Source organism: Amborella trichopoda, chromosome 2 (genome assembly GCF_054954075.1).
Source record: "Amborella trichopoda isolate Santa Cruz 75 chromosome 2, AtrichopodaSantaCruz75HAP2 v2.0, whole genome shotgun sequence".
NCBI classification, from domain to species: domain Eukaryota; kingdom Viridiplantae; phylum Streptophyta; class Magnoliopsida; order Amborellales; family Amborellaceae; genus Amborella; species Amborella trichopoda.
The window spans coordinates 9552380-9624468 of record NC_142337.1 but is presented as its reverse complement, the minus strand read 5'-3'; the positions used below and the strand labels follow the sequence as shown (position 1 = coordinate 9624468).

Here is a 72089-nt window from a genome sequence, read left to right as displayed (position 1 = left end):
AATATATCTTCATCTTTAATTATAAAATCTAAAGCTTCAAAAATAGTGTAGATCGAGCAGATCTATGAAAACTTGAAAATCTTGAAAATTTACGGTCCAATGTGTTATAAGATGCACTATTTCCAAAACTTGGAAATCGTGAAAATTGACGGTCCAATGTATTACAAGATGCACTATTTCTAAAACTTGAAATCCATTTTTTTCTCATATCCATGTATCTTGATGTCGAGATGATCAATTTGATGATATTTGGGCATCAAAACAACCTAAACAACTTCCTCTACTGAAATTTTTGAGAGGATTGTTTAAAACCTCGGCTCTATATAAACTTTTTCCATAATTAATCTGCCTCTTAGGAAGGCAAACTAGCAAGCGTGGATGAAGCCTTTTATAACATTCTTAGGCGATTGGAAACAATCTTGCTAATGATCTTGTAAAAGCACGTTACATAACCCAATCAGTCTTAAGTCCTCATGTAACATGGAGAGTTAAATTTAGGGATCAAGCAATAATTGTCGCGTTCACCTCCTTTAGAAATTTTCCCTATTTAAAAAAGTCATTGAATTTATAGAATTCTACACCAAATGTATCAAAACCAGTGTACTCTTGTTTTTCATGCTCCAAATACAATCCTAATATTACATCATATTTGTGACTCTGACTCCTGGGAGGAAGTCATAGGCTGAGGCCACAATGACTATTTAAGGGCTAATCATCAGTGGCAAGAAGGTCTTCAAAAAAAGGCAACCATATGGTGTCCCAAACTTAATGGAATTGTTATTTGATTACTACACTAGCAAGATGGGACACCCCAACGGGACCAGAGTTTAACTATTTTTTATAAATTAAGACTCGAAAATATACGTGAGACCCAGATCCGAATAGTGTTCGGGGTCCAATTCTTGGACTTATACCCAAACTTGGGTTGGATCCGGGTCTATTGCCACCCCTTTTCGGAGTAAGTAAGGGATGCAAAAGGTGGAGAAAAATGATACTGGGTTGGCATGAAAGTTGGGATTGGTATGAGGTAGTTCAATTTCATCAGTTTAGGAAACAATATGTAAACTTAGCACTAATAAAAGGGATTGTATACTATTAGAAAAAGGAGGTCACAATTAATCTTCAACTATTAGATATCCAATTGGATGGCTTGGGGTATATCACTTAGTCCAAGAAATTTGTTTTTTTGGGGTTTTGAGTTTTAGTCATAGGTATATGCATGACCTTTTGATTTGAAATTCGATCAACAAGAGTGGTTGTGACCTCCTTGTACTAAAAGTAAATGATCTATTTGTATACTTTTTCCTAATAAATATTAGTCTTGCAAATGTTTTAGATAAAGAAAGTTGTCTCATGTGGGTTGGACTACATATGCGGTCTAAAAAGTGTAACGCATCAATCTTAAAGATGGATGCAAGTAGGTGTTCCAACTAAAACCAACATAAACTAGCCGTCCAAATGTTTTCTTTCTAGAATTATTATTTCTAATTTTAAAACTGTACTTATTTTCATATTCATGATCTCCATGTTAGAAATTAAGTCTAAAAATCCATCTCAAAAAGAGATTTATTAATAGGTCCACATTTTTACATATGCGGGCTTGGCCACATAGAAACCAGGTCTTTTAGATAAACATTTATACATCACTAGAAATTCAGAGCAAATACCTTAGCAATATTTTCATAGTCCTCGTCGTCATTTTTGTTATTATTATTAGGAAAAAATTTATATAAAGCTGAAACATTAAAATGTAGAATGAAACTAAACCTCAAAATTCCATCATAAAAGGGTTTTTTGATGTTAGAAGACCTTATAATTGATCATCTCGACATCGACATGTATGTATATGAAAAAAAAAATTAAAAGATTTCGAGTCCCAAAAATAGTGCATCTTGCAAAACATTATCTGAAGCGTCAATTTTCAATATTTTCATTTGTTTATAGATCTACTTGATTTGAACTATTTGGAGTTTAAAACTTTATAAGTAGAGATGAAAATGGATTATCAGATCATCCTAATAATTTTTTACACCAAAATTACATCTTATAATAAATTTTGAAAGTGTGCCTTACTCTGATTGTTTAAGGTTGCAACCTTTTGTAAACCACACCTTGATTATTATTATTATTATTTGCAACTTTTTCTTCACTTTTTTTTTTTGGGGGGTAAGTTTCTCTAAGTTAAAGGGTAGCTGATGGCAACAATATCTAGAATTTTAGAGGAAGAAAATTTTACAAAGAGATAGAGGCCGGTAGATTTCGAGATGATCTTTATTTAGGAAAAGGTTTCCATGAGTCCATGTAGAAACGAGTTCCCTTTTAAAAATATATTGTTGAGATGGATTTTTGGCCCCAAGTTTTAAGTACTTATAATCTCTAACATGGAGATCATGAATATGGAAAAATAAATAACTTCTAAAAATTAAAATTAAAATTTTATAAAAAAATTATTTGGTCCATTAGATTTAACTATTTTTAGATAAACCACCCATTGCATCCATCTTTAAGACAAATGCTTTATACCTTGGGGATGCCAATGTAGAAATGCGTCCCCCGAGGCATGGAACAATTTATGATCAAATATATTCAAATGTTTGGCTATGGGGAGCAGATGTGGGGCCTGGTTTCTAGTTCTATACTACTAAATGATGTGGTTCTCACTTCTTTACTTTAGGTTTTCTTCTTTTTAGATAGGAAAAGTGAGTCTTTTTGTGCATGCATCATACATTTTCCCCTTTAGGAGGACTGTCTCTTGTCCTGCATGCCCAGGAGCTTCTTTACTCAGAAATGGCAGGTTAGGACAATAATTTCTCAATATTGACAAAATTTATTTGTACCTAAAGGAATGTCACCATGTGAAGGAACATCAATAACAGTAAAGCTGGAACTGACGGAGTATATATAACCTGGTGAAGAAACTATTGGATTGGTGTTTTATTCAATGGCTTATTTGTTGGACAAATGCATGTTCTCCTTTAAGAGGGAAATTTTGTCCTCAAATGTTTGATCAAGAATCCCCTTTATCTACATGTCAAATTGAGGAATAAATTCTAAGATGGAGATGAAAATTAAGCTCCTTTTTGGGGCAGGGAGGGTTGGTTAGGAAAGGTGGGTTCCAATTCATAACTACAAGATTTCCAACAATATTAAGTTCCTGCCAAACTTCAATTAGATTTCCAGTTGGAAAAATTCCAAATTCATGGAGTATGCTGTAGCATATGGGTTTCAAACAATTTACTGACACCTGACCGACCATTCGATGTTAACAACTGATGGTCGGGTTGTAGGTGGATCACCACCACCTACAAATTACTGGACTAAAAATAATAAATAATAAATTGTTATTAGAGATGATTCATATGAATAGATGAGTCGGGCGACTCATAGAAACCTTGTCCTTAAAACCACTTGTCGTAGTGGTACATGATTTTCCATTTATGCTTTTATTGTCAAAAGAAAAAAAAGGATATTCAATTTATGTTTGAAAACTTTTGGGTTTGAATCGTACTATTTGACCTACCAAACACAGGATGCGACAAGCTCCAAATCTGAGGAAAAGATTGCATCAGTCTCTTTGCTAAAGCTGTATACTTTCCATTTTTGATGTTAGGTGTATTTTTTGTGGTTATTTTATGAGGATGGTCCTAAAAACTCGATGAACAATTTAACAAAGAGAAAAATATGGTGCTGAGGACATCTAACAATAAATCTAGCAATAAAAACTATCTTTTGGGGTTTACAGCCTCCTTTTGCCTCCATTTCATCAATAACTAGATGATTGTCGGAACCCCCATGTGAGGCGAGTTCACAAAAAGATAACAAGCAACAAGCCCAACCTTCACACGTGCTCGGGCAATGGACATCTCATGCGCTAATAATGTGAGTGCAAATTGTGTCATCAAGCGCCCTTACGGCCACACCCTCACACGTGCGTGTTCATGCTACACATGCACTATCTCTCTTACCTTTGTACTAAGAGTATAATGCATGGGAATGCATGCAATTAAATACAACTCAATAAACTCTCTCCTCCTCCATGTGGGACTTAAACTCATATATTTCTCTCTCTACAAAACAGATTAGGAAAGAACCACAAAACCATATTGTATGGCTTGGAAGTAGTGAGAAAAAATATCATAACTTATAGCCTCATCAAGTGTATAGATTTTGATAGAGTAGAATGGTCGACCATGACTCGTATAATCAATCCCAAATAATTAGAAAAACTCTGATAATGATTATGAGTTTTCAAGCGAACTCTCAGCCTAGATGGGAAGCCATACATTCTAACATCTTAACGACCACTAAGCATACCCAAAAAGTGAAGTTGACATGATATGTATTGGACTTTAGAGAAACCTTGCATATTAGTTATCGTTTTTTTCTTTTTTAAATTTACCAGTTTGTATATAGCCTAGGCTCGGAACAATCAAATTGGAGCCAACCTTTAATTAGCATCGAGAAATGTGGTTTCAATATTGAAAATCTCTGTGATAGCCTTCAAATAAATTTTCATATTTATTTATAAAGTTTAAAGCTTCCAAAATATTGTAGATCGACATATCTATGAAAACTTGAAATATTGAAAATTGACGATCCAAAAATGCGTTACAAAATACAATATTTTCAAAACTTGCAATCCATTTTTTTCTCATGTCCATACATCTTGATGTCGAAATGATCAATTTGAAGGTATTTGGGCTTCAAAACAACCTCTTCTAGTGAAATTTTTGAGGTAGGGTCAAATTTGATTGTGTAGAGCCTCAGCTCCATATAAACGTTTCCCTTATAAATACTCATGGACCAAGCACAATATTATTGGGAGTGTAATTGGCAGCTTCTATCTAAATGTCATGCAGCCTAGCCCAGTCCAATCAGCGGGGCCTTAAAAAAGTAGAGCCTATACCATATACTGTGGCCTGAGTGTCGGGCTAGGGCAAGTGCCGGCCTGAATCAACCTTGCTCGACTCTCTTTTTTTGTTTTTTTCTTCATTTGTTTTTGGCTCGGTCCGGCCTGGCCTAACAAGTCCATGGCCGGTACTATATGGACAAGGGCTGGGCTAGAACCAATCGCTTGGCTCATCAATCCCAAGCTCATAGGGTAAGTACGAGCCAGCTTTGTGATTTTCAAATTAATGCTCTAAACACCAAGTTATTGCCACTAATCAATATCGTGTATAACAATTGTTGCCCTCTGTCTTTGTGGTTTTTGTTGGGTGAGTGTGGCCTTTAAAGGCCTTTTGAGTGCTTGTAATAAACATTTTGATATAATAGAATATGTATTCAGTGGGAGTATGGTCCTTCGTAAGCCATACTAAACAAATAACATTTGCTGATACCGAACTGAGTTTTACAAACCAGGCCAATCGGTTGGGTAAAACCTATGTTATTTGGGCATAAAGAACTATCCGATAAGGGTTTTAATAGGTTATCCCTTGATGAGGTCGGAGTATGTCCGGATAAGTGAGCCGAGGGACTGTATGACCCTTGTGTGTGATGGTGGCCATCAAATATGGGGGCCAAAGCCTTATCTGCGTACCATCACACGGCATGCATATATGATAATCATTTCAAAAAAGCAAACCACATTTCAGGGTGAAGCTTATGCATGTACGAGAAATACCCCTATGTGCCATATGAAATGTAGTCGTATCAGGCCTTTGTAACCTTGATACATCTCTAAGGGAGAACCTGAAATCCATAAACAAGGATTACGGCCCATTGCCCATTGACTAGACTTTAGTGACCCACTAATGAGTCCCTGCATGGACTGTAGGTCATGAGCAACACTCGATTGATTTGAGAAAACAAGTGTGAATCGTAGTCCACGGTTAAAGGTGGAGTGCCATAATGTTTATTTATTTAATTCTTAAACCATATAGATCATTTTCTCATCTAATGAATTTAATTATATTTGTTTCAATGATATATGATTTTTAGAATTGTTATTTGAACTTTTCTAGATATTTAGATATTTTATTTATCAAATTTGAATTTATAAGAACAAAATATTGATTTTAGATTGATTTAATTATTTAAATTGAGTTTTATGGATTTCTAAAATTTATATAATATTTTAATTAATTTGATTATTAAATGGGAGGCCCAATATGCTATATGGGCCCACCATTGCATTGTGGATAGGGCCCATGAGTGCCATCTCCGGTGGCACACCCCACTCCAAGGAGCTTTCCATTTTGTGAGATCAAGCTTTGGTTTGAAGATAGAGTTATGTGATGTTTTAGAAAGCTTTAGCTTTGAGGAAGTTTTGAATGGATTTTTTAGAAAGCGTGAGAAAGCTTGTGCATAATTTTGGTAAGCACAATATTATGATTGAAATTATTTTATTTAATTTTTATCAATGGGAAATGGCTTAAAAAATAAGGATAAAAGTTCTAGCATCTTTCATATAATCTTGATGGCCTATCTATCGAATAGAGGGTTCAAATCTCTCACCTTAGAAGTCACCCAAGATCAATAGTGCATATTTATTCTCACAAGAAGATGCAAGCCATAAAAAACCCCAAGCAACCCTAATCATATTTTTACACTATAAAAAGATGACCCCATGCCCATAAATCTCTACACCTAAATATATTTCCCTCTCTCTGTCTCTTGTTGGTAAATTTAGGGGGTACACCCCAAACTAGAATCTCTCTCTCTCTTTCTCTCTCTCTCTCTAAAGTAGATCTAAGGGGGCACGCCCCACCTAGATGGTATTATATCTCTTATGTTATGATGTCTTGATTCTAATGGTTGAGTAGAAGTAAGTAGATGTTATCTCTCTTAAACTAAGTTTTATGGGTTATACCTAAGTTTCATATTTATGATCAAGAGGAGTTCAAAGTTCCATTTGAGGGCTTGACCTAAACTTGCTTTCTCGGTTGAAATTGAATGTTGAGTGTTGATCCCACGCCATCGAATGACGGTGACTCGGTGTGAGGTGTAATAAGTCAAGTTGAGGTAATCTCTGGTATTCTCTTTTTGTTTCTTACCATATTTAAGTATATTGTCTTTATATTTTTAAGCACAAGAATTGTTGTTATTTTCTTTGTTTAAAGAAAATTGGTTTGGTGGCATTAAGGTTTTAAAATATTAGATTTGCTAGTTTTATTTTCTTTGAAGCCAGAGTTTATTATAATAAGACTACTTATAAGTGATTTTTACCAAAAAGAAAAAAAAATTGGTGAAAAAAAAAAAAAAAAAACAAATATACATAGCAAAATCACATTAGTCTTTCTTTCAATTTTCAATCATTCCGAAATAGAAAAGTGTTTGATGTGCCAAAGTCTATTATTATACAAGCCCTAACAATTTTATCATTAATTGCAATTAAATGATGCAAATCAAACTCTTACCCAAGAATACAATTATAGAACCTTAATTACCCTTTATACATGAAGGCTCGCACCAAATAGGGGTTGCAACGGGTCAAGGACCGGGTTGACCCTGACCCAACCTGATTTAGTTCCTCTCGGACCTGGACCCATGTCTAGAAATTTTCAAAAAATAAAAAGTAATTTTATAATATTTATTTTATATAAAATATACTTTATACAAGGTCGGTCAGGTCGAACTGGTCAAGTTCGACCCAACTCGATAGGGTCCAAGCCTGAACCAAATCTAGACCCATCCCGTGTCATGTCCAACTCATTTGGACCCTGATCCAACCTGCCGAGTCCAAGTCATAGACCAAGACCCCAAAAATCGACCCCAGTGTCCAATTATAGGACCTTGATAGGAACTTGGACATGGGCCAATCCAAGTAACCCAGAGAAACGGGGCAAGTCTTGGCCAGCCCAAATATATTAGAAAATAAAAAAATATATAAAATAAATCCAAAAAATATGAAAATTATGTTTAGAGTAAACTTAAACAATACACATCTAAATAAGTTAAAACGTAGTGAAACATGAATTTTGAAAATGGAAATTTGTGAATGTAAGTATTTTTTAACTAATCCATGGGTATGTTAGAAATAATTCAAAAATAAGTGAAAACCTAAAAACAAGTATTTATGGCCAAACACTTTCCAATCTTTGGCAAAATGATGGAAAACATTAAAAAAACAAATTACAAATAAGTTTTATATTTTTAAACTTTTCAAATACAATTGGTTTTGAATTTTTTCAACATCTTGAAACCCAACCCCAAACACCAACTAAAACTAGAGTGGCCAAAGGCGGTTCCAATTAATCCGGCCAGTTCCAGTTCAATCTGGCTAAATTATCGAACACTATGACTATGGCATTCACATTTTAAAATTTAATGACTAGAGATTATTGTGACCTTCTTGTACTAAAACACTATGATTTTGTTTTTTTTTATTTTAAATTTAATGGCCAGAGATAATTGTGATCTTCTTATAAAAAACAGATGATCAACAATAATTCCATTTTGTTTAAGGGAAAAGTTTATATAGAGCCAAGTCTCTAAACAATCAAATAATAGCATACATCCAAACTTTCACTAGAAGATGTTGTTTTGATGCCCAAATATTCTCAAATTGATCATCTTGACATCAAGATGCATGGACTGTGAGAAAAAAAAATAGATTTCAAGTTTTGAAAATAGTGCATTTTGTAACGCATTTTTGGACTGTCAATTTTGAAGATTTCAAGTGTTCATAGATCAGTCCATCTACAACATTTTTAAAGCTTTAAACTTTATAAATAAATATGAAAATATATTTTAAGGCTATCACAAAGATTTCTAGTATCGAAACCACATTTATCGATACTATTTGAAGGTAGGCTCTAAATTGATTGTTTAGAGCCTAGGCTCTATACAAACCGCACCCTTTGTTTACTGAATCATTTGTCCAACCGTGGGAGGAGAGGTGACACTGTGCTGACGTCTAGCGCACATGTCTTGTTCTGATGGCAACTCTTCCCCTGCACTGTGGTCAGCAGATGGAGCAGGTTCCTTGAGTTTTGACCTTTTAAAATTATTTTAATTTTTTATTATATTATTATTTTGTTGGTGGTTTTGTGATGAAAGGGACCAAACACAATAATATATTTTGCCTTTTTTTTGGATTTTCGAACTCTTTTCGTCGTTAATATTAACTCTATCATTTTTCTTCTTTATTTGGGATTCTTTTTTTTTGGGATTAGTATTTTTTTAAGTTTTTAATACTAAAAACTCACTATCACTTCAATCATTAGATACAAAATGACAGTTAATAATCTATTAAGAGTAATGACACTATGAGATCCTCCCAAACCCACGTAAGTAGGATCCCAAAGATCACTATTAAATTTTGACACAATATTTTAAAAAGTTATCACATGGGTGTAAGACTTGGGTGAATGGGTTTATTGATAACTTTTTTAGAGATCTGTGTCAAAATTTAATGCTAATCATTTGAGGTCCTACTCACATGGATGTAAGAGGGTCTTATAGTATCATTACTCTTCTACTATAGGCTGAAACTTTTTATTTTGAACTTTATAGTTACGGGTGCCGTTTGTACAGGGCCGAGGCTCTAAACAATCAAAATAAGGTACGCCTTCAAATAATATCAAAAGATGCGGTTCAATATTGAAATTCTTTGTGATAACCTGAAATTTTATTTTCATCTCTAATTATAAAAGTTAAAGCTTACAAAGTAATGTAAATCAAGCAAACCTATGAAAACAACCTTCGAGATGATCAATTTCATGCATCTTGAGGTCGAGATGATCAATTTGAGGATATTTTGGCATCAAAACAACCTCTTCTAAATTTTTTTTTGATGTGTGCATTAATTTGATTGTTTGGAGCCTCATACTTATATAAAAAATTTCTTATATTTAATCAAATATTTAATCAAGATGCACTTTCAATGATCAGATTCCACATCTAAAAATTGATAATAAGTACTACTCCCTTATACCAAATAAATAAATAAAAATCTATATAAGATTTAAGTTGTAGAGTTAAGATTAATTCTAATCATCTGAAAAGGTTGTTTTGATATAGAAAACCAATCTATTGATCATCTCGACATCGAAGTCTATAGATATAAGGGAAAAAAAAAGATTTTTAAGTCTAAAAAATAGTATATCTTGCAACACATTATCTGAACGTTGAAATTTAAAATTTCAAAAGTAGAGGTAAAAGTAGATGCTCGTGTCATCCTAAGAATTTTGGACACCAAAATTACATTTTATTACAATTTAGAGGTGCTGCTTATTTTGATTGTTTAAAAATACAACTTTATGCAAACTACACCCTATAAATAATTTTGCTATATATATTCCCTTAAATTTATTCTTCATTTCAAGATTCCTTAACCCCTCTCTATAGGGAGTTTTTATCAAGGTAGACATCTTCATTCCAAAACTCCTTAACCTCTCTCTCTCACACATACACACAATAAGTATTTGTCGAGTTGTAATGTTACATGCAAATAATGGCTTATATATATATATATATATATATATATAAATTTTTTATAGTACTTCATTCATGATTCATTACCATCCAAAGTCTATTAAACTGCAATGATTATTCAATAATATTTAAATTTTATATTTTTTAAATAAAATTCATATGAAATTTAAGGCATTTTCCACCTCTTGTCAAAATATAATTTTAAAAAACAATTATGAAAAATAAAATGACAAAAGGGTGCTCATATTATAAAGTATTTTATAATTGTACTCAACAAATTTTGGACACTTATATATCATTGTTTTATACATGGAACGTTCTTTTAGTAATAGTAATTTTTGTCATAGGGTGTGACATTACCTACATAAGATTTGATATCACCCACATGGATCACATTAGCAGCATTTAATGCTCCAAGTGGGTGATGTCACTGGTTAGGTGCCTTGATCCCACCCTCTGGATCTAGATGATTTGGCGGCACGCATCTCGAGTTTCTAACGAACCTAAGATTTGAGATCGCTCTCTCAAAACCTTGCTCGAGAGCAAGGGCTGGTATACTAACCGATGAAAGATGAATTGAAGGTGAGTTCGGGACTTACTCGAGCTGGCTCGCGTGGGCACCCTCTTAGATTATAAAGAAAGCCCCCCAGCTGCTTTAGCTGGTTCGAAATCACCTCCCTTGACCTGCAATTCTCTTGTTTTCTGCACAACACTTCTATGGTTAATTTGTACGACAAGTGCGTCAAATAGACCCACCCTTGTCTTAAGGCAACGTACGTTCATGCGAGAGGGCAATGAAGCGTAAGGTTTAAATAAAGATAGAAAAGGGAAGAAAACTTGGCGAAGAGGCAAGATTAGTACGACAGCTGGGAAGTTATCGACTCAAAGTGGTAGCAAGACGGGCATAATTCTCAAGACCAGTATGGCAGAAATACTACTTGAAACCAAGACCGATATAGCAGTGCTAGGCTAAGTCTACCCTCAGTCAAGTGAAAAGAGAAAAGAGAGTGAGAAGAAAACATGAGATGACAGAGAGATGAGGTCCCGACGGCGTTAGGCGTCGCCACTCACAATCGGGGAGTAGCGACGTCGTGGCCCTGGGGCGGCGCTCGATGCTACTGCTCATGGCGAGAGAGAGAGAAATAAACTATAGACGGTGCTAGGTATCGCCGTTGGCAACATAAGAAGACAACACGCCCCCGCGCGGGTGGCAATAGTCTCTGATAAAGCATGCGGCAATGATCATTCATGAAGCGCGCGACGGTAATCCTCACGAGATGCACGACGATAAGTGTGGGATGTAGGAAGGACGACGATGAACGCCGAATACACGAAGGAGGCTTCGCGGATGACAGATTTATCCCTTCTAAATAACTCGTGGAATTCCAAAACAGTCTCTGTGTTGCGCTAGAACTTGCGTGAACTTGCATAGCTGATCTAGGGTCATTCTAATGCCCAGATGGTCGTAAGATGATTGTTTTCTTATAGGGCTCGGCATGACGATCGATTTGATACCAACTTTGAGCCATGGATCGTGTTTTCAGTGCACGAGCATGTGACTTGAAATTTGAATGGATCATGAAACTTCGGATCGATAGTGTACTCGTTCTTTGATTTTTTTTGGTGATTTCTTCATTGAATTACACTGAGCATCCCGTTACAATCGCGAGGCAACAAACACAGCTCGATTATGTGCCCGAACGAAGATTTTGCAACTTTGAAATTTTGGCCGGAATTTGAAATTTCGACGACGGAATTTGCAGTTGCTTCATCGACTTTCTGTGCATAATTTGACCGTTCATCACGTACGGGGTTTGGGTCAGTGATAGCCCGAGACCTTACGCACACGATGGAATTGGTCTCGTGACGATCGAGCTCACGAGCAACGTGATCTGGCCACTCGAGCGAGGCACGATGCTATTGGATTTCCTGTACTTTCTTTACAGATCAGCAACTTCTCTCTAGCTTTTTTTCCCGTTCGGGTGTCGTCACGGGACGTGCCATATATCGAATCGCTCATTTTGACTAGACGAACATGCTCAATTTGAGCACGATCCGACTTGGGACGGGTGATATATGAGCATTGAAAGTTACTAGTCGTGATTGTCCCTTCTATGGCGTGGAGTTACAAGGTGCCCACACAGGAATAGTGTGCAGCCCTCCTGTTTCACCTTTTTTCCTATAACTTCGTTCTGGAGTGTCCGTTCAGGCTGAAATTTGACCTCTGAGATTTTTCGACCGTGTCGGATCTAATGGTAATAGTCCCACAGTGATTTGAGACACTGAATATGTAGCACTAGTTATAAGGGTCATTTCAGGGTGCTAGAGGCCTATTCTGTTGAAACTGTTTCTCAATGTACACTGCCTTAGACATGTCGGACTACAGTGAAACTTGACAAGAGACTTTTGAAAGACCATGTGAAGATCTTGGCCGATTCCAGGGCTATTCTGAGACTGTCAGAAGTTTCACTGTTTGCTAGGCTTTATTGAGCGGGGGCGCCATGTTGATGAAAAATACCTTCCAATAGCATGCCCCACCGAATATTGTGCTTCAAGAGAATCGAGAAGTGCAATCATTCAGGAAGTTTTGAGGGATCTTGTCGAAGTCCTCACCTTCAAGGGATTACCAAGCCTTTTATGAAGGCCGAATGCTATGAACCTTTGGTTGGCATTGTTTGCTGCTACACTAGGTTTGCTTTTGATACTCAGGGTATCTCTATAGGTTCCGTCTAGCGGGGTCCAGTCGGGGGCTTCTGACTTGTCCTGAAAGTTTGGTCCCATGTAAGCTAGGGGGTTTTGGCGAGACGTACCGTGAAGCTTGTGGCAGGTTAGACCCTGGCTTCGTCAGTTTCTTGCCTTCGTGATGATCCTTAGCATTTCCGGAGGGATCTTTTAGTCATCGTTCTCACCCTTAAGGACCTTTGTTGTTGTTGAACTGGGGAGATCTTATGCGGCTCTCACTCCCTCATGAGCCATGTTGCGGGGCATCTTATGCAGCTCTCACCCCTTGATGAGCCATAATTGTTGGGATATCATATGCGGCTCTCACTCCCTCATGAGCCATATTGAAACATGAGGGATCTTATGTGGCTCTCAACCATTGATGAGCCATGATTGTTGGGAGATCTTATGCAGCTCTCACTCCCTAATGAGCCATGTCGAGACGTGGGGGATCTTATGTGGCTCTCACCCTCAATGACCCATGATGGTTGGGAGATCTTATGCGGCTCTCACTCCCTGGTGAGCCATGTCGAAACGTGGGGGATCTTATGTGGCTCTCACCCCCTGATGAACCATGTGGTGTTGCGATTGGATGATGGCTTTTGAGGATTTTAGGCAGACCTCATTAGCCGGGATTGTGATTGTTTGGAGATTGAATGTTGGCTGAGGCGGTGGTCATGCGTCAACTTGTCTTGTCGGTCCAAGCGCCCTTTTGTGAGTTTTCACTTGAATAGGGAAGCGGCGCCATGAAGACGTTTTTCACTAACTTCTGCTATTTTTGGACTCTTTTACCTATGACCTGCGGTCATGTCCACCCTTTTCATCCATTTTTACTCACGATGCCCTTTTGGGGTTTTCACCATGCCTAAATTTTGTTTTCCACGGAACTTTCTTACTCATGGTTTCGTGACCATGTCCATCCGTCATTTTTACTCATGGCGTTCCCTTGTCAGGTGTACACCATGCCCATTTTTTTTCATGTGAAGGCGTATTTAGAGTCGTGTCGTCGAGACCTATGCGAAGCCTTTTAACATCATGCGGCCAAGACGTGCACCATAGTTTAGGGTCATACAACTGAACAGTGGTGGTGGTGAATGGCAATTTGTGGAGGCCATAGAGTGAGCTTAGTGATGACTTTGACTCACTTGGGAAGATGGCATGAAGTTGCCTTGTGAAGAGTTGATGATGGATGGATGGTGGGTGAACAATGGTGACCCACTAGCTGACGGCGAGTATGGCTCGCGGAAGCGTTCGCCGCTTGGTGAGCATGGGTAAGACTCACTGGAAGAAAAGATGGCAATGATGGTGAAGGTGGTGCGCACACACGAATGGGCGGGCCAAGGAAGGCATGTCTGAAGATGCACGTAAAGGGCATGTGCGCCTATGTAGGCTCACCGGGGAGGAAATGGAGGTGGTATGTGCACACGAACAGGTCGGTTAGGGAAGACGTGCACGAAGATGTACGTAAAAGGTGTATGCACATATGTGGGGGCATCTTTAAGGCCATGTCTCCTGGACCTGGGCAAAGTAGTTTAACTTTATGCGGGCAAGTTGTGCACTATAGTTTAGGGTCATACAGCTGGACCGTGGTTATGTAGTTTAAAGTCATGCAATTAGGACCATGCAGTTTAAGGTCATGCAAAGAGACCTTCGCTAGTTTAGGGTCATATAGTTTGGATCATGGCTATGCAGTTTAAGGTCATGCAGCATGGACCAGGGCTATACAGTTTAAGGTCATGCAGTACGGACCAGTGTGTGGGTCATCATGTAGGTAAAACTACATGGGGGATGGGTTATGGATAGCAATCTGACTCCCTGGGGATAGAGATAGTTAAGGCTACACACAAGTGAGAGGTTTAGATAGAGATGGCGGCACTCAAGGAGTGGCAAATGGACGTAACTTCACCGGGGATTAGGAGGTCTAGTGTGACCTCTTGGGGATAATGAGCAATGGTATGCATGTGACTCTGCTGAGGATGACAAGCCAGAGCACAAATGAACCTCATGAGGGTTGAGAGGATAAGAAGGGCCCTAAAATCCCTGGGGATAGTGGGTCGTAGTAAGAAGTGACTCTTACTGGGATGTTGGTGTGAAACAGACCCATTAGGGGTTAAAGGGGATGACTCTTGCACACATCTAACTCCACTGGGGATGTTGATGAAATACCCTTTCAGCGAGGAGATGTTGGTGTGAAACAAACCCATTAGGGGATAAAGGGGTAGGTATGACTCTTGCACACATCTAACTCCACTGAGGATGTTGATGAAATACCCTTTCAGCGAGGGGGTGTTCTATCTCTCGATTGGAGTTGTGCGTATGGACCCTTTGTCGTGTCGTGCGTTATAGTTTTAGGGTCTTGTAGCTTGGACCATGGCTGTGTAGTTTAAAGTCTTGCGGCTAGGACCGTGCAGTTTAAGATAGTGCAACTATACCTTCGCTACAGTTTAAGGTCATATAGTTTGGACCATGGTTGTGCAGTTTAAGGTCATGTAGCATGGACTGTGGTCGTACAGTTTTGAGTCATGAGACAAGGACTATGCAGTTTAAGGTCGTAGAACTAGACCTTCGCTACAGTTTAAGGTCATATAGTTTGAACTGTGGTCGTACAGTTTTGAGTCGTGCGACAAGGACTATACAGTTGAAGGCCATACAACTAGCTACAGTTTAAGGTCATATAGTTTGGACTGTGGCTGTGCAGTTTAAGGTCATACAGCATGGACTGTGGTCGTACAGTTTTGAGTCATGAGACAAGGACAATGCAGTTTAAGGTCGTGCAACTAGACCAATGCTACAGTTTAATGTCATAGTTCAGACCATGCAGTTTAAGGTCGTGCATTGGACCGTGGCGTGGTGAGGGAATTTGACTCCATGGGGAGCAGAGCCGTCACTAGAGGTTGGACTCCTTGAGGAGTGAGGCTGTGCTGCAGGGGATGAACTTCCTAAGAGTACAGAACGATGGTCCAGTTGAGAGTGCCATGGCGTGCGCGTGGCTTTAAGTGTCAAATGGCACACACGGCATTAAGCCCCTTGGTGAAGCTTGCTGCAGTGGCTCTTGGCAAAACGCGTAGTGATAATTCTTTTGATGAGGCATGCAGCGATGGCCCTTGACGAAGGCGCGCGGCGATGACACTTTGACAAGGGCGCACGGTGATGGCCCTTGATGAAGGCGCGAGGTGATAGCCCCCTGGGTGAAGGGCACAACGATAGCCCTCTCGGGCCTCGGGCTTGACCTGCCCCGGCCTGGTCTTATTGCAGCTAAGAACTAGGGACTAGAGCGTCATTTCATATTTTTTGAGGGTAGTTTACGGCACTGCTCGATATAAAAGGGGGAAAACCCCCACTTTACTGATTTACCGAAGGGTAAAACAGTGGAGGGTTTTTAGGGAGGGAGAGCCAAAGCTTTTGGCGAAGGTTTCCGACGAGAACTTACTGGCCAAAATTTGCAGAGATAGGCGGTTAGGATCTTTTCTAGCGAGCTTCAAGAGGTCACGAAGCTTCGTGCTATGGTTGCGAACCTTTTCGGGAAGTGCCGAGGCTTTCTGAGCAAGGAACAGGGCTTCTCGGGGCCTTAGCAGGATTTGCAGAGGTGCCCTGTTGGGGTTTCAACACTTCTTCGGTCATTCAACTACTGAAGGGGAGATTGCAGCGAGTTCAGAGGGCTTTGTAGGTCCTCTGGTTATCAGAGGAGAAGGGAGAACAACAGTGGGCTCACCGGAAACTCAAAAGAATTCTGATGAGTTGGTGGTGAACTCACTGAAGTGGGAAAAGCAAGGAGAAGGGAGATCTGCAAGGTCTCAGTGAAGCCTTCTGGGGACTCCGGTAGTTTTTCGCTAACTCTGGCAGCGAGTGGAAGGCAGGGAAGGGGTTTCCCGATTGACGGGGGTGGATTCCCGGTGAGGAGGGGAAACGTTGGTGGGAACCCGAAGGGCTGGGGGGGCGTAACGGTCGAAGAGATGAAGGGTCGTGGGATGGCGAATGGTCGTCCTTCGCATGCGCGGTGACAGGCCGCGCCGCAAGTGTTAGGCGGCATGCCCAGATTTAAAGGGACGAACATACAACACATGCTGACAGTTGGAGCAAGGCATTAATACGCATTGATCATGGGACGGCGATAGCCCTGGGTTGATTGAGAGGCGGCGCTCCCCTTTTGGTGGCAGATGGCGATAGCATCTTAGTGGATAGACGGCGATAGTCCTACCCTAGTGAACGCAGTTCTTTGTGGCCGCCTAGCATCTTTTTCTAATGGTCAAGTCTTCGGGGGCCATTCCATACATGACGGACCTCCAGCGAGAAGGGGAGCTTGGTACTGATGCATTCACCGACGAGAGCTTGGTGAGAGGTGAGCCAATATGGCTCACTGAAGCCTTGTGTGAACCAAAGTGGCCTTTGAGCATCACCTTTGTGTGCGCCCCCGTTCAGCTGGTGATGAGGGAAGATAATGATGGAAATGTGAGTATAGAGGAGGGGGTAGGCCTTCTACATTGCCTGCACTGCAACATAGCCTCTAATGTGAGCTTGCCAACTCTAGGCAAGCTCATGGTGGAAACCCCGGGCATGAAATGATCGTCTTCTGGCCTAAGGGCACAAGGGGAACACCAATACCTAAAGGGGTACTCCTCATGGACCATGAATGTGCTGCGGCGTTTTAGGGATACTTTGAGACAGGCCTTTTTGCCGATCACCCTTCAATGCTCAGCGGGCTACTTGCTTAAACACGGTCAAAGTGTTGTTGGAGACTTGGAGCCATCTTAGCAACTAATGGCTACTTGGTCACGGAGAGGCAGGAATTTCGCTGATGGACCTGCACTTCGTTGGTGGGCTGCCACTCTTGGGCACCATGTATTACGAGTTTATTCCTCCAAACTCAGTCGTTTTGGGGGGGGAGGGGAGAATATAAGTAAAGAAGCCCCGCCGGATGAACTTCAAGAATTGTTCGTGATCTATCAGCGACTTTATGATGAGCCCAAATGTGGGCGAGCCACTTTCAGAAAATGGGTGAGGTTCTTCTACGATAGCTGTACATATGAAGTTGGTCCGTCGCTGAGAAAAGAAAAGGAAACTCCACCCGTTTTCGTGCTGTGAAAGGAGAACGAGCACATCTTCCTGGCGGCCTACATAGTGATCTTCTTATGAAAATTTTCCCTACCAGGAGGGGCAGACATCATTCGTCCTGGCACATTGTATGTGGCCTATGACATGGTGCAGGGGAAGGAGTACGCGCTAGCACAGCCTGTTCTGTGCAGTGCATGGGAGCCATTTCCAGAGGAAGACCGTATAAAGGGTAAGAAGGAGGGAACGACATAGAAGATGGCGAGGCCTTCTCAGGAGATTTCAAGACTGCTTTCCCAGTCCACTTCGTGTGTGGCTGGCTTAACGCTTATTTTCTAGATACATATCTCAGAACCCGAGAGCTGGAGGACAGCATGTGCCCGTTTTTGTTGAAGAATGCCTGGCAGAGGGTAGTTTTCCATACCCCCGGCCAAGCACACAACTTGTTCTTCAATGACCACCTCCACATGACTCGAGTGGCATTCCCAGTTGGAGGTCTCACAAATCGTGCATATGTGGAAGAGCTGGGCCACCATCTAGATGGTGACTTCACCAGCCCAAAAGAATTGATGTTTATGTTGAGTGTGAGAGAAGGATTTCTTACCTATCGCACTATCATGGCACGAAGCTTGAGGGCTACTTTCCTCATCGGTTCGTCAGGCAGCATGGGCTGGATCAGGGGTGCCCGTTCTCCATACTCTTTGAGAAGCAGCATAGCAAGGCAGCCCGCTAAAAAAAGGATGAGTTGGGGACCCTCAAGGAGATTTGGCTCCCGAGGCACATTCGCATCGCTTGGGCCACATGCTTGGAGGCCACCAAGGTCAATAAGTATGTGTTGCCCTATTTTGGCAGGAGGGTACGAGCCACCAAGGCCCACAAGCATTGATGGAGGATCACGAACAAGGGGTCTTGGGAGGTGGAACACCCTTGGAAAGGGGAGGGCAGCCGCTGGAGCCAAGATATTCGGTAGCGAAAGATGGCAATGACCCCTCCCTTAGGCAAAATTCTTGCCCTAGGCTTCCCGCATGACTGGCGTGTGGTCGGGCGGCCTCGCCAGACTATCACGGATGAGTCCTTGCCGAGGTTTCTCAACATGGAGAAGGAGATAAAGAGTATTTTTTACCACCTCTCTGCTATCTTCAAATGGAAGGAAGGCCGAAAGGTCCCTGGGCATGAGGGACATCCAGTCTGAGATTTGAATAAGCTAAAAGGGAGCGGCACTCATAGCAAGTTAGCCACCAGTTCTTCCAAGTCTGGCACCTCAAAGGGCGTTGTGTCTTAGCAGACGAAAGGGAAAAAGAGAAAGCGGGTTGCTGCACTTCAGTAAAAGGGAAGAAGAAAAAGCAGATTGTTTCGGGCGAAGAAGAAAAAGAAGACTGCTACGCCCGAGATGGCGAAGAAGAAAAAGCAGGCTGCTACGCCTGAACTGGCGAAGAAGAAAAAGTAGGCTGCTGCACCCGAGCCGGTGAAAGGAAAGGAGAAAAAGCAGACTACCCCAGCGACTCCTCGTGCCCTAGCCCAAAAGGCAACCAAGTCCTTGAGGCGTAAGGTCCCCATGGTTCGCGAGCCAGGAGACGGCTCCTCAACCTAGGCTACGCCCGAGCCGGCGAAGAAGAAAAAGCAGGCTACCCAGTGAAAGGAAAGGAGAAAAAGAGGACTGCCCCAGTGACTCCTCGTGCCCTAGCCCAGAAGGTAACCAAGGCCTCGGGGCGCAAAGGGCATAAGGTCCCCATGGTTCGCGAGCCAGGAGATGATTCCTCAACCTCGGCTACTTCGGAAGGTTGTGCGTCTCCTGTCACTTCCCCATCACCTTCTACTCTTGCAGTTACGCCTTCTCCTTCACCTGAGCTTTCTCCTGGCCCTTCAGAGGTTCAAGCCAGTGCCTCAGAGCCTACTGCCCCGATTGTGGCTGAAGGGGAGGGTCAATCCCGATGGAAGTGATCAGGGCTAATGAGGCTAGTCGTGATGAGGCTGGAGACGAGGCGGCGGAGGAAGCGAGGGCCTCTGGAATTCTGACAGTCGTCGTGCCTGTCGAGGAAAGAGAAACCCCGGTAGAGGTCATGATAATAGAAGAGGATGAACCCCCAAGAGCTTAAGAGGCGCCATCTGAGCAGCAGGAGACGGCTGCCTCGAGCGATAGATCTATGGGGGGTGGAGAAGTAGGACACCCTGAGGGATCAAGCTTGTCGGGCCCTGAGGCGGCACTCGTGACTGTAGAGGAGGCAGGCGCTGTGGGAGAGCATGTTGCCGAAATGATTGATGCGAAAGACAAGGGCGAAGAAGGAGAGGGAAAGAGTGTCCAACCTCCCAAGGTGGAGACGGTTCGAGAAGAGGGGACACAGGGAGAGGTCGCTGCCCCCAGCGAGGAGACTATCGAGATGCAACTTGAGACTGAGGTAGTGGCTCCAAGCGAGGAGGCCAGCCTTGCCCCGGCTGCGGTTGCGGTGCTTGCAGAGGATGAAGTTGTGATTCCTAGGCATAAAAGAATTAAGCCTGCATGGTCATGACCGGGGACCAGAGCAAGAAAGTCGTTGCCGAGGTACCAGAGCAACCTGAGGTTGCTCCTGAATCTGAGGAACCTGAGACCTTGGATATAGTTAGGGGTCCTCCTGTTGTGGTTGCTCCTGCTGTATTGCCCTGGCCTTCTTTCAACAAGCTACCAGTCGTTATTCTCATGATGCTTCAGACGAGCTCCAGAAACTGAAGGAGCTGTCCTTTGAAGATCTTGGAGCAGCGATCCAACAGTTGAAGGTGATTGCATTAGGGAATGCGCCCAAAGTCCTTCCTTATTTTGACAGCATTGTCAATGAGCTGGAGGGATGGAGGGTGAAAACCCTGCAAGAAGAAGCAACTGCGCAGCGACTGGAAAGCTCGCGATTGCCCCCTTTGGAGTCTTCTCTTTTGTGCTACAGTGAATTGGTAAACACCCAATTGCAATAGCTGGATGCCACGAAATCCCAGAGATCAAGCCTTGTTGTGGAGGCCATCGCCCGTCAGCACAAGGTGACGGCTCTGAGGGCGAAGATATTAGAGCTGACGCAGAAGCTTGACCAGCTGGCGAAGGAGACTGCGGACTGGGAAGCGAAGGATGAAGTGCTTTTTTATAACACTTTGGCCCTCCAGCATTCTTTGGGAGAAGTGACCACCTTGATGAAGCAGAGGCAGGGCTAGTAGCAGAACTGAAGAACGAGATTGAACAGCCAAAACCATTGGCTGCAACGTACAGGGGAAAGATCAATGAAGCAATTGATCGATTTTGATGACGCCTTCTTCCTTTTTTTTTCTTTTTTTTTCATTTCTTTTCGTTGTAAAGGAAAGAATTTTGTAATGCCCTTTTGACTTGTAAATGAAACAATTCTTTTCAATATTCTTTCTATGTTATTGCTTCCTCGCTTTCATAACTTGAGATGACAAAGAAAAACCCACTCCTTGCTTCATCTTGTGGCAGCCTGTTGTGGCTTCAATGACCTCGAATGGGGGAGCTGTTGCTTTCTCACCCCTTAGTGTTTGATAGGAGAGGGGCTCATAATTCATGGTTCTCATGATTTGATGAGCCTGCTCGTTGTAAATGCTCCAGTCTGGGGGTGCTTTGGCTTCAATTCGATGTGCAATGGTCTTGAGCTCATCATAAGTCTTTGTCTCAGGGACAAACACTTTTAAGTGCTTTGAAGCAATGTGCATGACCTCTAATTGGCTCTGGAGGTTACGAACCTCACTTCTTAGTTCTACCATGGGGTCTTGTTCCTGAGAGCCGAAGGGATGACTCTTATCTAACTGTACTTCTTCAACAACCCCCGAGAAGTGTAGGACATTCTTTTGGCTGCTAATGACCCCCTTATTCAAGGAGGATGGAACTTGGAGTACCTTCCTTGGTGGTTGGTATGTCAGTTATGCTTCTAGAAGAGCGATGGGGACATGTAGGACCTTTTGCTGGTCTTTTTGTTTTAGCTTTGTCTTTCCTCGGGGGTTTTTGGTCTTTTTGTTCTAGCTTTGTCTTTTTGGTGGTTGGTATGTCAGTTTTGCTTCCTCGAGGACCGCTTCTAGCTCGCCATTTTGTTCTGGCATAGTAGAAATAGAGGGGCAACCTTTGTCTTCAGGAGAGGATACCATATCCTTCGAGAGGTGGCAAGGTATGCTTGGGTGGATAGGGATCAAGGGGAGGATCTTGCCATGTCTTTCCTCTTCTTTGAACATTTCCATGATCATTCGCCCCAGATCCTCAATATCATCATGAGACGAAGACATGTCTCTCTCACAGGCGTCTAATCGTCATCCTTTGACTTTTTTGACGCTAAAAGTTCTGTGAAATAGTACTTGGCGTTGGCATAGTGAGTCTCAGCTACGGGAAATGGTCTTTTATCAGCATAGACCGTGTGTTGCCTTCCATCTCGGTTGTACTTGAAGCATTCATGGAGTGTGGAAGGAACCACCCCCTGTTCGTGAAGCCAAGGACGACCAAGCAGGATGTTGTAGGAGGTATCGACGTCGATTATGTGGAATTGAGCGTAATCGTTGAGATCACCGATCTTGAGACGAAGGCGCACTGTGCCGGCTGGCTTTTATCCTGACTGGTTAAACCCTTGCACAATAATGTGGGTAGGAGTGAGGTCGTCAGGCCCTAATCCCATTCGGGTGATGATCCTTCTTGAGATCAAGTTGACTACTGACCCTCTGTCCAGCATGATCTGATTGAGGGTAGGCGTGAATTTCACCATTCACGAAGAGGGGGCGATTGTGAAATTTTTCTCCCAACTAAAGGTCATCTTCAAAAATGGAGATTGTCAGGCACCCACTCAGAATGGTCGGGTCAAAGCCATACGGTAGTCTCTAAATATCAGGAGGGCATCATAGATACTTAGAAGGGCTGGAAGCTTTCTCAAGTGCCCAATTACATCGTATTTCACTTTATCCTCATTAGTCTTCTGTGCTCCTGATCCTATCACTGGTGTGGGTAGGGTAGGCTTAGGAACAGGTTTTGGTTGAATTTTGGTTTGTGACACCAGCTAACTTTGTTGTTCAGTAGGTACAGTCTGGGTTGATGAGGAAGTAATACGAGCTTGTGTTAGAGATGCAGAGGTTTGAGGAGGTTTAGGGGAAAGTGGGGGACTAGGAAACTTGAGGGCCTTAAGCATTTGAGGAGTGGGTTGTAGCTTCTTTCCCGATCTTAGACCCATTTGCCCCATGCTAACTGGTACCTCCAAGATCTGCACCATGTGGGAGGCTTCTTTGGAACAGGAGCCTGAAGATGACTCGATTTTTGCTCGGGTTTATAGGGCGTCGGTGACTGTCGAGAATCCAACCGCCTAGGTTAGCATCTCTTTGAGGCGCTCCTACTGTGGCTGGGTGAGGCTGGTGTCTCCAAACTCTTTATTTAGAGTTCGTCGAGCTGCACCTGTGGAGAAAATAAAAGAGGAGGGAGGAGAAGAAAAGTTAGAACGTTTCGAGCAGCTTTTTACGTTGTCGCCGAAATTGGACGTGCACGGGGGATATTTTAGGTCTTGCCTCGGGTTTGACCGTCGTGGGGTGCTTTTAGCGTCGTCACCCATATTGGGGGAATCCTGAGCTGTTGGTGACTCGGGGATGTCTACCTAATTGAACGAAAGGACAAGGCGAGCAGCGTCTAGGATAAAGTCTTGTAAGTCGGCAGTGGAGGAAGGGGCCTGAGGAATTCTTCCTCAGCTGGTGGCTAAGGAGGATGATTCCTTCGGCGGACCGACCTAGGTGCCCGCCGTCTCCTTTGGGATCCTTGAGGGGGTGTCGGAACCACCCTATCAGGCTGGTGAGTAGCCCTAGCTTGGTAGGCTCCCTCACATTTCAAGGATTTGAGCCTACTCCGCCCTTGGTAGACTTTCCAAGGCTGAGAGGTCGAAGGCTCTGAAGGGTCTAGTACATACTCAAGAGGGGCCAGTAGTGTGGCTTCCTTTGGAATGGGAGCAACGGCTTGGACGCATTTCGGGAGAACCGCACAAACGATATGGCCTTGCTGTACTTTCTCTGTGACTATAGCTTCCAACCCAGAGCATTCGTTAAGTTCGTGGCCCCATACTTGGTGATATGGGCACCAAAGTTTTTTGGTGCCATGGGCACGACACTTGGGCTGCCTGTCGGGCTTGAGAGTGACAAGGCTTTGTTGGAGCATTGCCTTGAAGAGGGCCTGCAGAGGATCTAGTTTAGAGCGTCCTTGGGCTTGCGTCAGGAGGTCTTCTTGCTCATGCGGAAGAGAGACTTGAGGGTGTCCTTCTGGGTTGCCTTGAACTTCTTGGTACTACTACATCTTCTCTGCCAAGAGCTTGTGGAAGCCAGTACATTCGCTGATGCCATGGCCTCATATGTGGTGATACGTGCACCAGAGGTTCTTGGTTTCTAGAGGCAGAAACTCGTGCTGCCTTGCTGGCTTGGGAGTGATGAGGCCTTCTTCGAGCATTATGGAGAAAAATACATAAAGGATAGTGGGTGCCCCGTCGTCCTCTTGGATCGTGACTATGTAAGAAACCTCAGTTGCCCCAAACGCTTTCTTCAACTCTTCGCTCTTTATCTGACCCTTGTTGATAAGGGCTTCAATCATGTCATTGACCTTATAGCAATTGTAAGTGGGGTGGCATACCCTCTTATGATAGGCATAGTACTTCTCATTTACCTCCTTCCTAGCCGACTCTGCAGTATTGGCCTCCGGCAACTGTATCATGTTCTGTTCCAACAACAGCTGAAGTAGTGCAGGCTTCCACTCTGTGTTAGGGATAAGCCTTATTCTGGTGTTGGGCCCAGTAGTCGTTTCGCCTAGAATTTTTGGGAGGCGGGACGTTGTTGTAAGATTGTTGCTTGCCCCCGACCAGAGACGCCTGTGCCTTGGAAGGTCCAAGGTTTGAGGAATCGCCCCTTTGGTGTCAGCCATAATGACGGCCATGCTGATTACTGCTTTTGGCTGCGCCGACTGTTGGAGCGAGAGCTTGAGCTGGCAGGTTGCTGATGAGGGTTTCCATGATGCTTGAATAATCCCTTAATACGAGCTGCCTTGGAGATGAGCTCTGACATGGAGGGTGGATTGGATGCCTCGACATGTAGAGCAATCTCGGGAAGCATGTTCTGTATACAGGTCTAGACCGCTTCCTTCTCGGTCATGGGAGTGGCATGGAAGTTTGCCAACTCTCTCCAACGAGTGATGAACTTGTCAACCGGCTCACCAGGGTCTTGCATCAGGGTGAGGAGTTCGATGGTCTCCATGTTCTTTTGGACTTTGTAGAAGCGTGTGTATCGAGTTGGGAGGCAGCCGAGCATACCACTGGAAGGCTGGCCCTTCAAGAGTTTTGATGAACTGGAGGAGGAGTCGTCCGTCAATTGCCATCTCCTGACAGGCCGCTTGGAAGCGAGCAGTATGCTGGTGCGGAGATGTAGTACCGTTGAACAGGGGGAGCTTCCCCTTTTGATAGTTCGGAGGGAAGGGTACTTGGTCTATGTATGAAGGGAACGGCTTTTGATAGAGCGACGTCTCCTGCATGCTTGGGACCTTGTTCTTGAGGCTATGGGCCACCATAGCATCTCTGTCGATTTGCGAGACCCCGCGGGAGGTAGAACTGTCATGGGAGGTTGATGGAGGAGTTTGCCTAGGAACTGTGTCCTCACTAGTCGGGGAATTGATCGAAGAAGGGGATCTGAAGGCTTCTAGACATTCCATCTTTCCAATGATGGCTTGCATCATTTCCTCGAACTTGTTCATTCGCTCCTCTTGAGCGTCGCCCGGGTCATTGATCACCATGACACTGACCGTCTCTTCTGGAAGGTCAGAGTTTGGTGGGATAGTGGACTGCCAAGGTTGGCGAGTGGTGTGTGGCAAGTCAGTCTAGAGGAGTTCGCCTGCCCAGACTGGACTCGAGCCTTGTATGCCGATCTTGTGAGGACCGATTCTTGACGATCTTGGGACCGTGGTTTCTAAGTAGTGACGACCCAGCAATACTCTTGGACTCGGTCAGGCCCTAGAGTTTGGAGAGGGAAAAAGGGGTTATGAGGCAGGAGGTCATCAAAGGTGGTGGCCTCGACTACCTTGGAGGCTTCTTTGGTCAGGATCTGAAGACCTCTCTCCTGCTTAACCCTGAGACGGTTGTGGACTTCACTCCAGAACCAAGCTTGAAACCTGGACTGCCCCGTCTTCTTCGAACACGCAAGGGTCGTGTATATGAGCTGAAGCAGGGAGTGGGGTCCAAGGACAGAAGGCAGCCTAGGTTTCTGCCTTGAAGGCTAGAGGCCTCTATCTGACATCAAGTCGTTGCCCCGAGTTCCTTTGTGGGGCCCATATGCACGGCTGACCTGAGGTTGGCTCAAGATGGTACTCTTAGGGAAGACCTTTGAGTATCAAGGCTCAAAGTGTTTGTCTGGTGTCTAGAGAGTGATAGAGGAAGGAGTTGGTTCATGACTCCGTTTGAGTTGAGGTCAGAAAGGAACCTGCCAAGACGGTGCGTGTGCACCTTTAGAGTTAGCCATCCAGGTGACTTGGGGCTCGACCCGGGCCCGGTCAATGGGTTCGACCTGAGGAGGTCAAGACCCACGAGCTTGTGTCTATGAGGGGTGAGGCAGAAGCCCATCTCTCACAAGGTAAAGCTGTGTGTGTTGGGAGGGCAGATGGAGTGATTGACCCTCATGTGCTCGAGGTGGCGTAGAGCTAGCGCTGCCCCGGGTAGTGGAAAGCAAATGCATGGTGCATGTGTGGTTTGGCCTGAGAAGGCCTAGCCCTGGATGTGAGCTCAAGGCAACATGAGGGTTGCCCCGACGTGCAGCTCTAGTGGATGGACCATGAGCCCTTGGATGTGTGCGAGTGGTCAAGATCTCAGGACCTCCGCCTCTATGTGCCGACCCTCCAAGTGTGGAGGTTCGGGGTGGTGAAGGAGCATAAGGGGTTGCCTTTCAACGAACCTCAAGAGCGGCGGCAACTCACTTGCTTTTCGCGAGAGTGATGCTTTCGACGTGCCTCAGCAATATGACTAGCAAGAGACTTGCCGACAGCAAGGTGTGTGCTATGTGTGGTGTTAGATGTGTCACCGATGCAAGAGGCCTTGGTGGAGGGTCCACTAGGGCGAGGCAGCGAGGAGGTGGGGACTTTTAAGTCCCCTCTCGCACTGATTCAAGTGAGAACCTGGGAGCTGGACCATGAGTCCGGACTCAGGAGGAGAGTAAGGAAGGAAGCTTGAGCAGTTTGCTTCCCTGGGACAGTCGCGAGTGCGGGGATAAGGAAGTCCTCGACTCGGATGAATGGGTTGAACAACCCAAGTGCCATAGAAATTAATGCAAAAAGTAAAACAGGATACTGGTCAAACAAAAGTGAGTCGACTAAGGGGTAGTAAGTCCCCAATAGAGTCGCCAAGCTGGTTAGGTGTCTCATTCACGTCCTCCAGATCTGGATGATCTGGAGGCACGTATCTTGGGTTTCTGGCGAACCCGGCATTTGAGATCGCTTTCTCATAACCTTGCTCGAGAGCAAGAGCATGTATACCAATCGATGAGAGAGGAATTGAAGGTGGGTTCGGGACTTATTCGGACTGGCTCACGTAGGCGCCCTCTTAGATCATGAAGAATGCTCCCCAGCTACTTTAGCTGGTTCGGAATCACCTCCCTTGACTTGCAATCTTTTTGTTTTCTACAGAACACTTCTATGGTTAATTTGTAAGACAAGTGAGTCAAAGAGACCCACCCTTGTCTTAGAGCAACGTACGTTCATGCGAGATGGTGATAAAGCATATGGTTTAAATAAAGATAGAAAAGAGAAGAAAAGTTGATGGAGAAACAAGACTAGCATGACAGCCGAGAAGTTATCGAATCGGAGTGGTAGTAAGATAGACATGGTTCTCAAGATCAACACGACGGCAATACTACTCGAAATCGAGATCGATATGACGGTGCTAGGCTAAGTCTACCCTCAATCAAGTGAAAAGAGAAAAGAGAGTGAAAAGAAGACACGAAACGGCAAAGAGATGAGGTCCCGACGACGCTAGGCGTCACCACTCACGATCGTGGAGTAGCAATGTCGTGGCCCTTAGGCAGCGCTCGACGCTACTGCCCATAGCTAGATAGTGAGAAATGAACTACATATGGCGTTAGGTATCACCGTTGGCAACATAAGAAGACAACACGCCCCCACGCAGGCAGCGATAGTCTCTGATGAAGCATGCGGCGATGGTCATTCATGAAGTGCATGGCAGTAATCCTCACGAGACACACGGCGATAGGCATGGGACGCAGGAACGTGAAGGACGCTTCACGGATGGCGATAGGTGTTGTCGAGGCCTCTAGCAGGCGGCGAAGGGTATCGCCGTCTACTATAGACGCGCAACAGGGAAAGACCCCCTGGGGGCGGCAATGGGTTTCGCCATCTGAATTCTTCACTGAGACGTCAAAGCTACATCTTTGGACGGCGATGGGCAACGCCGTCTACAGGCCTCACTAGATGAAAGAGATAGAAGGAAAACGGAGAAGCAAACTCGTGCATGGCGCTGCCATCACCATGCGCGGCCTGTGTGACCTCAAGGGAGGTATGCACGGCACTGCGACTGTCGTGCATGACCCCTGCAAGGAACTCAGATAGAGGAGAGAGAGAAGAGAGGAAAGAATAGAGAGGGAAGAAGAAAAAGAAAAGAAGAGAGAGAAGATTTACCTCGAACTTAGGGGTATCGATCAAAAGTTTCTCTCACCTCACTCTCTTATCAAACGTGACCCAACAATGAGAAGAAAGAGAAACTTGTATTAAGTAAAAACTCTCTTTTGTGAAAGGTTGAGTCCTCTAGTGCGCACAATGCTGGTACGTATATATAGAATTTGCCCCAAACATAAGTAGATGATCAAAAGTAACCCTAATTGCTAGAAATTAAGATTAAATTGAATTAAAAGAAATTAGAAAATAGGGTACAAAATGACATATTTGCCCCTTCTTAACTCATGAAATTTTAGAACAGTCCCTGTGTTGCCTTAGAACTTGTGTGATCTTGCATGGTTAATCCGAGGTCGTTCTGATGCCCGGTTGATCGTAAGATTATTGTTTTCTTGTAAAGCTTGGCATGGCGCTCGATTTGATATCAACTTCATGCCATGGATCATGGCCTTAGTGCATAATCATGTGACTTGAAATTTGAATAGATCTTGAAACTTCATATCGATAGTGTACTCGTTCCTTGATGTTTTTCGGTGATTTCTTGACTGAATTACACTGAGCATGTCGTTACGATCATGGGGTAACAAACGTAGCTTGATACCGTGCCCGAACGAAGATTTTGCAACTTTGAAATTTTGGCCGGAATCTGAAATTTTGGCGATGGAATTTACAGTCGCTTCATCGACTTTGTGTGCATAATCCGACCGTTCATCACATACAGGGTTTGAGTCAATGGTAGCCCTAGACCTTACACACACGATGGAATTGGTCTCGCGATGATCGAGCTCACGAGTGGCGTGATCTAATCGCTCGAGCAAGGCACGATGCTACCAAATTTCCTGCACTTTCTTTACGGATCAGCAACTTCTCTCTAGCTTTTCTTCGTGCTCGGGTGTCGTCACAGGGCGGGCCACATATTGAATCATTCGTCTTGACTAAACAAACATGTTCACCAAATTTGAGTGCGATACAACTTGAGACGAGTGAGATATGAGTGGTCGTGATTGTCCCTTCTATGGCGTGGAGTTGCAGGGTAGACGTACTAGAATAGTGTGCGGCCCCGCCTGTTTCACTCTTTTGCCTATAACTTCTTCCTGGAGTGTCCGTTCGAGCTGAAATTTGACCCTTGGGGGTTTTCGACCATATCGAATCCAATGGTGGGTAGTCTCACAGCAATTTGAGACACCTAAAATGTAGCTCTAGTTATAAGGGGTGTTTCAGGGTGCGAGAGGCTGATTCTACTGGAACTGTTTCTAAGTTTGTACTGCCTTAGACATATCGGACTACGACAAAACTTGGCAGGAGACTTTTGAGAGACCTTATGAAGATCTTGACTGATTTCAGGGCTATTATGAGACTGTCAAAATTTCCACTGTTTGCCAGGCTTTATTGAGCGAGGGCCCCATATTGCTGAAAAATACCTTTCAACAGTCACAACCCTCTTAATGACCAAAAATACCATTATTAAAAAAATATTGTATTACATAACAAAAGGTATATAAGTGTCCAAATTTTGTTGAGTACAATTATACAATGTTTTATAGTGAGAGCACCCTAATACTATAGAGCACTTTATAATTGTATATAATTGTACTCAACAAATTATGAACCCCTATATACTCTTGTTTTGTACATAGATCATTTTTTAGTACGGGTATTTTTTGTCATTAGGAAGGGTGTGACTTCACCTACATGGAGCACATTAGTCGTATTTAATGCTCCATGTGGATGATGTCACATCTCATATGAATGATGTCATACCCTTTCTAATGAAAAAAACTACATTTAATAAAAAAAATATTGTACTACAAAATAAGGTTATATAAGTACCCAAAATTTGTTGCGTACAATTATAAATGATTTATAGTGTGAGCAACCTAACGCTATAGAGCATTCTATAATGAGATTGTATACAATGAGACCATTTACCTTTGAAACAAGGTGGTTACAATTACTTACAACCATTAGATGTGAAATTTGATAGCTTAGGTATGTCACAAAGTTCGAGAAAATTATTTTGAAGTTTGAACATGGTCAATGGAATAATTGCAGCCACCCAATTTTGCATCCAACGGTCAGGATTAATGTGACCACCGTGTACCAAAAGTAAATGGTTTCATTCTATATTTTTCTTTTTATAATTGTACTCAACAAATTTTGGACACTTATATATTATTCTTTTATACATAGATCATTTTTTTCATACGGGTATTTTTTGTTATTAAGAGATGTGTGAAATCATCTACATTGGGTGTGACACCACCTACATGGAGCACACTAGTGGCATGTAATGTATTATGTGGCTGATGCCACACCTCCTAATGACAAAAAAAACAATAGTATATAAATATCCAAATTTTGTTGAACACAATTATAAAATGCTATGTAGTGTGAGCACCTAAATAAAACCCAATAAAAAAATATCACCATAATATTCATATGGATAATTAGGTCATTTTATTATATGAATTATTTATATTTTATTTAGGTGTGCCTCACTAAGGCACACACACCCACAAAATTTATTGCTAATCAAATTTGTAAAAGATTAGTGAAATTCAAACATTATCATATAATTATGACAATTTGATAGATTTAAATGGTGATAAGTCATGATAAAATATCGTAAAATTTCACTAATTAGTGTTTGAAGTGAGATCTTATTCCTAGCCGTGCTCTAAAACCCTTATTCTATTTTCAATCCCCCTCTCTCTTTCTGCCTCTTTTGCAATTCATCATTAAAATCCAAAGAATTACCTTTCTCTCTCTTTTATATTAGCCATCTCTCTACCTCTCTATCATCAATCTCTCTACTATTAGTCAACCTAAAAAAACCTGGGGAAATTGAAACCCATGTTAGATAAACCAGCCAGGTTGAACCGAATCTAGTTGGGTTATCCGAAACCACGGCTAGTAAGGCTAAGCCTGGTTTCGGTGGACAAGTACCTAAGTTTGAAAAAAAAAGTTCACAAAAAGTTATTAAAAAATCTAAAAAAGAAAAATAAATTTATTTGTAATGTGCTTTTATCTGTTTTATTTCATTTTTACGAAGATTGAAAAGTATTTTGACTAGGAATGTTTATTTTAATACTTTTAGCTTTTTTAGACTATTTCCAAAATACCTCTAGTCACAAATTGATTTTTTAAAATCTACTTTTTCACTACATTTTTAGCACCATTTAGATGTATTTTGTTTAATTTTACTTTAAGCATATTTTCCTATTTTTTTTTATATTTTTTATTTTTTAAACACTTTTTTGCCTACACATACATGCTCGACCGTGGTGGTTACTCAGACCTGTTCCGGGTTACCCTAGATCCATCTATGGCCAAGTTTTGTTCCCGGGTCGTGTTTTCCTACACTGATCGAAACTACCAATAAAAATAAAATATGAGTATTGGGTAGCGAGAGAAAATGAACAAACCCTAATATCATGAATAAAAGGGATTGGGTAATTTTATTAAAAAAATAGAGATCTTGGTAATATGTAGAGACTTAGAAAGAGAAAGAGAAGATTGGAAGGCTCAAGAGATGGAAATAAGTGAAATTATGAGGAACTATACACCGTTTATCTCTCAAGGGAGGAAAATGACAAACTACAAAGAAAACACCCTACCGGTTTGAGAGAGTGTGAATGAGACATCGGCGTCGTCAGAATGATGTGTCGAATATTTGCTTTGAAGGGGTAGCGGATAATTAGAAGGATGAATGCGATATGGATTTTGTGAAGCACTTTCAAAAAGTCTTTGCGAAAGATATACAGGTGAAGCTGAACTTTAATAGTATTGGTTTTAAAGTGCTACCAAGGTCAGTAGCTGCGTCTTTGGAAGGAATGGCATCAGAAGAGGAAATTAAAAAGTTTGTGTTTGCATTACCAGGTGATAAAATCCGAGGTCCTAGTGGATTTCTGGTGGTTTTCTTTCAAAAATTTTGAGATCTCATAAAACTAGATTTGATGTTTGGTTAATGAGTTTCTATCAAAAGGAGTAGTGAATAAAGCTATAAACTCAACCTATATTGCATTGATACCAAAAAAGCAAGCCATAACAGGAATGTCGGATTTCATACCAATTAATCTTCTAACTAGTCTATATAAAATTATAGCAAAGTTATTGGCTGATGACTTAAATGGGTCATTACTTTGGTTATTTCGGGAACTCAGTCGGCCTTCATGAAAAGGAGAATTATCACAGATGGAGTCTTAATAGCACAAGAGTGGGTTCATTCAAGAAAGATAGAATGGAAGCTAGGAGTATTGTTCAAATTAGATATGGAAAAGGCATATGACGAGGTCAATTGGAATGTTTTGTTGGAGGCTTTGAGATGTATAGGTTTTGGAGAAATGGAGAATGTGGATTAAAAGTAACATTTTTTCGACGCATTTTTCAGTGATGATCAATGGAAGCCCGAAAGGTTTTTTTAAAGGCTCAAGAGGATTGAGGCAAGGAGACCACCCATTATCTTCGTTCCTTTTCACAATTGTTGATAAAGTACTGAGTTTGATGATTAGGAATGTAGAAGGGAGGGGAAGATTTAATGAATTTAAGGTATCTGAAATATCTCATTTGACAGTGACTCATCTGCAATATGCATATGACACTTTGATGGTTTTTAATGCAGATATGGATCAAATTATTAATATCAGAAGATTTTTCTGCTGTTGTGAAATGGTGCTCAGTTGCAAAGTCAATTTTGAGAAAACTTCCTTGGTAAGGGTGGAGTGTTCAAATGTATTGCTAAAACGGGTAGAAAAGTTTCTAAATTAGCTATCTTGGCCTGCCAATCTCAGATGGCATAATGCTCAAGTCAGTGTGGGATTTGGTTTTAAAAAGAGTAAACACAAAACTAGACTTGTGGAAAGTCAAGTATTTATCTATAGGGGGAGAGTTACTTTAATTCAATCATCCTTGGCCAATTTACCAGTTCACCAAATGTCCTTTTTAGTTATGCCGAGCTTAGTTTCTAAAAGAATAGAACAAATGATGTGTAATTTTTTATGGGGTTCGGGGGATTTTGGCAATAAATATCACTTGGTAAGTTGGGAGAGGATTTACACACCAAAAAGAGAAGGTAGTTTGGGAACTAGAAAACTCAAATATGTGAATCCCTGTTTGCTTTCAAAGTGGTGTGGAGATTAATGAGCCAAGATGGGGTGTTTTTGAAAGATATATTAATAGCTAAGGATGAGTGTACCAACATAATCTTTGGATAAGCAACAAGAAAAAGATCATCTTAAATCACCGATATGGAAAGGCATTCTCCAAAATAAGTTTTCTATGATTGGTGGTTGTAAGTGGATTTTGGGTGATGGGGAAAAGATATTTTTTTGACATAGTAAGTATGTGGGATATTGTTGCTTAAAATCGGCATATCCGCTGGTTTTTTTAGCGACAAAAAAGCAAGATATCTTGGCATATCAGATAATTGATTGGGATGCAAATGTTTGGTCTTTAAACTGTAGGTACAACAGAGTTTCGAACTTGATGATTAATCAATATACTTCGTTGCTTGTGGATATTTATGGGTTGATGCTGCACAGAGAGAGGGAAGACGAGCTGGTATGGGAGGTTGAGAAGGACGGTAGTTTCTCAGTAAAATCAGCATACAGTCTGTTGTTTCATGATAAGATCTGGTTGAGTAAGCCTTTATTGAAAAGAATATGGTGTTGGAATGTCCCTTTAAAAATTCAAATTTTCTTATGGATTTGTTTCAAGAAAAGTCACTTCTTGTGGATAAAATTATAAAAGGGGACAGAATTATTATGAATGTTTGCATTCTTTATAAGGAAAACTATGAGAATGGGGATCATCTTTTCCTTCATTGTCCTTTCTCTTCTTATATTTGAGTATGGGTTTTTCAAAAAATTGGACATATGATGGTGATGTCAAGCAGTCATATGAATATTTTCGACAGTATGGAGTTGGATTCTATACCAAAGGTGGGGAAAATGATTTGGGAGATGGTTAGAGTTGTTGTTCTTTGGGAGATCTGGATGGAGCGTAATAGGAGGACCTTTGATAACAAAGCTCTAGAGGTCGAATGGGTTAAAAGAAAGATTATGCATTCAGTTTGGAGTTGGTTCTCTGTGACTAAAGAACAGTTTGGAGTATCCAAAGTAGATTTTGAGATTAATTTGCATAGTTTGATGCTTCAAAATGTAATGAAAGTTAGACCAAAGGGTAGGTGGAGCTTACCTATTCTAGGGAGTATGAAACTTAACTTCGATGGAAGCTCATTAGGAAACCAAGGCCTGTCGGGTGTTGGATGAATTTTGCATGATGTATTTGGAGAGGTGACCTTTTGTTATGCTGGCCCTTGTGGGGAGGTAACGGCTAATGAGGCGGAATTGGTGCCATGTGGAGTTAAGATTCAGAGTCACAAGAATATCAAAATGCCATGTATTGTTGAAGGGGACTCTTTGAATGCGATAAATTGGTGCAATAAGATATACAGGCTACTTTGGAGCTTGAGGAGGAAATGGCTATATATTATGGATATGTACGAGGGTTTCCAAATCTCTTTTCAACATGGATATAGGGAGGCTAATGACATTGTTGATGGCTTGGCAAAACGAGGGATGTCTATGCATAATTTGCTTATTTCTTATGGTTTCCCTTTCTGAATGGTTGTAACCTTTGACTGACAAATAAAGCTTAAGTAATATTGTCAAAAACAAAAAAAACAGAGATGACATATTATAGTAAGGAAAATTGTTTCATGTGGGCTGGACCGCATTTCTACATATGAGGTCCAGAAAGTGTAGAGCATCAATCTTAAAGATGGATGCAAGTACGTGTTCCATCTAAACAAATGGAAACTAACAGTCCACATGTTTTTTTGCTAGAATTATTATTTCTAGCTTTTAAAATTTATTTATTTTTTCATATTCATGATCTCCATGTTAGAGATTACATGTCCTTATAAATTAAATATTAAAATCCATCGCAAAAATAGATTTATTTAGAGGTCTGCATTTCTACATTTATAAACTTGGCTGCATAGAAACCGGGTCCCAATAAGGATGCTTATGGAGAAATTGGAGTAATGATTTTCTATCTTTGGCATAGGTTTTCTCTAGAGATAAAAAATTTACAAATTGTATAGAAAACTCACTATGGGTTTTCTATAGAAAGAGAGAGGAGGGAGTGTTGGCCAATATATTGATGCCTACAAAGAAATTGGGGTTATTATTCCCTCTCTCAATTTCTCTCTCCCTCTCTCAATTTCTCATACACATCAGAACTCTCTCTCTCTCTCAATTTCACATTTGAGAGAGAAATGGTGATGTGTAAGAGAGGTACTTCTTTGGATTTTGATGATGAATGGCGGAGAGGGAGAGAGAGAAGGGGTAGGGATAAAACTGCACAAGGGTGTGAGAGAGAGAGGGTAGGTAGAGAAGTGAAATAGGATAAAGGTAGGTAGAGAGAGAAAGGGGGGGTTGAATAGGGGTGGCAACGAGTCGGGTATAAGTCGGGTTTGGCTGAACTTAGACCCAGACCTTAATAGTCTTTGGATCGAGGTTTTGGATCTAGACTTGATCCGTCGGGTCCAAAAGTTGGACCCCTACATGTACTCGTTGGGTCCCAGATCTGGTCGAGTCCATTGTCACCCTCATTTTGAGTTTCTTTTCTTTTTTTTTGTTTTACGTTTTGTTTACCCTCATATATCCATATGATTGGCAACAAGGTTTGTCGTTTAATAGCTAAAGATGACTGCGAGTTCTAATTGTATACGATATATAATACACCCCAAATGAATAGGGCTTGAAGTATTTTATCTCCAACAGTTTATGGGTACAGATCCGGTCCAACCGAACCCGAACCCAGACCCGGATAATGTTTATGTCCAGGTTTTGGACCCGGACCCAATCCGTCATGACCAAATGTTGAACCCATACCCGGCCCCATTTCGAAAATACCGGGGGGGTCCCAAGTCGGGTCTAGGTCCATTACCACTAGAGTTGAATAAGGTTGTGGTTTGCATAAGGTTACAGCCTTAAACAATCAAAGTAAGGCACCCCAAATTTTTTCATAAGATGCAATTTTGGTGTACAAAATTTTTAGGATGGCAAAAGAATCTATTTTTATCTCTAACTATAAAATTTAAACTTCAAAAGTGGTTCAAATCAAGTACATCTACATATATATGAAAATATTGAAAATGGACGGGTCAAATAATATATTGCAAGATGCACTATTTTTTAGACTCAAAATCTTTTTGCTTTTAATATTCATACATCTTGATGTCGAGATTTTCGAACATTAAAAAGCTTTATCCAAGAAGGTTTTCCAACATTAAAAAGCTTTCTCCAATTGTTTTTTCAGGTGCGCCTTAATTCAAGGTTGCAACTTTAAATAAACGTTTTTCTTTAAGAATAACTAATGCTGCTTGATATTTAAAACGTTAGGGGATATTTGTGAAATTGATATCAATTTTGGGGTTTTAATGTAGAAATATTAGCATGGCAATAAATATATTTTTTAAATATAATTTTATCCTAATACTTAAACAATATATAATCTTTAAGATCATGCTTATAAAAAAAATTGAAAACTAAAAATAATTATTATATTAAGAAAACATTTGGTCCGTTAGTTACACTTATTTTTAACTGGACCACTTATTTGCATTCATCTTTAAGATGGATGCTTTACACCTCTGGACCACATATTGTAGAAATATGGTCTAGCTCGCATGAAACAATTTTCCTTTAATTTGCTCCTTCTTTCCATTTTCGTCCTCCTTTTTTTTGTTTTGGCAAATTCTGATTTTTCCTGCTATGACATTGTAAAACGAGAATGAACCATCCACGATCCATTATGTTTTACCCAGTGTTTTAAAAAACTGGCGAGTCGAATCGAACTTGCCCGGTTCGACTCGAAAACACGCTTGCTCGTGCCAGTTTCAACCAAAAACCGGGAACCGCCCGGTTCAAGAGTGGAATCGCCGGTTCCCATCCGGTTCAGCCCGGTTCTAGAGTGGAACCGCCGGTTCCCATCTGGTTCACACAGTAACGCATGACACGCACGTGCAAGCATGCCCCCACGCACATGCGAGCGTGCCCCCACGCACACTCACACGCGCACACGTGTGTCTGAGTGTACGTGCGAGGTTGCCCTAATATTTTTATACACATTGTATAATTCATATTGCATAGGTATTTATATACCAAAGTTAAATACCCATCTTTCGATGTGGGATAATTCCCAAACATCATTAAATGAAAATGAAATGTAAATAGAATCTATTACTCAGCAATTTATAATCACATGTAGTTAGTTGGCTTGATGGTTATGACTTTGTTTTTTTTACTTGAGATCCCAAGGTAGAATCCCCTTGGGCATGTGTTGCATTCGAATCCCCTTAAGCATGTGTTGTATTTTTGTTGTGTATATAGTGGTTGGTATAAATATAAATATTTTTTTTGTATTCGAATCCCCTTGGGCATGTGTTGCATTTTTGTTGTATATATAGTGGTTGGTATAAATATAAATATTTTTGTTTTGTATATAGTGGTTGGTATAAATATAAATATTTTTGTAAATAATATAAAAAACATAAAAAAATGAAAAACAAAAAAATTAATTTTTTATATTACAGTTAATTTTTGTTGTATATAGTGGTATAATTATTTTTGTAAATAATATGAAAGATATAAAAGAAATAAAAATAAAAAGTTTATTCTATTTGAAATCTCCATCTTTCTACTAACAATCTCTTTTACTAAATTTATTATAGAAACCTAAAAAAATAAATTTTTGAAAAATTGAAGTGTTATTTCCAAAATTTGCACGTATTTTATTAATTTTTACATTGATAACCACATCTTTTATTTTATTTATGAATTTTTACATTACAAATCACGTAATGTACTATTTTTCTTACAGTTGTCGATAATACATTTTAAATTAGATAATATTATAAAATAATTTTAATTTGTTATTATTTGTCTAATAAAATAATTATAAAATGTAAAGTAATAATTATAATTTCAGTATATAATATTATAACTAGTGAAGTTGTAATAATTTTGGATTATAGTTAGTTAGGCTGTAATAGTTTGGGTTTTTTTAGCGGGTTAGGGTTTTTCGCCAAAACGAGATTTTAACGGCCATTCTTTCACTGATTAGTCTACTCTTTATAATAGTCCATCTATAATTATATATTTTATCCATGATAATTTTATGACTTTTCTTTTATCTGATGCAAATTTAATAGTTAAAAATAAATTTATACAGGGAAAGAACATCTCAATATTCACAAATTGATAAAAAAAAAATGAAAGTTAATAATGTAGTACCCTCATTTTTTATTAGATTCCTAAAAAACAACATTTATAATGAATTTTAATAATTTTTTCGGATTTTTTTGAAGTTTTAATCCGACCGATTCAGTCGATTCCCGATCCAGATCACCGATTCGCCTATCCGGATCAGTTTTTGAGGTGCCCTATCCGGGTCACCAATCCGCTTTTTAAACCATTGGTTTTACCTATGCCTCTAAAACTTGCCCGAATCAACTCGGACTTAATTCCTTGTCGAGCCAAGTTCTTATGTAAAAACTCGATATTATAAATAAATAAATAAAGTATTAGAAAAATCATAAATATCAGATTTTGTTAAATCAATTTATAAGTATTGTATTCATATTTTTTGATGTTTTTCTTGATGATTTATCAGTTGTTCTTATCGTTATATGTTTCATTTGACAAAAACATCTGTGCTGTATTTTTCTTCTACTATATTTCTCCTATTTTTATAATTTTCTGATTCCAACTAGAAAGCGTTTTTTTTTCCAAATTCCATTTTTAAATATATTTTTTCCATCTTTGGCCTTTTAATGTAATTTATAATTTAGGTTGCTTTGAACATATTTTTTTTATTTTATTTTTAAACTTTTGGCCTCTTTTGTGTCAGACACTACTCGGGCGAGTCTACTCAAACTCGCCTGAGTTACGCCGCTCAAGCACGGCCCAAATCCCGAGCGCAAACCAAGCAATTGAACGTTGATTATATGCATTCCTTGAACCACATGTCATAATTTATTCCTTTAAAATGATAGTAAACATTTTCCTTTTCCACCATGGGTGAAGGACACTAGCCTACTTTATGTGGCTTTTCCCAACCTTTTAGATCTACCTCATTTGGTTGGCCTGCACTGCTAGACAAGATATTCACCAGTTGTGATGTACCATATCTTAGTATCCAGTTTCTAAATATATGCTGCCTCTTTTGGGAACACAAGGGGTCTATTGACCATCTACATTTCGCTTTTACTTATTCCTAATGGATTTGGACATTCCTCAAGCTCTTTGTATTGGATTCTGGTTGTGTGTTACTCTCTAATGGGTTTCTTGCTTTTAACAAGGAACCCTAGTTAATCATGGATTGTGGACATTTATAGGACTAGTACCATGGTGATGTGGGGCCCAATCCAAGTGAAATATATACTCTCAGTTGATTGTTGCCTAGATGAAACTCAGGCTTAATGTTATTTTATCAATTTTCCATCATTTTTGTCATGAATCTTGAACCTATGATGATGACGATGATTTGTCATCCTGAACCGTCGTTGGTGGAATATCTCTTGGTGAGACAGTCAAGAGACCAACCTTTTCAAGGAAATTATCTACATCAATCAAATTGAATCATTGCATCATGTGCCAAGGGAGAATGGGGACAATAAACCAGGTCATTTGGCCGAAGAGGTCATGTCATGGCCATATGCACTTTGGCAATGAGGCGTTCTCATTTCTTCATGTTTTTGTTCTTCTAGGGAGCATTAGGTGTTTTCCACCTTGTAGTTTTTTTAGGAAATTGGGAGCATTTGAAAGTGGGAGCTTTAGGAATTTTTGGTTTCTTCTATTCTGTTTAATTGGGAGCACAAAACTATGGAAATTAGCATGTTTTAATTGTCCATACATTATTCATCAATTAGAGGATGATATTTACCTATTGCATAATATTTTTTAGTTATACCCATTCATTGCATTAGCTATAGAATGGACGAGTGTGTCGGGAATCGGCCTCGCACTATGGGCTAGGCGAGTTGCCCTAGTATGTTGTACAACCAACATTATGTAATTTATATATATTAACAAACTTTTTTTAATATATATAAATTGGCACATCTTAATTGGGGTTTGCTACTAAATTACTCAAAAAAAAAAAATCTATTTTAAGAAATGTTCAAATGGTGCATTGGTTAGCATGTGTGCTTAGTTGCCATCTTAATTGGGGCTTGAAGTAACAAACATGACAGTCTTTTTGTTTTGAAAACCCAGTCCTTTTTTTAAGGGGTTAAAGAAGAAAAAGACAAAATGAGAATGAAAGCCGAGACTTACTTAAATGAGGTATGCCAAGAGCAAGCCACTTAACCAGTAAACCATTTTGCATATATTTAAGGAATAGGAAGTTATATAATATATAGTTATTTTTTTGTACTTATTTTTATATTTTTAGATCGGGCTGGATTCAGGCAAGTTACTCGGACTCGCCCTAGTAACTCACCTCGGCCAAGGGCTAAGTACCTCAACCGAGTCATTTTTTTATACATTGAAATGAACAGTTTCTATAAAAATGTGTGTTTGTGTGCGAGTGTGTAGGATAAAGGGATCCAATGAGTCTACTTTTATGTAGAGATTGTATTTTCTATTTTTAGCATTCATGATCCGGATTTAATATCTGGAAAGAGAAAAGAATGAAAAGAAATTGTGGAGTTCTCTCAACCCAATTAATCATGTAGTGGGGGTGAGATAGATCAAAAAAAAAAGTTAATTTTGTTGTAACGTGGTAAAACCCTAAGTCGGGACACATGTTATCCACTAAAAGCAATTTATCAACCAACTAGGTAGTTATTGCTAGGGATTCTCTACAATTTTTTAGAAAGGAAAAAAGAACGTATATGAACCTGGGTGTGTTGGAGAAGCTAGTGCCAAGAGATAAGGGCTTGTAGCTACTCTGAAATTGTACTTCTTTCCTATTGAGATAGAGGAGATTTTGCCGCCGTGGATGTTTTCCCGACTTAGGGTTTTACCACGTTACAACAAAAAAAATTATGTCCTTTGCTTTAATTTTCTTTATTTGTTGAAAAAAAAATTCAATTAACCTTTATATATGTCTATTATCATGGGTCTAGTATTTCGAAGAAACTACAAACCACATTTTTGGTATCATAGGCCGGTTTTCTCGAGTAAATTGATTGTCTATGCAAGGCGTCTGTCGATGAAATTTGGGTTAGAAAATTTTGACTTTAAGATTAGAAATCGGAAGGGAAAATCGAAGATGTCCAATTCAATAGAAGTACAAGTATCTCATGGAAAAGATGATGCAAAATATGATGAACATTTTGAAAAATGTGGTCTCAAATAAAAAGAATGAAGAATCCATTGTTGCACAAGTGACCAAACACTCTATTGCAAATTCAGTTCTCGTACCCGTATCAACATAACCCTTTAAAATGGATACTCACATTGAAATTCCATTATATAGCAGACCATTGGACTTGGAGGATGCTTGCACCAAAGCAACGTATTTGGAGGAGCATGACTAAAATTTTGGGCATCATCAACAAAATTCATAGAAAGAAAAATGGGAAAAATAAAAAGCTCAAATAAGAAAGTTAATCCATAATGCCCACAAGAATGAGAAATTTTGTGAGCATTGCAAGATAAATGGATACACTCATGAAAAATGCTAGATTTTGCATCCGGAGAAGAAGCCTAAAAATTGGAAAGATAAGAAACTTGCAACTATATGTCATGGTGAAGATGAGACAGTTGAATGTTCTGAGGAACCCGATGAAAAGTTAACACGCATGGTTCATAAGGGCAATGGCAATCAGATTGTACTTCAAGAAGGTGCTATAGACTTGATCACAGGACATGGGAAATGAGCTTGATGACTGTGCCACTACTCAAAAACAAGAATTGGAGCACCTATTATCAAGTTCTCCTTAAGTGGTGGATGATCTTAAGGGAATACCTCCAAAGGGAGATGTGAAGCACAAGATGATTTTGTTGCCTGATGCCTCAATACCAAACATTGGAATGCATGGACAATCAGTTATTGAGTCCGATGTAGCAAAGCGGCAAGTTCAAGAATTGTTGGACCAAGGATTGGTATGATGTAGTTCATCCGGGCTGGTTCTCCTATTGTGTTAGTACCAAAGAATGATGGAACTTGGAGGATGTATATCGACTATCGTGCTTTGAACAAGATCAACAGAAAGATCAGCTAAAGTATACTACTTTAGCAAATTAGATTTGAAATCTAGTTACCTTCAAGTGCTACTGAAAGGCAGCGATATTTGGAAAACCACTTTTAAGACAAACAGAATTTATATGGTGGCAAATTTGCCAGGTATTTACATTGCATGCGTGCATGTGCCCGTGCATGCGTGTCTAAGAAGTGCGTGTGTGTGTGTCTGAGATTACAAGTATTGTGACACTGCAAATCCAGGACCATATTGCATGTACACAAAATCCTTGCCAACAGCATGCAATATACGCGGTATATATTTGGAGACTGGAAGTTCTACAAGCCAACTTGACACCAATCACTATTGCTTGAAAACATGGCTTGGTCTGTCATAGCTTCGTTTGAGAAACAAATAACCAAAAGTTCCCATTAATTAACTCTTTGTTGATTTAATTCAAATGACAAACTATCTTGCTAGGGATACAACAAAACAGAATCTCGATCGCCGGGTAAGTACTTAAGGTTTGTCCAACATATGATACTTCAGGGGGTCAATCTTGATATTTCCTTATATTTATATATACTTCGATAAATTTGACACAATCTAAATTCTCTAAACACGCTATGTACACGATATCTTGCATATGATAGAACTTTCTCTGCAAAGTTTCTGATAACATTATTAGGAATGATTTGCGAGGCTTTTAATATTTCATTAACAGTTCAACGAAAAACAATTAGACTTCCCTTTGGGTGGCACATCAGAATGTAATTACTTTCAGTCCTCTTTGACAATAATTCAGATCTGAAAATCACATAAGTATATTGACGCAGCTAATGTCAAAATTTCTCATGTTCACAATATCGACTATTATTTGATTTTTGGACAGTAAAAGTTTATCAAAAAACAATTAGACTTCCCCTTGGGTGGCACATGAGATTGTAATTACTTCCAGTCCTCTTTGAGAATAAGTCAGATCTGAAAAACATACAGTACACTGACGCAGCTACTGTCAAAATTGCTCATCTTCACAGTATCGACTATTATTTGATTTTTTGGACACAAACGTTTACTTGTACAGAGCTTCCACTGTTTCTTTCAAGCGAGAGACATCAGCACCAACTATTTCAGTGACTTTCTTTCCATTTTGGTAGAAGTAAAGAGTTGGCTGCAACACAATTCATGGTTGTTCAACGGTCAAAAATCAGAAAAAGAGCAAGGAACAGGGATAAAGCCACTAAAGATATATTCCCCGTGCACAGTCTCCGCCCATAATGGATTTCAATATAAAGTGCTTTCAACATGAAACAGTTAGCTTCATGAAGACCAACAATATAACCAGTTTGATATATTCACATAAAAAACTGTGTTAGGGTATGCCAAGATTAGACAGATGTGAAGGAAGGGGCCAAATTAGACAAAGAAAAATATAGAACTCCACAACTTTCTCTCTCTACAAAAAAAAGAAATTAGGCTTCACTTAACATCGATATTGGCTATTGGACATGAAGGGCTAGCATCACGTGTTGTACCACAAGAAAAAAGAAGAGGTCCAGATCCCTCAAGAAATAGAATGTAGAACACCACTTACTGGTGGCATTTTGCACTAGAGATGGATTGAAATTATGCATCGTGAGCCACCTAGCTTTGACTGCCAACACCACCACATCCATTGCGCCCAGAATCCATTCTGGAAGCTATCCAAAATGCAGCATTGACCTTTTGAATTTACATAAACGTTCTTATATATAGTTCTAGTAAAAGAAGTCAAAACAACTACCACTTTCTATGCTCTCTAGTGACAAATGCAGATCCGAGTTCCTACTAGACAGATTTTTGAGAGACTTGCCTTAGCTTCTTTAACCAAACAACTTAGAAGCAAAACATTTGCTTGCCATCTCGGTACCTCCAATAACTTAATCTCATGACAAAGCCAGATTTCTTGCAATTTTTGTGTAAATACAAATCCATAAAATTTTGTTACAAAGGACCTAGGAACATATAAACAGTATGAGCAAACAAAAGGACCCTTAACGTTGTTCTAAAAGGCGGACTACCTAGCGCCTAGGCGGTCCAGGGGGCCAGAGCGCCTAGGCGGTCCAAGGGACCTGGGCGCCTCACCCAGGCCTAAGCAGTAAAAATAGGCAGCCTGCCCCAAGGGGCCGACCACCACCCCAAGCATTTTTGGGTTGTTTGATAAAAATAAGATGGTAAAAAGTTGCGTTTAGATTAATTTCAAACGTTTCCCCAGTAGAGCCCATTTTAGAGAGATAGAAACCTCAAAAAACTAGATTTTTGTGATTTCCATAGGATTGAAGGGTTTATCACAGTTTTCATTATGGTATGGAGTATGGACTATGGAGTGCATGGAGTTTGGATTATGGTATGGACTATGGATACAGTCTAATACTATAATGCCTAATGGTTTGAAGTTTAAACTTAAAAGTTTAATTCTTGAATTTGAAATGCATGGAATTATGGACTAAAATATGTCTAAATATGTCTAAATATGTATTTTTAAATTTTTTACACAAAACCTGACTTTAAAAAAAAAAAATTATTCCACTGGGCCACCTAGGTTCTGGGTGTCCACCTAGGCGCTGGGCAGCCTAGACCCCACAGAGCCACCAAGCATTTTCTGGAACGCTGACCCTCACAAAATCTATTATCAACATATATATGCTCTTAGCAGCTAATAATAAAGAAAGACTTCTCCAATCCAGGCAATCTCTCCAATTCTTTTCTTTCTTTCTTTTTTTTTTTGAAAGTTTACAATTCATAATTCTTGTACATACAATTTATATTTCTTATGATGTTGATGATGATGTTTACTATATGAATCAATCACACTTACGAACTAGCTGCCAAATGGGCCTGCACACATTGAACTTTTTATTCCAACAATAAAAGCACAGATTCTCCCCTTCATGGGGTAAATTCAAGAGTAGTCTCTCCCTATTCGCTGCCAGCTTATTTATGATATTAGGCGTTCTTTTGTAACTGTAACAGGTTCCCATGAATTTACCAAAGACGTTTAAATATTGAGCCAACTGATGGAGGCACATCGGTTACATAAAGACGCTGGTTCTTCACAAGAACACAGAGAAGTGCTAGACACCTTGATGAGGTGAAAATTAAAAGAATAGCTCTTATTCGATGAACAATGGGCCCTTCAGGGCATAGATGCATAAATACCAGGCAAATGACTTAAAGTGCCCCTGATACTGATGGATGTAAACTCGTATACATAAAGGGTGTGGTTTGTATAAGGCCGAAGCCCTAAACAATCAAAGTAAGGCGCACCTTCAAATAGTGTTGAAAGATGTTTCAATACTGGAAATCTTTTTGATGGCTGGAAAAATTATTTTCATTAAAATTTAAAGCTTCAAAAATAGTGTACGATCGAGCATCTATGAACACTTAAAAACTTGAAAATTGATGGTACTAAAATGCATTACAAGATGCACTATGTCCAAAACTTAAAATCCACTTTTTCTCATCGCTATATATCTTGAGGTCGAGATAACCGATTTGAGGATTTTTGGGCATCGAAACAGCTTTTTTTAGTGAATTTTTGAGGTGCGCCTTCATTTGATTGTTTAATATAATACATAAATGGTTAAGATATGTGATATGCCCTCATATTTATGCTTGTGATTTATATTTATAATGTCGAAGTCAACACTCAACTCAGATTGACACTGGAAGCTCCACTGATTACAGGAACTCCAAAAGAAATTTGTGTTCCCCTAAGTGAAAAGATGCGAGTGAAGTTTCAATGCTTAAATGTGGGAGAGGACAAGCAAAACAGTAGCCTGCCTCTGTAAGTTGCATCAAATAATCAGAACACAATTCTCTATGATACAAATACGATTAATGTTGTATGTTTACAATGGCGAAGAACACATCAGCTCAATATCAAGCTCATTAGGTGAAGCAAATCAAAGTCAAGAGAGAAGCAAGTTTTAATTCTATTTACTTACTTTTATTATTTTAATTTCGGTCAAGGATAGGTTTTAAAAGTATTGTTATTGCTTAATTTGGGATTGCAAACTTAAGGGGACCAAAGGAGGTTTTTATTTCGCTATGGGTAGTTCGGTCAATATCTTACTGTTTTTAGGATTGGTCTAGGAATTTCATTATTCAATTGGCTTCCGTTTTCAAGTAGGGACTGATGTAGGTGTCCAGAAATAAAGAGATTTAGAGAGGGAAGAGAGGGGAGTCCTAAGTTAGCAGAACAAAAGAGGAGAGTATGTGGGTTGTATTATACCGAGAGAGAGAGAGAGAGAGAGAATCGAAGAAAAAAGATAAAGAAGAGATAGTTTTAGGTATTCCATTATTTTATTTTATTTTACTGGATTGCTTGTATAAAACAGGGGAACTTTTAGGAGTCCCAATAAGGGCTTCGATTTTTTAACTTAGTTATTCTTTTATGAATGAGCTATGGAGCATTTCTTCTCCATTAATGTCAACTTGTTTTTCCTCCATTATTATTGATTTTTGCTCGTTCTAAAATCGAAAGAAGGGTGGAGGTTTGAAGAAGGTTAGAGACTATGACAGTTCGTTTTAGAGGTAGTGACCGATAGAAGGTCTAGTCGTACCGGGTGATAGAGCAACTCGACAACTTGTAGGAGATTCTTGCATAGCTGCTGCAAGGGTGAGATTAGCAACAGCATGCCCAAAACAAAGAGGGTTAACGATGTTGGATCCAATCCATGAGGGTTTTGATAGAGATTGGCACGAATCGAAGTCTGAATCTGAGTCGAAACAAGCTGATGAGGTGTATAATCATCTAGTTGTGTTTGATGCACAGCGACATCGACATGAGCGTGAATTTGATGGAGAATCGAGCAGCTGACCACCCTGAGGTCGACTTGACTGATGCACGGGCACAAACAAGTAGGAATCACATGATCGGCATCAAGATATACGAAGATACAAGCGAAGAGAGCCCGGTTCGAGTATTAAAGTTGATCTCCCTAAGCTTTATGGAAATATTTCCCCCTAATAGTTTTTAGACTGGTTGAGCAGGGTTCAGTCCTTCTATAATTAGAAAGACTTGTCTGATGCAAAGAAGGTCAAACTCGTGACTCTTAAAACTTAGGGGACTTGAATTAGAATCGTGGAATCAAATCAAGAATCACAACTTCGAAGTTGCTGAGATAAATCAGATCATGGACCAAGATGAAAGCAAGGTTGCATGAGCAATTGCTCATGTCCGGCTAAGAAGGTCAAACTCATGGCTCTTAAACTTAGGGGACTTGCAATAGTATGGTGGAATCAAATCAAGAAGCACAACTTCGAAAGGGCTGAGATAAACTCAGATCATGGCCAAGATGAAAGCAAGATTGCATGAGCAATTTCTCATGCCCAACTATCTTGTACCAATAGTTTTACTGGTTGCATCAAGATACAAACTCAGTTCAGGGGTATACGGAGTATTACCACTTATCTCCATCCGACGGGGTAGTAGAGATTGATGACCAAAATGTTACGCACTACATTTCAAACCTGCGAAGTTCGATCCAAAATGAAATCAAGCTACACCATATGCCACAATTATAGACAACTTATCAAGTTGCCTTAAAGGTGGTTGAATAACAAAGAAAGGGAACAGCCACATGCCGACCCACCTCGAGAGTAAGAACATCACAAACCGGGGGCTTGATGTTTTAACAGCGAAACATGGCTCAACTACCAGTACTCAAGCTCAAAACCGAGCCCAAGAGATAACTAGTCCAAGGAGTTTAAGGTATTATGAGGTTCAGAACCAAATCACAGAGTTTCTATTGAATGCAACCCAATGTCATGCCAATTCGACCCGAGTATGACAGTGAATAGTGGGGAGGACCATGAAAAACACCCAGTGACTCCGGTTGAAAACAAGTTGAGATTGATGATCCAGCGAATAAAGTGGTAGCTGATCAAGGTGAGACCTTGCTCGTTCTCCGTATTCTTTCATTGTCAGTGAAACCCAAGAAGAGAGCTGCCTGAAAACTCACATGTTTCACCCAAGTATATGTATAATGGCAAAGTGTACAATGGTCTCGTCTCACAAGTGATGGTAAACAAGTTGCATCAAAGCATCCCCATCCATACAAGGCTGCATGGTTCAAACATGGAGCAAAGGTAAATGTTACTTCTAGATGCTTGATTAAACTTGCTATTATTAGTTTCTATAAGGAATTAAGGATAAAGTTGGGTATGATGTTGCAGCAATTGATGCTTTGCTTAAACTCCTAGGGCATCCCTAGCAGGATGATACGAAGACCATCCCTAATGGTGATGTAACACCGACACTTTTGGAAGGATGGTCGTGAGGTAGTATTGTTGCCCATGCATGAGGAGGCTCCACCCAAGTCTTCCGAAGAGGAGGATGTGACTCCTCTCACTTTGGCAGTTTATTGAGAAGATTGAAGAATCAAATAGATTTATGCACTTGCAGGAAAGGACTTAGTGCAGTGCAGCCAGTATCAGTGCCCAAAGCCCTTGGACCACTTTTTGAGGTTTGAGGACCTTGAGCCAGAGGAGTTACTTGTTGGCTTGCCACCTATTAGGAATATACAACATTGCATTAGATATCATACCTGGGTCAAGCATACCTTACGTATCACCTTATAAAATCGGTCCTAAAAAGCATGTTGAGATTTTGAAGTAGGTGGATGATGTTGGGGATTTTGTGGCCATTTAAAGACCTTATGAAAGCATGTACTAAAAAATTATAGTGAAATGTTGGCTCTCTAGTAGGAGTGTGGTCCACTTTAGATTATGAGGCATTACTAATGCCACGACTCATCTAAGCTTTTTCTGGCTATGGCTCATTGGTGATGTCTAGAACCCGTAGTCCTGAGCATTGTGTAAGTACAGCCGATGAGAGTTTCGACGTGGGGTTATCCCTTGATGAGGTCGGAGTTGTGCCCAGGCCAGTTTGGCCAAGGGACTCGATGAGACCCCTGTGTGTGTGATGTATGGTCGAAGAGGACAAGGGCCTAAATCCTCATCATTACCATCACACAGCATGTACACTAGATAGTTGTCCGAGAAGCGGCCCTTTTGGATAAGGGTGTATGACGTGTACATGTGCGTAAGAGATGACTCCCTGCAACACTGGACTGTGTTGAAATGACCCATAAAGCATAGTGTTAAAATGGGGCCTGGACTTGTTTTCAGGGAGGGACCTATAATCCATGGACTAGGATCGTGTCTCCTTCACTTATTGGCTGACTTTGATAGTCCAATCATGAACCCTTGCGAAGGGTTGTGAGTCATGAGAACTATTGGGCCAGTTCGAGAAGATGCAGTGAGATACGGTCTCTAGAAATGATGGAGTCCTCAGTATATTTGTTGTAATTATAATTCTATAGATCCTATTCACATCTAATCTCTTTGAATATGTTTCAATTATTTTTGGATAATTAAAAATAAATTTTTGGACCTCTCTGGGTATTTTATTTTATTTAAATATGATTTTTTAAATAGAGAAAAATCAATTTATTTTATTTTTTATTAAAAATAAATATTTATTTTATTTTTCATTAAAGAGAAAATTAAATTATTTAATGACAATATAAAATTTATTTAATTATCTGAAAATTAGAATTAATTTTAACATATTGGGGGGCCCACCATTTAGTGGGGTGTGGGGCCCACAAGGCCACCTCCTCTTATTCTTTCCTAAGTTGGTTGATTCTAATTAAGCCACATGTTGACTTGAGAATTTTAGGAATGTACGGTGTAGAGATTTTAATTGATTTCAAAAAGGAAAAGTGTAAAAATTAATTGATATTGATTTAGTACTTTCTCTACATACTATTTTGATGGGAATAGAGTTATGGAAACTGAGGGATAATGGTTCCACTACATTCCTTTAATCATGATGGCTGGTCTAATGAATGAATAGATGAGATCTCTTCACCCTATAGGTCTCCAAGATCAAAGGTCAAGATTAAATCTCACAAAGATGGCAAAACCCTAACCTTAGAAACCCTCTCCTTTATTCTATAAAAACTAACTATAAGGGTTCATTCTCAAGACTTGATATCTCAATCTCTCTCTCTCTCTCTCTGACCCTAATGGGGTGGCCCGCCCCTCTCTAATCTCTCTCTATCTTTCTCTCTCTAAATTAAGATTTAGGACGCACAAAGACACCCTAAGGGGTGGCATACCTAAGACACAACACCCTAGCCTTCTAGTTTTTGCCTTATTCTCATGAGTTGAGATTTGGTCTAAGTTATCCTATGTCATGCTCTCTGCAGGTTTTGCCTTGGCTTCCCAAGTTGTTATACAAGTTCTTCAACCTAGATCCCATGCGCCGTTGGTGGAGGAGACCCGGCATAGGGTGTGCTAAGTCCTTAGGGTTAACTTGAGACAAGGTATACAGTAATTTCATGGTTTATGCTCTTTTGATTTAATTGCATCTTTTATGTAATTTTCAAATCCATGTCATGAATGTACTTTTGTTTTAATGGCAAGCAAGTGAAAGTCCTTGATGTTTTGTTTGTTTCACATATTATATTTGGACACTTGTAAGTGATCCGGGTGGTAATCTAAAAGAAATAAATAAATAAATCCATGCTCAACTTGCGAGACAAGCTCTGCAACCAGATGAGAGTCTGTCATCCTCCTTCCCCACGCTCTTGGAATGAGATCTACAGGCTGTATCCCAACCCCCTCTACCAGCACTCTCGGCCCTCACCTCAACCCTCCCTTGCGAACCCCCGTTTTTCGGGTAAAACTCCTCCTGCATCTATCCCTAAACCTCAGCCTGCAATCGGAAAGGCGTCGATTAAACTCCCCTACCCCAAGCCAACAACGTTCTCACAAGTCGTACGTTCTCGTAATTTTGTCCCGGGAAGTGACAACGATCGTCATAACCCACTGCCTGCCCTATCGTTGACAGGGATCCAGAACCCACAGGGTCACCTTTCCTCCCCGTTCCTACCTTTCATCATCCCTTCCCATCCACAAGAAGTAAGGCACGCCACCGAAAAACTTCAAGCCTCTTTGGTCTGTAAGTTCATACCTTCCAGGGGTGATATCAGAGGTATCAAAAGAGCGGCGCAAAAACATTGGGGAGAACCGAACCTAGTATGCCGACGGATTTCTAATGGAGATATCTTGTTCTCCTTTCCTTCCCTAGCTACAGCGCTTCGCATACTCCAAGAAGGAAATATGCTTTCCTTTAAAGGGGCTCCATGATCCCTCCGAGCTTGGTCTCATATCGATGGTTCGTATAAAAGGCAGAAGGTTTGGCTTACCTTCAACCACATCTTGCTATAGGCGTGGGTACCAACTACTTTTCGAAGGCTGGCTGAAGCATGAGGGTCCTTCATTTCCATTCACTGGATCTCCATTGAATCTCTCCCTCTCGGAGCCATCCGGGTCTTGGTCAACGCTCTATATCCTTCCAACATCCCCCGATCCCTGTGGTTAGAAGTAGACGGCCTCTTCTTCCTAATTGTGGTCTCCTAGATGCTAGCTTCTCCTCCCTCCCCCCACTTCCTGCACAACCAGGTTAGGGCCAACCCATAGGATCTTAGTCCGGACTCTTGGACCTTAATTTCAAGGAGAAACTGCAACTGGAAAAAGCGCGGCCAGAGGTTGTCAGGCACAGCAATGGTATTGCCGAAAAAACCTCTGTACCCCCCTTCTACCCAGCAAGCTGGAAGGCGGGGCCCCATCAACTGCTCCTCTGACCTGCCTTTGAAAGAGAGTTGCTTTCCCACGTCTGACTCGGCCCGGGAAACTACTGACGGGCAGGTCCAACCCTCTGCACCCGTTCTTACTTGCCAACCCAAGAAAAAAATTCAGGCGGACCCGACTCTGAGAAAGAGAAGTTTACCCAGGCTTGTCCCGACTCGAGACTCTCCAAACGGGCTGGTCCAACCTTCCTCCCCCCCTTTCACTCCGGAAAGGAGATCCAGGTCGACCTCATGTTGCCAGCTTTTCCCTCAGGCCCTAGGGAGAGTTTCGGGTCGGCCAAGTTGTCACCGCCCTTTCATCCCTCCACCTCTCTACCCCCCAGCGACCCTTCATTACCCGTGTCGAACGCCCCCTCCACATGTCTCTCTTGTGCCTCCACCTCTTCCCCAGCCGCCTAGCTTACCCACTTCCTCAACCTGGTCACCCTCCTCTCAACACCTGTCCATGTCGCCCCTGTACTCGCCGCCCTCTCCCCTACCCACCCTTGGACACCTGTCCTCTTCGCTGCCCACCATGGCCCACGCATCCTCTGCTTCCTCTCCCAACGGTCACTTGCCTTTGGGCAGCCATCCCCATCTGATAGCCTTCCCGCCCAGCCTAGGCTCCCTCTACCTGGGTCTCCCCTCTCTCTCCTCTCCCCCGTCCTTGCGTCTGCCCCTTCCATACCCCAGCCGCCTTCCCTACCTACCCCAGTCGCTTCTTCTTCCTCTGACCCCGCCCACTTGGTTTTTTCTTCTGACCTTAGCGAAACGGGCAGATCTGCCTTTTCTAGCTCTTCCCCTTTTGCCCCCATGTCCCCTCCCTCCTTGAGCCTTTCTATGCAGGGTTCTTCTCTGTCTCTCCCCTCCTCTCCTCCTGGTGTTCTCTCTCCAACAGCAGAAGTACTTCCGTTGACACATAAGGTCCCAGTCCCTGACCCACCCTCTTCGCCTGCACTCGCCCCTGGCCCTTCTGCTGAGGCTCACCCTGCTCCGCTTTGCACCCTCCCTCCCGTCTTGCTATCCACCCCTCCTCCAGCTCCTAACCCTTCCTTCATCCTCTTTTTCAGCTTCCCTCCAGTGGTACCCCCTGACCTCGGCCCCTTCTGCAGAACACCTTCCTTCCTCCCCGTGGTGTCACGGATAGATTTCCCCCTCCCTTTGGCTTTGTGGTTGCTCACTCCTTCAACCCTACACCACTGGACCCGGATTCCATCTCTCCTTCCCTCTCCTCTGTCCCACGCATTGTTCAGGTTCAGTGTGTTCACTTTGTTCAATTTGCTTGGCCTTCACCCCCCTTTGTGCATGGCTATGAATACTCTTCTGTCCATACCCACTACTTCCTTGCGTTTCTCCCCTCTTATGATCTTGTACCTTTCTCGACTTGGCCTCCCTCCCCTCACCCGTCTTCTCCGTTGGCCATCTATCACTCACTTGCGTTACCTTCTTACCCCTCTGTCACCACTCAGGAGCTCACCTTGCCTCAAGAGGTGCACCCAGCCTGTTTTTTTCAGCATTTGAGCGAGAACGACCCTCTTGCCTCCTATCCTGCCCCTGTCCGTGTCCCTCTTCCCCTTGTTCCCCCAGCTCTCCCCTCGAACCTCTACCCTTCCAGCCAACCTCAATGTCAGCCCACCACAGATGCACCTCTTGGAGAACCCATCTCTCCCTCCCAGGCCACTCATAGCGCCAAGGAAGTCAACCGGGATGGGGAAGACACAAGTGCAACCATCTCTCCCTCCTTGGCCATGGCGAGTGCAAGGGTGGTCAACTTGGATGGGCAAAGCACAGATGTACCCATCTCTCCCACTCAGGAGACGGAGCAAGCCAGGGAAGTCAACGGGGATGGTGAAATAAAAGTTGACGATAGGATGATCAAGATGTTCAAGGTTATGGGCTTCCACCACGAAGGCCCATAGGGACCAGCTCACAAATTCTTGACGGCTGATGCTAACAGTAGGATGAAGGTGAAATTCAGAGGCCAACGCGAATTGTTAAATCTTTTCTCTTCCATATCCTATGACTCTGATTCCAACAGAATGCGCCGTGAGCCTCCTTCCCATTACCGCCGTAGGAGAACACCTAGAGTGATCTCTTCCTCCGTTCCACCCCCCCTCCCTAATGAAGATCATTACCTGGAACGTTAGGGACCTGGGGCAGCTGGCCAAAAGGGCTGCAGGTAAGGACTTAGCCATTAAACACCATTGAACTGTTCTAGCCCTTATCGAAACTAAGCAACCGGAACGTACCCTCCATCTCATCCAATAGGTATGGGGCAAAAGACCCTGCCAATACGTCTCCTTGCCAGCAAACGGGGCGTCGAGGGGTATTTGGGTCAATTTGGAACCCCTTTGAGTACACCCTTATTTCCTCTTTCATAGGGGAATTCTCGGTGACGATAACCCTCTCTAGCAACCAAGTAAGGGCCCCCTAGATTCACAGCAGTTTATGGCCCAAATTGTGCCTCCCTCAGACACAGGCTTTGGCCAGAGCTAGAGCATGTGGCAGCCTTACCCCACCCCACTTGGGCTCTGGGAGTTGACTTCAATATCACCAGATGGTCATTCGAGAGGAACTTCTCAACCTCCATCTCTCAGGAAATGAGGGATTTCTCCGACTTTATAAACCAACAAGAACTCGTAGATATTCCTCTTCAAGGTTGCCGCTTTACCTGATCCAACCACGCCTCCAGTCCCTCCCTTTCTAAGTTGGATAGATTCCTCCTATCCCTTAACTGGGAGGAATCTTTTTCGAGATCCACTGTGGTAGCCCTACCCAAACCAACTTCTGACCATTGCCCCATCCTCCTTGATACGATGGCAGATAGTTGGAGGCCCTAAACCCTTCAAGTTTGAACTTGCGTGGCTCAAACATTTCTCCCTTGCTACCCTTATTCCAGCCTGATGGAATTCTTTCTCTGCCCAGGTGAATTGGAGAGCAGGCTTTAGGCTGCAGTCGAAAATCCAACTTCTCAAATCCTCCCTTAGGAATTGGAGCAGGTCCTTCTCTTGCAATTTTTCCTATATTAAATCCTCCTTACTGGAGTCCTTGTAGAACCTCGACGGGATTGAGGAATCCAGACCTCTGAACCCCACTTAATTGAACCTTAGAACCCAATCCAAGATGGAATATCTCTCGACCCTCAAAAAGAAGAGATATACTGGTATCAGAGATCAAGGGTGCAATGGCTGAAAGCAGGTGATCTAAACACTGCTTTCTTCCATCGGATCGCAAACTGTCGTAGGCGTGAAAACTCTATCTCGGTGATAAAACACAACAACTGCTACCTGGCCCACCCTGAAGCTATAGAGCAGGCCATCCTGGACTTTTTTTGGACCCTTTATTGCACCCCGCAAACAAAGAGACCAACAATGTCCTCCCTAGACTTCATGACACTCCCCGCTAATCAAGCTGAGTGGTTAGAGCACCCTTTATCGGAAGATAAAATACTACGAGCTATCAATACTCTAGCCAAAGATAAAGCCCCTGGTCCAAATGGTTTCCCAGTAGCACCTTTCAAAACCTTTTGGGAAACCTTCCGCCCTAAGTTCATAGATTTCTTTGACGAATTTTTCCATAAGGGGACCATACATAAAGCCATGAATGCTTACCTTTATAGCCCTGGTTCCAAAAATAGAAGGGGCAGAAGAGATCAAGGACTTTCAGCCAATTAGTCTTCTCAACTCCACGTATAAAATCCTGGCTAAAGTCCTGGCCACAAGACTCCAATAGGTCCTTCCTGATATCATCTCCTCACCTCAAATTGCCTTCATCCAAGGAAGGCAGATTCTTGATGGGGCCCTCGTGGCTCACGACTGCATCCACTCCAGGCACCTCTCCAAGTGTCCCGGTCTTATATTCAAAATTAATTGGGAAAAGGCCTATGACCATGTCGATTGGTCGGTACTGGAGGAAACCATAGCCAGAATGGGGTTTGGAGATAGGTGGAAGAAGTGGATGAGAGGTTGTTACTCCCACCCCTACTTTTCCGTCCTTATAAACAGAACCCCGAAATGTTATTTTCCTTCCTCGAGGGGGCTCCGACAAGGGGACCCCCTTTCTTCCTTCGTCTTCACAATAGCAGCTGAAGTTTTCAGCCGGTCGCTTTCTAGGCTCTACCAAGCGGGTATCCTCTCAGGTTTCAATGGCAGCCCGCAAGGCCCTATGGTGTCTCATCTGCAATACACAGATGACACGTTGGTCTTCCTCGATGCTTCCAGTTGTGAAGTAGATGCCCTTAAGCTCTTCCTCCACTGCTTCCAGGTAGATACGGGCTTCAAGGTCAACTTGGAGAAATCTAAAATGATGGGAGTTGGCTTATCCACTACCGAAGTCCGAAACTTCATCTTAGATTGGCAGTGTAAAGTTGTTGATCTTCCCACTACCTACTTGGGCCTTCCTTTGGGCCTTGGAAAACCAAAGAAGAGACTCTGGTCTCATATCCTGGACAAGGTAGATACGAGGCTGGCGGGATGGAAAGGTAGATACCACTCTTTGGCAGGTAGATAGGAGGCTGGCGGGATGGAAAGGTAGATACCACTCTTTGGCAGGTAGATCTACCTTGATCAAAGCCACCTTGGCCAACTCCCCAGTGTACCTTATGTCCCTCTTTCACATGCCAGCTCAGGTAGCCAATCGCCTAGAACAACTAATGAGGACCTTCCTGTGGTCAGGGAAGGCAGAGAAGTCCAAATTTCACCTGGTGGCATGGGAAAACGTTTGTTAACTTAAAAATTCATGAGGTCTAGGCATCAGATCTCTGAGAACTTACAATGTGGCTTTACTTAGGAAATGGTGGTGGCGTCTAGCTATGCAGCCGGATGCATTCTGGGCCACTATCCTCCGAAGTAAATACAATATCCCGGAAGGAACTTGGCTCCCTGAATATAGAAGGTGGCCGAGAGCATCGGAAGCCTGGAAGTCTATCCTTACTTCCCTCCCTCAATTCAAAAGAAGGGTTCGCCTTCAACCTAGGACGGGAGATAAGGTACTCTTCTGGTCTGACCTCTGGCTGGGTTACTCCCCCCTTAGCCAAGCTTTTCCAACCCTCTTCCCCTTAGCCACCAACAAACTTTCCACAGTCGCTGAGGAAATGGGGGCAACAGGAGACTGTAGAACCTGGAACCCTTCCTTTCGAAGGCTTCTAAATGAGGATGAAATCCAGTACTTCCAAACCGTCTCGGCTTTGCTATATTCCAACTTCATCCCCTTAAATGGGACTGATAAAATGGTGTGGACCCTCACACCAACCGGCACCTTCACAGTGGCCTCCTTCTATAAGAGTCTTTCCCAAGCCCCCACCCTCCCTGCCAACCCCACTTCAGCCATGGCAAAAGTTTGGTCGACCTTAGCACCACCTAGGGTACAAACCTTGAACTGGTTAGCTACTTCCAACAGAGGACTCACAGTGGACCAACTACTAAAAGGGGGATCCCCATCCCTAATAGATGTGCTCTTTGCCTCTCTGAAGAGGAATCAAACCCCCATATATTCCTTCTCTGCTGTTTTGCTCACGAGCTTTGGGGCAAAGTACCTCAACACTTTGGCATCCAATGGGTATGCCACCATCGGTCAGAGCCATCATCTCCTATGATGTGGACTCTAATTGGCCAAAAGCTGGAAAAGCAATATGGAAAGCAAGCGTCGCGGCCACCATTTGGACCTTAAGGACTGAAAGGAATAATAGAATCTTTAGATGTACCAAACTACCAACCTCAACTCTTTTCCACAAGATAACTGCTGTGGTGGTCCCCTTTTGGGCATCCAACCACAAGAACTTTGCGGGACTTCCCATGGATCTTTTTCAAAGTCAATGGAAGAACATTCTCTACCACCAGCCTAGAAAGGCAATTAGACACAACAACTGGCAGCCCCCACCGGTGGGCTGTGTGAAGTTGAATTTTGATGGATGCTCAATTGCGAATCCAGACCCGTGTGGAGCTGGAGGTGTTTTTAGAGACTGCCATCGGAAAGTACTTCTTACGTACTCCGACCACCTTGGCTACGGTGATTCCCAATTCGCAGAGGCTTTAGCCTTGTTGATAGGGCTGAAAAAGTTTAACCGATCTTGGGAAGAACGGCTCATCGGCGAAGGCGACTCCCAAAATACAATCTCTTGGGCGAGCGGGAAGACCCTTCCCCCATGGCAACTCACATCCAATTTTTATGAAATTTTCCAAATTTGTAGGGATACGAACGTCTCTTGAAGGCATATCTGGAGAACGTCTCTTGGAGGCATATCTAGAGAACGTCTCTTGGAGGCATATCTGGAGGACGTCCAACGAGTTCGCGGACCTGATGGCAAAGGAGGGAGGAAGAACTAGAGATGAAGACAATGCCGAGTCCCTTCCTATCTTTTTTGACATGGAACACTACCTCCCCTAGCATTTAAGATTGCGCACTCCTTGATTTTTTGCTCTTGTTCTTTGGTTACCCAATGTAAGTCATTGTAAATGGGCAATTTTATAAGCCCCCAGTTTTGTATATGGTTGTCTGACGCATTTTTTACCAAGGGCTCCCCCTAGGGGGGCCCTTGGTTTTCCCTTCTTGTAACTATCTCTTCTTGTAACTATTACTCCCTCAGTAATACAATGTTAACATTTTCAAAAATATATATATAAAAGAAAAAATAGAAAAATTTTAATCGGCATTGCCTCGCCCGATCACATAGTCCACCTTTTAGATGAGTTATTAGCAAAGGGGTTCATAAGGGTTAGCATGCGTCCATGTGTTTTACCAACCTTGCTAACCCACAAGAGATGGATCATGGAGAATGTGTGTAGAAAGGAAGGCTATCAACAAGATCACATTCAAATATTGATTCCTTATTCCACGGTTGAATGATGTGCTTGACATGCTGGCTAGAGCTGCTTATTTTCGAAGATTAACTAGAGAAGTGGCCACCATCAAATTTGTATACACAAAGGAGATGAGTGGAAGATTGCTTTCAACACAAAGTGGTTTGTATACGTGGTTGGTTACACCTTTTGGCCTGTCTAATGCACCTAGCACGCTCATACCCATGATGACATACATATTACAACATTTCATAGGTAAGATTGCCGTGGTTTATTTCAATGATACATTTGTTTATAGTGAAATGCTGATGTCCATTGCGACCTTTTGTGCCAAATAGTAATAGTGCTAATGGCCGAGAAGTTATAAATCAATCTTAAGAGGTGTAACTTCTTGAGCACTAATGTACTGTTTTTTGGCTATATTGTGTCTTTTGATGGGGCGAAGGTAGACCCTGAGAGGTGCATGCCATAGTAGAATTGCTGGTTCCAAAAATCAGTTTTAGAGGTACATAGTTCCATGGACTTGCTACTTTCTAGAGGCGGTTCATTGGAACCTTCAACATTATCATGGCCCAAATCACTGAGTGTTTGAAAGGTCCCGCTTTCTTGTGGACCCCAGTTGCAAATAAATATTTTGACGCCATTAAAGAAAGGATGATACATGCGCTCATGCTTGCATTACCAGATTCCAACAAGGTTTCCCAGGTACAATGTGATGCTTCTCATGTAGGGATTGGTTTAGTGCTTAGTCAAGAAAGGAGGCATGTTGCTTTCTGTAGTGGAAAACTCAATTAAGTGAATGAAGTATTCCACATATGACTTGAATTCTATGCAGTCATGTGAGCCCCAAGACATTAGTGACATTAACTAGTGTACCAAGAGTTTATCATATTCTCTGATCATGACACATTAAAGCACATTAATAACCAGAAGAAGCTTGATGCACAGCATGCAACGTGGGCAAATTACTTGCAAGAGCTCATATTCACCATTCAACACCAGTCATGGACCAGAATCAAGTGGCTAATGTGCGTAGCCGGACAATCATATCTATGCGCAACTAAATTGTCCATGTATTGGGTCTTGAAGCTATTTGACAAGCATATTTGGAGGATCCATATTTGATGCAGGAAGGAAAGGTGGGAAATTAAAACTACCTTTTTCTCGAACTTCAAAATAGTAAAAATAGCAATAATGGAGAAAAAGCATGGCTGTAAATTAAGCCAACGGAAGAACTTTCTGCTTTCATAAAAGAAAAATTCATTTCAATAACATAAGCATCTTGTAATGTGAAGTTCAAATAACATAAGCATCCTGTAATGTGACGTCCCACCTTTTATAAGCCTAACAAACCCTAAAATTAACTTAAGATCCAAGTAAACAATTTAAAACTCTAAAATAACCCTGAACAATATCATAATTTCAGAAATACCCCTGTGAACATTAACCCATTAATAGTAACAATGAATGGTAACAAAAGCAAATAAAAAAACTCAGAAACTAAGTGTTGGGGATTAAACCCATTTCATTATAAGTCCTAAAAAATTAAACCCTAACAAAAATGAATAAAGCGTACACCGACATCCACGAAAAAATTAAATTACATTTTTTAATCACCTAGCTCTTGATCCATCATTCTTCCCCTAGTTGGAGAAAAGTCACTCTGGAGCTTTGAAATGGTTAATATGAATCCTCCTCTAAACACAAGGTATCTTTCAACCTGAATATTGCGCATCGATGTGGGGCTTGATCCTGAGACATATGGACTATTAGCATGGACAAAAATATCCCCGAAAATGTCCTTAAACAAGTTCATAAGGATTTTGCTGCACCCAGCTATAGTAACATGCCTTTGTGGGATGGAATCCTCTAATTGGAAATACGAAAGTTCAGCCTCAACACTGACTAGAGAAAGAGCTCTTTATTGTCATTGCCACCAATTGCATCCTCTTTTAACTCTTCACCACCATCACTATCATAGTCATTACCATCATTGCGACGACCATCACTATCACCTGCGACTTATTCTTCATCATAGATAGAAATTCCAAGTTCTTCGTTTTCATCCAATGTTTCATCAATATAAGATCACCATCAAATATTGGATCACCAGGTTCTTTATCAAAAATAGGATCACTATCAAAGATATGAGCATTATCCACTGATTTAAAGAATATTGAATCCTAATGAAGATTGGATCCATGTTGTTCTCCTTCAAAATTATGCTCTCGTCTATGCCATTGTGCAACTCTGATACACATGAATCTCCAGAAAAACCCTCACGATTTGGATCTATCCCTATAGATTCATCTTCGTTTAGGGCATGTTGTTGCTAGTCTCGATAGCACAATCGTTGTGGAACCATCTGCATCAAGTTGTCGATTTCCTTGCGTAATCCAATCCAATTAGCATCCCTATGGCTAAAACCTCCACGACCAGCTATCGCAATCTCTAACCGTCTCCAAACCTAAGCTTTGATACTATTTGATGCAGGAATGAAAGGTGGGAAATTAAATCCACCTTTTTCCCAAACATCAAACAAGTAAAAATCAGCAATAATGAAGAAAAAGCATAGATATAAATCAAGCCACGAGAAGAACTTTTTTCTTTCATAAAATAAATTTTATTCCAATAATATAAGAATCCTATAATGTGACGTCCCACCATTTATATGTCTCTGAAATGCTAAAATTAACTTAAGATCCATGTAAACAATTTAAGACTCTAAAATACCCCTGAACAATGTCACAATTCTATCAATACTTTTGTGAACAGTAACCCATGAATAGTAGCATGTCAAGTGAAATAGAAAATAAAATAAAATAAATTATGATTGTTGGAGATTAACCCCACATTATAATTCCGAAAAATTCAACCCTAATAAAAATAATAAAATATACACGCATTTTGAATGACCGAGCTCTTGATCTGCATCAATACTTCAGCACTATAGTGTCAAATTGCAACTTAGGAAATTATTCCTCTTATTGCCGGTTTAATTTTACTAATGGGTATTTGTTCTATGACACGTGGTTATGTATCCCTGATACTTCTTTTATAGATAATCTCATGTTAGATCTCCATGGAGAAGGACTTGATGGTCATTTTAGCAAGGATAAGACCTATGCATTGGTGGAAGAGTAATATTTTTTGCCATGCATAAGAAGGGATGTGTACAGATTTGTTGACAAGTGCAGAGAATGTCAGGTGGGCAAGGGACACTCAAAACACCAGCCTCAATACACACCATTGCCTGTCCCAACTAGGTCATGGGTAGATTTATCTATGGATTTCATTGTGGGCCTACCAAGGACACCAAGAGGTCGTGATTCAATTAGGGTGGTCGAGGATCAGTTTTCTAAGATGGTGCACTTCAAACTGTACAAGAGGACCACTTATGGTATGATGGTTGCTATACTCTTCTTCAAGGAGATCGTACGACTACATGGGATTCCGTACAACTACATGGGATTTTGAAGACCATAACTTCAGGCATGATATTCGGTTTCTTAGCCATACTCAAAGAACATCATGGGAAAAATTAGGTACTAAGTTGCAATTCACCGATGCTTATCATCCACAAACAGATGACCAAACTGCGGTGAACAATTTAAGTGTAAGCAATATGCTAGGGAGTTTGGTAGGAAAAAATACAAAAGTGTGGAAGTTGGGATTGAGGTGGGTGTCCAAAAAAATAAAGGGATTTGGTTGGGGAAGAGAGGGGAGTCCCAAGTTAGTTGGACGAGACGAGAGTACATGGGTTGTATTCTACTTATAGAAAGAGTGCGTAGATGAAAGAAGATAGAGGGGATAGTTTCTAGGTATTCTATTTTTTATTTTATTACTTTATTATTATGGGAAAAGGTTAAAATGATGACGATGGTGACTTTATTATTATGGGACTACTAGTATTAAAGGGGGGAACTTTTCAACATCCCTACAATGGTTATGTTTTTGGATTGAGTTATTTTTTTGAGTGGTGGAAATTTTCTTCTCCATTAATACATGCTTGTTTTACCTCCATTGTTGCTTCTTTTTTTTTCTTTTTTTTTTTTAATTGCTCCACAATTGAAAGAATAATGGATTCAGCTTGTTGCTGTCCTTTCGCATCATTAAGTAACAACAATTGGGATGATCAGCCTTGTCTTTTCTAGGGTATCATCAAAGTAAATCTGCACTTGTTTCCTTGATTTCAACATGGGCCAGAGAAAACTAACAAGGTTAAATTACAATTTACAAATACTAGTAGCAGTAGAAGCAGCAGTAGTGGCAGCAATAGTAGGTCGTAGTAGTAGCAGCAGCAGCAGGAGGTAGTAGTAGGTAGTCGTAGTTAGTAGTACTAGTAGGTAGTAATTGTAGCAGCAGCAGTAATAGCAGTAGCAGTACTAGTTGTAGGAGCAGTAGCAGGAATAGTAGTACTAACAGTAACAACAGCAGCAGCAGTAGCAGGTAGTCGTAGTAGCACTAGCAGCAGCAATAATAATAATAAAAGTGATCATTGATTAGTTTATTTTGTATGTTTTGTTTCCTAACTTGCATGAAAAAGTTCTTTCAGGCCAAACAAGACAACTCAAATAACTGGTTTTGGTTCCAGGGCATTAGAACACTCTGGCAGAACCCAAGCTTACAGAAAATACAACTGGAAAGGGTTATGCACATGAAGGTAGCCTCCTTGCACATAATTTGTACTGCAGCTAGCCCCTCTTGCTTTTAATAACCGCAGCTCAACATTCCCTTGAAAGATAATCGATGCAATGCATTTGACTGAGGCCTCTACTAATAAAATGACAACATTGAAATAAAGAGGGACATTCATAATCTAAAACTCATGTACTAATATACTAGTTACTTTGTGCTAAAGATAATAGAAAACAATGACAGTAATCATGTCAATTCAGATGGTTCATCCGATTTGAGAAAATATCATACACAACTGATGGAAGATAGATAAGCGCCTACCACTGAATTGACCTGTAACTTGCTTAGTGTGTCTTGAAGACCCTCCTGCAAAGGATTATAATCAAATACATTATTAAGTAACTGAAGAAAATTGAGCACCTGATGATGAAAATTGAGAAGTCCAGCAAGAAGCTTATGACTCTTATTTGGATTATTAACAGCCAAGCAAGTTCATGACAAGATTTACCACATTAGAGACATTCTTGAGCTACAGGCAAGTGTTCACTTCATAGTTTCATATAATAAAAGGCTTAATAAGGAAAAGTTGATACAGAAGGAAAACTTATTTGGCATTTGAAGAAAAGAGTCTCTTCATGTTAACAGGAAATTTTGAGGGTCGAAAGTACCATTTTTAATACAAGGAAGATGAAAGGATGAATCTTTAGGTGGACGACAGAACTAACATAAAAGTATCATTTTTAATACAAGCAAGATGAAGGGATGAATCTTTAGGTGGACGACAGAACTAACATAATAGCCCTGTAAGAAGTATAACAGAAATGGCAGTTTTGTTTGTGTATTCATCCATCACCATTTTTAATAAGACTTTTTTCTTTACAAGAAATGATGGAACAATCTTGTTCAAAAGGGACATGGACTATTCAAATGCTAGATATTGGACCCAAACGAGAACCAGAATGGAAGGGCATTAAATTCAGATCAAGGAACAAAAGGCATGGGGGAGATGCTGTTATGATGATGAAGATCAAAAGATCTTGTAGATCCTAGCAATTTTAATAACTTAAAAGAGTCAGAGGTGACAAAAGTTTTATTTTGAAGTGTGTGGGCTAACATAGAAGGATTCCGATCTAATTGAAATAGAGCACATCAATGTTTCTAAAAATGATCGGTGGGGGACTTGTCCACCCACTGAACCCATTTTGGATCATACAGATGGGCAATCTGGATTACCTAAATCAGCGATCCGGCAAAAAAAAAAATTTACGATAGAATAAATGATATATATGTTTTGTTTGATCAGCTAGAGTGGTTGTGTTGGCTAGAGGGTCTGGTTGATGTCCAGATGTTGAAGGTTCAGACCCTCCCACTATAACCTTTTTTTATTTTTGGGGGTTAACAAAAAAACAGAGAAGTTACATATTGTTAATATATATGTTTTGTATCGCTTAGCTAAAGTGGCTACGTTGACTAGAGCGCTTGGTTGATGCCCAGGTATTGGAGGCTCGAACCCTTCCACTGAAACTTCTTTTGGTTAGTCCCAAAACAATAGAAAAAAAAAAAGGAGGTTGAAGAACAGAAAATTGGAAGCACGAAGAGGGCCCGAACTCCCCACCCTACATTAATAGCCAACAGTCCAACCAACTTGGCTATTTGATTTTTATGTTATAAAATGTACAGATCATATAACATAAAAAATTTTAATCGCTGATTCCGACAAGGAATCAGCATGGTCACTAGCAATTACTGATCATGATCATGAAATTCAGAACACTGGAGAACATAAGAAAACAAAGTAAACTTCACTCACCTGATCCACATCAACCTTATGAACTTTGACATGTGAATACTTTTTGCTCAACTCTTCAATGATAGGTGAAATGAACTTGCCTAGAAATCCAAATAATGATTGTATAAGATCTTCTAAAGAAACCCAAATGTGATGAAACCATGCCAACAACTTATCTACATAAATAACAATTTTTAGGAGCCATATCATGGAAGATAATAAACAGAACAGCGTCAAATAGTGATAATATACAAACAAGACAAATGTGAAAATCTCCTCACAAGCCGCAATTTAAACTCAAAAGCATAAGAGTATGAATTTGTACAGTTTTATGCATTTTACTGCTGCAATCAAGGCATCAAAAAATTAAAATTATGGCTTTTTTATCAAAAGCCACAAGTGGAATGAAATTGAAAAATGAGTAGTTTGGCCTTTCTTTCATAAACCCCATATATATTAGGGTAAATCATGATAAGTTTCCCATATATATTATGGTACATGACAAGTTTGCCCCTTTTAGAGTATTTAACTCCAAAATTATTTTGATATCCCGAGACACATACATTTTGATCTGGCTCGTAATCATAATGGAGTTCTTTGACCCAAAAAATTCAAGCACCAAGAGGAAGTCCCATTCGATTCAACTTTTTGATGCCATTAGAAGACTTAATACTTTCGAGGACTATAACTTTTCGCTCATGCATCAAAATCAATTACAATATATCAATCTGGGGTAGCTCGATGAGACAAGCCAACCATAGCTTGAAATAAAGCATTGTCTCAAGGTATGTCATACTTGTCCTATTTTAGGACAGATTTGATATTTCCTATTTGTTAGGATGTTCCAAAATATCAGGTCTGTTAAGGTTAGGGTTCAATCTAGGTAACAAGGAGACATGTGTCCATGGTGTTTTGCATGTGTCAACATACCAAGGACATGACACCCGCGTCTAACACTTTTTTCTTAACCATTTCTTAAAATCTCACTATGAAAACATTTAATGTGACCTAAATCCCACTTTCCGGCTTCCTTAAATATGGTCCACAGGAACTGACACACGTATCAGTGTCTCTGCAACATATGATTTAGGGTTCTAAGTAGTGGTTACAAGGTTCTTTTTTCTTTAGTTCAAAGAGTTTTAAGATTTGTATTGAGAATCTGCAGAAACTAAGACAGGCCATACAAACCCAGCAAAAAGGACTTAAATATTTGTCTTTTTTTCATATTGTTCTCTTTATGTTGAGTGTGTCTCTAACTTGCTCCTACATCATGGTTATTGAATGGAAAAAATGAAGAGCGCATAAATCAAGCCATGGAAGAAGTTTGAGTCAAGATCAATGGAATTTAAGGAGAGATCAGTGAACTTGGAAGAAAGATTGGTGAAGTAAGCCATCACAGCATATGCAATAATTAGAAAATACCAATTACTATGAAGAGGGTGCTCACAATCATGGAGACCCAACGCCAAATCTCACCCAGGAGACAAATTGAGCTCCATGACCGACTTCAGGTGCCGGTCTCAAACACAATGAGCAAATTTGGACGCAAGAACCACAACCTGCAGAGAGTCCATGAGATCTCAGTATTAAGGTCGACCTCCTTGGGTTTCTAGTTTTTTCTTAGTGTATTTAAATCTTTTTTTGTTGTAGAGAATTGAGGAGTAGAATTGAAGATTTAATTTTTCAAAGATGAAAAGTTAGAATTTAATATTGATTTGGGTTTCTTAGGGAGCATGTTATATTTTAGGGTGCTCTTGTATATTGGTTTCTTAGAGAGCATGTTATATTTTAGGGTGTTCTTCTATAAATATACAAGTGTTAGACCAAAAAAATAGAGAGAAATAAAATGAATCTCCTGGTATAATCTCTCACCTTTATTCTTAATTTTTTGGTTTAATTTTTTTCTCTCTGTCTCACTATTTTCCCTAGATCAATTGCTATCAGCACTTCCAAAGATCCATCACCTAAACCTGCTCTTTTGATCGAGGATATGTTGCCACAAATTATAGAGGTTGTGAATAAACAAATAAAAGAGGGTATAAATCAAGCCATGGAAGATATTCGAATCGAGATCCATGGAATTCAAGGAGAGATCAATGAACTTGGAAGATAGATGGGTGAAATAAATCATCAGTTGTGATGATTAGAAAATACCGATCGCCAAGAAGACAATGCTCGCAATCATGTAGATCCGGTACCAAATCTCAGAAAATAGAGAAGAATCAAGCTCCACGACCAACAACCCATCTCAAATGTAATGAGCAAATGTACAGGCAAGAACCGCGACCTGTAGATCATCCACGAGATCTTAGTATTAACAAAGATCTCTCGGAGTTGCATGGTAAGCTCCATATAGGGAGTTTTATTGATTGATTTAGTGCAGTCGAAATTTTTTTTGATGGAGTGAATTGCTAGAAGAGTGTAAAGCTAAACTTGTTGCAACCAAACTCCACCGGTTTGTTGTGGCCTCATAAAAACATGTTCAACAATCTCGACTTTGCAATGGAGAGGCAAAATTTTCTAATGGGCAAAAGATGAAAAAAATTGAAGGAAAATTTTCTTCTTGTGGACCATGAGCAAATTTTCTTTGAAGACCTCCAAAATCTTCAATAGAATGCTATAGTAAAGAATTTATAAAATAGTGGCTAGAAGCAAACTCCAAGAGACTGAAGGGTAAATTGTTGCCCATTATGCTAATGGGCTCCAACCAACCATTAGGGATGAGGTCTTTCTATATCGGCCATGAACCTTAAGCAAGGCTTTTTAAATTGTTTTACTAGTGGAGACCAAATAACAATGGAGCAATGTTAAGTGATTCCTCAACTAGAAGGAGGTTTTCCACCACCAAAAATTTAATGAAGAAAAGAAAGATTCCTCCAATGTTACTTGCTATCAGTGTAATGAAAGTAGACACCATTGCATATGAAAGCCCAAAAAAGATGACAAAGGTACACTTTTTTTTGAGTAAGATGACATAGGTATACTTAGCTAGCAAAACCATTGAAATTCATGAAGAACATGAGCATCCAGAGATACAACCACCTGGACAAAGGAGATTGTCTTTGATACAAATTTTGAGTCTTCAAGCTTGTAGTCGAGCTTCTCTTAACCCCTAAGGCTTTTGTGTTTTCAATTTACTATTTTTTAGGAGATTGAAATTTAAATTTGGTGTCCTTGGAGTTTCTAGTTTTCTTTTAGGATATTCATGTCTTCTTTATATTGTAGACAATTGAGGGGCAGAATTGAAAAGAATTTGGGGTCCTTGGAGTTCCTTGAGGATCAAGTTAAGTTCTAGGGTTTTCTTTTATAAATACATAAGAGTCGGACAATAAAAAAAATTGAGAGAAAAAGAATTTATTTTGGGTCTTGAGAAAAGAACTTTTTAGTATAAGAGCCTAGGTTGGCTGCCTTGGTGATGATCTAATTCTACCCCCCAATTCTCTATCAACAATAAAAGACACCAATACCTTAAAGAAAACTCGAAACCCAAACAGCCCAAACATAAATTAGAAGCCCTAATTCAGTCATTTATTTAGCGCCAAGTCTACAATGCAAAGAATGACCCTCACCAAATGTCACAAAGAACATTTGTGACAATGCCAGCATATAAAAGTTTCGTTTTACATCATCTAATCCTTTTACATCATCTAACAGAGTTAGCTATTTGTCATCAACTCAGTCTACACTCTGCACACCCTCATCTTAGTCTCCTGGCAGCTCAAGGGAGGCGGTGCTCCAGGGAGGGTGGGAGAGAGGAGGGGGGTGTCAAGAGTCTCCCCTGTCCCCTCTCTCTCTCTCTCTCTCTCTCTCTCTCTCTCTCTCTCTCTCTCTCTCTCTCTCTCTCTCTCTCTCTCTCTCTCTCTCTCTCTTGTGCCTTAGGACCTGCTGCAGGCAGCTAAATTTGTCAAAATCCTAAAGTGGGCCACCCAATAGATGCTACCCCGTCCCGAACATGCACAGACCCCAAGCGCCAAAGCAATAATATTGCCCATGAGCCAATGACCATCTTCTGAACTAGTGGGGAGGGCATCAGAAGGTCAGACATGAACCCCTTTGTGATAAGTATAGATGATGAACTTTCAGAAACTAGAAAGTAATATTATTGACTATCTTCTATATGTTTATCATTACAAAAATTAGCCCTCCGCATATTCACAAGGGAAATTGAACAAATGTCCTTCTAGATAGGGCCAATGCCCCAAATGCCTCACTCAAAATCCATAGCCACAGGAACTGATATTTCCAGCCATATCAGTAAGGTTGTAGCTAAATCAAATTTAACATGAATGATCAAATATCCACAAAAATTGATTTTGGTATGTAGAATATGCATCATATTGATTCCCAAAACAACTAAAAAGGATGTGTCTAAATAGAACGAAGTGTTGGAAGATTCTCACAAGGTCCACACCATACTGCAGTAAAGTAGAAAATTGCAGGCAGACTGTCATCTGAAACATGGAATCAAGTAAACAGAAATATTAGTACTGCAAGTACACTAACATAGGGAAAGGATCACTAACGGAAAATTGAAGTACTAGCAAATGTACACGAAATCAAGAGAAACTTGCAAAAAACGAGTATAACAATCACAGCAGAAAATTACCTTGAACCTTTTTTATAGAGCTTTCAAACTCTTCATCAGATTTTATAGTCACTATATCTGAGGTACCTGAAAGAATCAATTTTTGATAGGTTATCATGATGTCACATCACAACACAAAAGAAACCCATCCCACCAAGCATAAATGTTGTCCAAAATATAATAATTGAACATATGTATATTGCATATAAAATGAATAAGCAGTGTCATGAGCTCTCCACTCTCCAGTGTAACATAAGAATTCAGAAATCATAAGTAGTGATAAAACATAACTGGTTCTATCTAAGAAGAATGGAAAAATTGGCATTTCTTGGATTGATTATAGATCAAAATAAAATAAACATATGGCAGGTAACCAGCCAGACATTTCAATCCCCTAATTCCCATCATCAGAAGTCAAATCCTTGTAAGCATGTAATCAGATAGTTTTATGATCTTATACTGTAAGCTTGTACACTAACATTTATTGTTGTTGCATCCAAGATGAATCAGTTGACGTATTTCTAAACCCTGGAACCATGCGTCCTAATTTTGTATATTCCAATTGAACCATAACCAGTTGTTCACCTTGTATTCTTCTCAGAATTAACTACCCATTTTTTAGAATGAAACACTATCCACCATCATCATAAATTCCTATGAAGATAAGATACGGGCAATGAAAAGCAAGTCATCAACAAAATCATGAATAAACATAGCAAACAATAGAACACAGCATATAATCAAAGGAAAACATCGCATGCCCCTGAATCACATTCAAGCAATATTTTAAAGACAAGCAATTAAAAAAAAACATAAACGAGAGAGACAGCATACCAGAAGTGGAAGAACACAAGGCTCTATGAGGTGGGGAAGTGAAAGAGAGGCGTGGGTTAATAATGGAAGAGGAAGAGGAAGAGGGGAAGGAATAATGATGTTCGAAAGAGTAGGAGGGGCGCCATGGAATATTTGTTGGTGGGATAAAAGGAGTAGATGAAGAAGAGTGGAGAAATGCAGTGCACATGCGAGTCGAGCCTCTGCCACGAACAATTCTATGGAGGAGAGAAATCCTCATTGCTCTTTTCTCTCTCTAAACCAATTTGTTATATCAGATTCTCCTCTCTCTCTCTCGCTCTCGCGCTCGCTCTCTGCAAATGCGAAGAAAGTACGATCTTTGCAATGTGAAGGAAACGGGTTTAAAGGGGGTGGCACGTGCATGAGATGCCCTCTTTTTTCCTCTGCAAGTAAGGCACACTGCACGTGCGTTCGTGATATTTAATATTAATAAATATATTTATCATTGAATAATATTTTCAATAAAATATTTATAGGATTAATATTATCTATTTTTCTTCTTTTCAGGTTTTGTGTTTTCTTTTTTAAATTTTTTCAATTACTTTTTGGGAAAAAAAATTAATTATAATTATATAACTCGAATGGAAAATAAATTATTTTTACCAATATTTAACTTTTATAATTATTATCGAAATATGTATATAGAAATGGTACTTAAAATTTAACGAATCAAGAAAAATTATAAATATAATATTTTAATAAGAATAAATTATTTTCCCATAAATTTAATTTATTATTTACTATACCTTTAGTCACATTACATTATTT

General features: G+C 40.7%; 1 protein-coding gene across 10 annotated transcripts; it reads right to left on the bottom strand.

The window, feature by feature from the left end:
• Window positions 1-43781: 43781 nt before the first annotated feature.
• LOC18443309 (thioredoxin O2, mitochondrial) lies at window positions 43782-71659 on the bottom strand. 10 transcript variants are annotated; one of them, XR_016049091.1, is made up of 9 exons: window positions 71304-71652; window positions 70491-70556; window positions 70285-70335; window positions 68039-68171; window positions 67757-67859; window positions 67332-67443; window positions 65906-65985; window positions 64417-64461; window positions 60878-61977 (listed from the first exon to the last, which is right to left on the bottom strand). XR_016049091.1 is itself a non-coding variant. In XM_088857911.1 (6 exons), exons 1-6 carry the CDS (start codon window positions 71539-71541, stop codon window positions 44050-44052), a joined length of 609 nt encoding a protein of 202 aa, XP_088714037.1. In that variant the 5' UTR covers window positions 71542-71659; the 3' UTR covers window positions 43782-44049. The 10 variants fall into 10 exon arrangements, 5 of the variants coding, with proteins under 5 accessions (XP_088714037.1, XP_011626670.1, XP_088714038.1 ...); XR_016049088.1 differs by lacking the exons at window positions 60878-61977; window positions 67757-67859 and adding an exon at window positions 43782-44148; XR_016049090.1 differs by having other exon boundaries at window positions 67757-68171.
• Window positions 71660-72089: the final 430 nt, after the last annotated feature.

What these genes read in the sequence shown, in the direction of transcription:
- LOC18443309 (XM_088857911.1), bottom strand. Translation starts at nt 71,541, where the DNA reads ATGAGGATTTCTCTCCTCCATAGAATTGTTCGTGGCAGAGGCTCGACT. An exon ending in CTTGTGTTCTTCCACTTCTG is followed by an intron (nt 70,557 to 71,303) that starts GTATGCTGTCTC and finishes TGATTCTTTCAG; the next exon opens with GTACCTCAGATATAGTGACT. An exon ending in ATCTATCTTCCATCAGTTGT is followed by an intron (nt 44,149 to 64,386) that starts GTATGATATTTT and finishes ATTGTGTTGCAG; the next exon opens with CCAACTCTTTACTTCTACCA.